We start from the raw sequence: 72,089 nt of genomic DNA, 5'->3' as shown, positions 1-72,089 counted from the left end.
AACATCACAGGCACCCCAGTCAGCGCCACCAGTCAGTAGTCATCAGTATCTGCCACCGCATCAACAGCATTATCCTCATTATCCACATTTTGCCTATCATCACAACGGTCCGGGCTATTATCAATATACACCTCCGCCCACACCCACCACTGCCAATGCCACGACATCAACAGCGGCGGCAGGTTTGTCGGTGAGCTCAGGACCCAATGGTGCCCACAGAAGTCTACATCGAAGCCTATCAGATACAGCCAGACGGTAGGTATTTTGAATTTGAAAAAAAAAAAAGAATTGAGTACTGAATTAAAATAATGATTACAAGGCCCTTGAAAATTGGGAATTAGAATTGGATTTTCTGTTTGAAATTTTCATTTGCACCAAGTTTTCATTCCGTTGTGCCAAATTTTCCAGACAATTGACACCATTTTATTAAGCCTATAGTTTAAGCAATCTCGATTTTCCCATAGTTTCCAAAGTCTCGGAACAAAGTCCATTGGCCTTCTTGTTGTACATTTCTTTAATAGTAAAATTTTCAATTCTCCCATGAAATTACAAACCAGACTTTTTATTACCACAAAATGGCCAGCCAATGCTGACAGCAGGCCAGCACGAACAACAATGGACCGCCATATGTGGATGACACACTCAGAGTCTGACTTATGGTTGTCCGTGTTGTCGTTATTCTATTCTTTCGTTTTTTTCGTTTCATTTGTCTATAATGCCAAGATAAGCCATTTTTAAGCCTGTCATATATTTCCCTGGCTCTTCCATTTCTTGTCAATCGTTTTTTTATTAAAGCTTGATTGGTGTATTGTTATGATTTCCATTTGCAAAATTAATCATTGCCGTTTATTTTTAATTAATTATTATTTTATTTTGTCTTTTATTTCTTCCTTCCACGCCACTGCCACAATTAAAGATCACGTTTGACCTCGACGGGTGAAGATGAACGTGAATATCAGAGTGAACATGAAACGAGTTGGGATGAGTTCGATGATCGTTATGACAACTTTACAGCCGGGCGAGAGCGCCTGCAGGAGTTCAATGGCAGAATACCGCCACGTAAGAAGAAAAGGATGTGCCAAAACCGAAACCGGAAAAGAAGGTAAGTCAAAGACGAAAATTTAAAGAGATTAAGAAAATAGGAATATCTGAGCCCAATAGTATGCCACAAAATGTTAGGCCTTAAAATTATATTTACTGAAATGAAGGCCTGAAGTACCTGAAAAAATACACCATTCTTTTAGAAAAAATAAATTCAGCCATAAAGTATGCACTAAAATTTTAGGCCCAAAATATGGCATTTTTTCAGTAACGAAGCAGTAGGAGTGGAAAATATGTCTTATGTCTAAAAGTATGCACTAAATCAATCCAACGTAGAGCTTAGAAATAAAGAAATTAAAAATATTACCCCAAAGGTATGCTATGAAATATCAAGCCTAACAGTATGCAACATTTCTCGAAAGGGCGAAGAAAAAATCCAAAATATGCAGGCTCCATCTAAAACACTGTTCATCAAATTCGAAAAAACATGGTTGGTCCTAAAACTATGCAACATTTTAGAACAACAATTATGGAGGGAATGTATAGTTTTGGCTGTTCCAAAGGTTTATGTCTCAATCTTGGTATCAAGCATTTTTCTTCCATCCCTCTTCACAATACATCTAATAATTCATTTAAAGAAATTCAAACTAATATGCAAGCCTCAACAAACCTCTTTTCTGCCCCCTATTTTTGTTGAGCAACTGATGGCCTCTCGGCAATTAAACTGTTTCATGGCTAGAACGTCTCTCAAACTAAAGAAAAAAAATCAAAACGAAACAAAATAAACCTAAAACCTATAAATAAAATGCAAATTTGCGATAAAAATTAATTGCGCAGTGTTGCACACACACACACCGAGTTGAGCAGAGTACAGCAGCTTGTCGCGTTTTTTGTATTGGTAGGATAATAAAATTAAAAATTGCCATACAACATTTATGCATTTAAAATATTCGTTGGCGAATGCTAGCTAGCTACTCCTTCATTTTTTTATAGTTATTGTCGTTCTAGTTGTTGTTGCTGTTGTTGTAATACACAAAAGATTTCACAGAAGACTAGCAGAGTAGAGATTGTGTTGTTGTCTTTCTGGCTAGATTCTGTTTAAAACCGCGCCCTGTCATGTACTTCAGCCATGCAACGCTTCGTTAAGTTTTCTGTTTTCTGTGTGTGGTACTAGTCCGTTCGTCTGTTTACATTTATTTCGGTTTCTATTTTTTTGTATTCACAGTGTTCCATTACAAGCATTTTTGCACTTTTTACAAACGCTGCACACATGTGTCACTGCAACTCAAAGCCATTAAAAAAACGAAAGAACCTAGGAATTTTGAAAATTCTTTCTTTTCGGTTTTCAGTTGGAATAGAACGAATGTTCGTTCATTTATTATTGTTGTTTTCCCATAGTTAAGCTTTGTATCTTTTTGTGTTTTTTTTTTTTTTTCATATGTATAACTCGTGCTGTGTTGGGCTGTACTTTAAGCTTGAGCTTTGCAGGCAAGGAAATCGAACAAAGGATTGACGATACATGTTAAAGAAGAGGTTCGTTGGAACGTAGTTTTTTTTTCTGAAATAAAATCATCGAAAGGTTGTTGTTTTAGAAAACGACAACCGTCGTTAACAATTATTTACAACGCAATTTAGCTGGAAAATGCAAAATTAAAATAGTGAACATGTCGCGTTTATATTAATTAACAGAGAACATCAAAAGGCAAGGGCATCGGAACAATAGTTTGTAATAAGAACACAACAGCCCTTGAGGAAACAAAGGTTTCGGGAAGACACAATCGTCTGTTTTAGATTGAAATTCTCATTAACTGTTATTTAGTATGGAGATAAACAGTTTTAAATCGGAATAGCATGTTATGTCTTAATTAGTAAAGGATATTAAAATTTTATTTATAGAATCGTTAAAGGCTAGTTAGCACATTATCTTAGAGTCTATATAAAGTGGCCTTTTAAACATTTATCTTTGGATTTTTATAGCATAGTTTTAGGCGCTCTCCACAATTTTTAAAAATATATTTTAGGATTTAGGGCACATTTTTGTGAATCAGGGCAGTGTTGTCTCACAAAAGAAAATCTAGAGGCACGGATAAAAATAATCTCTATCCAATGTCTTTATAAGTAGCCCCATTTGCATAAAGGGAAATCTTTAGAGCACAAATTTAGTATTAAAATATAGGTCTAAAAATATGCAACAATTTATTTTATATTTTAAATCGCTTAGAAAACATCTGACATCCAACATGTACTAACAAAAAATCGGAGCCAATTTTTAGAAGAAGAAAAAAAATGAATAAATGTCAGAAAATACGCTCTAATATTTGGAGCCTAAAATATACAAAGTTTTTCGATGGATGTTTAAAAAACCTCTTTGAATACCCTCCACCATTTGGAACGATTTTGGCAATTTTCAAAAAAAATAAAATCCGCTAAAATTATGTTAAAATCTTAAAAATACCGTACCTAACCGTTATATTAGGGTCTATACGTCGACGTAGACCTGCATAGACAACTTTTGTTATATGCCATTTCAATATTTAAATGCGAAACTTGAAAAAAAAAAAATCGGTGAATAACGTAGCTAAAATCATTAAAATACCGAATATCGGGAGATACTATTATTTGGGGACTACACCGAAAGGTGGACCTGCACAGATAATTTTCTGTCATAGGCTGTAGTATTCATTACGAACTTCAAACACCAAATTTGAAACAATTCCGGAGAATAATGTCGCTGAAATCATCAAAATACCGAATATCGGGAGGTGCCGTTGGATGGGGGCTATATGAAGAAGTGGACCTGCACAGATAATTTTCTGTCATAAGCTGTAGTACCCATTACAAACTTCAAACACCAAATGTCGCTAAAATAATCAAACTGCAGAATATCTACAGGTACCGTTATATGGGGTTATACGAAGTCGTGGACCTGTACAGACAATTTTCTGTCTTAGGCTATAGTGTCCATTACGAACTTCAAATATCAAATTTTAAACAATTCCGGTGAACAATGTCGCTAAAATCATCAATATACCGAATATCGGGAGGTTCCGCTATATGGGGGCAACACCAAAGTGGTCCATTTCAATACCAAAAGTCCTGCAGACATAATATACATTTGAGAAAATTTTATCAATCTACTCCATTTCGTTCAGAGTGATTTCCATAGACCGACAGACGGATAGTCGGACGGACATTGCTAAATCGACATAAAATTTTATGCTGGTATTCCCTGCCTTACCCCCTGGTAAACATTACCATCGTTCTCCACTAATAAACAAACGTTGTTTTTTATAAAAACAACAATAAAGGATAAAGTCTGACCATTTTGCAGCAACTGGTCAAGAATATATATTCTTTGTGGGGTCTAAAATGTATATTTCCTCCAAACTATGGGGGAAGATATAAAAATATTCATAAAATTAGTGATAACACTAAAGGCCTAAAGGTATGCAACACTCGAAAACGTTTAAAGTTAAGTTATTTTTTATAATAAGATGAAAATTAAAACAATATAAAGGAATCCTTAAGACTATAATGTATTATCCTAATGTCGAGAGAAGAATCTAAAATATGAAATATTCAAAAATCAGGATGGATTTTATTAACACGTTTTATTGCGCATTTTAGCGGGATCAATTTTGGTAAAAATAAACAAAAATATCATGGATTAATGTACAAAAGTACACAATAGTGTGTTGACCTAAAAGTATGCACCATTTTTTAAAAAACGTGTTAGAAACACGTCCAAAAAAATTCATATACTACGGAAAATCGGTATAGATCTTGGTAAGAAAAGAACCTTTAATCTAAAATTTCGGCTGATTGGTTGGCCTTCTTTCCCCAAAACCCTTAAAAATACGAAAAATCTGATTTTCAAAATTTCTCCCTACACTTTCCCAACTCCCCTCGCACCCCAGCACATTTCACTCGTAATACGTTTAATTTTATTTCTTGCAATGTGTGAACTGCAATTTGTCACTTGTGCGAAGCGTGTTATTGCTCTATGAGTTGACGGGCGCAATGATTTGTTTTCTTCCAATACGTTTTTCTGCCGTCGAATGGATTTTATTTCTCTGGTTGTTGCTGTTCTGCATCAGTGAACATTGCTGGCTGACTAGCTGTTTGTTTTGCCTGCCTGGCTGCCCGGTTGCTTGTTGTCTTCTCTGGCCAACAGTTCGCATTCACATTTTCGTTTGATTGTAAATGATTTGTTGCTGGCGTTCGTTGTCGTTGTCGTTGCCATTGCCGATGTTTTCATGTTGCAGCACGTGCAGCCGAGATAGATGTTTTGCAAACTGCACACCAAATAAACGACACTGCATTTTGCTGAACAGATGTAGAAAATTTCCTTGATTTTTATAGTTTTACACATGGAAAAAGACTCAATAAGTGAGTGAAATTAAAATAAAAAAATCGTAGAAAAACGCTTAAGAAATGTGTAACATTTGTTGGAATTTGGTTATTCCCTACTCCGCCGGGTGTTTTTATGGCCATTTATGAGTTATGACCTTTGGTGTTACGAAAAAATTACTGTAGCTTGATTTTTTTAAACTTTTGCCCTTTAATGCCCAAGTATTGAAGAATTTATGACTTTGGGGAAAAAAACCGAACGCAAATGATATGTAACGAAAGATTTGTGATATATTACGTTGAAAGGAACAAATAAGAAGTAGAATAGACTTTAAATTTTAATGGAAAATTATGAGGAATGAATTAACTATTTTTTGGGGGGAAATATTTATAATTAACGAATTTTTTGCGAAGAAGCCTATGTCACCACCTCGGGCAACAACACAAAAAAAATAATTATTTATTGGAGCTATAATTATGAAATTAGAGCTAAAAAAGAAAGACTTGTATCGGTGTTTTTGAAGTTTAGATCATAAATTAACCTACAGGGAGGAGGCAAGTTCCACCCTCTTCCACATTTTTGGAAATTTCGTATTAAGATTCCTCGGAGTCCGTGCATTTTCGGCGTATAGTGTCTTCGGCAATATTGTAGAGAAAAATAGAGGAATATTTTTGTTGACAATTTTAACCCTCAAGGTTGTCAACGAAGGGGTCTGTTTGGTCCTTTTTTTAAACAGGGCGAAAATCTCCCTTTAAAACGGCAACGTTGCAAGTCAAAAATCTTCTACAAAATTATTTCCCAGAATAGTCTTCTATAGGTCCTAGAAGGCGCCAAGAGCCTAAATTTTACATAGAAGCCAGGAATTTATTTATGTTAAAATACATATTAGGTTTAAGCCGTACTTATGCGAGTTTTTGCAAAATCTCCATGAAATCATCATTTTTGAAGGACGATGCCGAAGACAAAAATATTCTTCATCAAATTTTACTATAAGTCGCCAAAGAAAAGAAATCTAAATTTTCATTGGGTATGGAAAAAAATCTGCAATTACTTTCCCACGAAAGAACCGAAATATTCTGTAACTTTTTAAACAAATTTTTCTCGAGTTGAGCCCTGAAAGTAACATAACATTTCATTTTAGGCAGAAAGAGTTAAAACAAGAAATATTCTACACAAAATTTTACTATAAATCTCAGAATAAATCAAATATCTAGGTACAATAGTTTTTATGAAAATTAGGTTCGAAATGTATATAGTAAAAGTGAAAATAATGTGTTTGCTTTTTTTACTGTTAATTTAACACGTATCCAGTACGAGTCATATCTCTCTTTATACTTCATTTTTTGGGAAAGTGTCAAAGAAAGAATTATTCTAGATAAAATTTCATTGTGAGTCTCTGAACAATATAAATTTATATATTCAATACGAACCGTGGAAAATAGCATCAATTTTGTTAATAAAAAATCATTTTTTTCTGAAAAAAAATTAGCACTTTTTCTAATTGGCCTCAAATTTTCTAAAAGCCAGCTTGTAAAAAATTCCAAATGGACCTGAACACGAAGAATTTTGTAAATCTGTTATATTTTTCCAACTATTGTCCCCCTCTTCCAATATCTAATAAATATATTGCATTAATTTTCATCTTTTTCGTGTTCTAATCTCTATTATTTCCCAAAATAATCTCTGTATTGATAACAAACTACACCCTGGAGGATTATAAAGACGCTCACACTTCCTTGAATCTCAGGGCAGTATATCAAAATAATCTCCCCCTCTTCCCCCTTGAAACAATAACTAAAGTTAAAAGAAAAGCCATGTTACACAACACAAGGTGATGACCCAGTTTAGTTCATAATCTGCTATGCAATTAAAGGTCTCTTGAATGGAGTTTCACCTCCACCCCTCTGAAAGTCGAAAAAAAGAAATTCATGACAAAAACAATAACATTTGGTCAACATCCTTATGTTTATTAACCATGGCTGGACTATGGCCATCCAGCGAGTTCATAACAATGAGACCACAACATTGACCTCAACATCGAGAGGCTGCAGCAGGGGGTGTTTTTGTTTCTCTCTGGCTTTTTGTTGCGAAAATGTCATAAATTATTTTCATGACTTTGGCCAGGAATAGGGGCGCAAAAATGTTCATATTCTGCTAACATAATAATAATCACTTTACTTGTTGTAGTCGTTGCTGGCTATGTTTGTAACAATGCCCAAATAATTATATTTCATAAATGTTGTTACAGTTTTTCCGCTCATCTTCATTTTGAATCGGGGAGAAAACACTTGTGTCCTGGCCATTCTTTTCTCTGAGTAGGGGAGGGGATGGAGAGTGCGTAATGTTTAATGCTATTATTAAAATATATGTATATGTGTGTTGGTGTGCATTTGCTTGTAAATAATTTGTTCTATTTTTCCCTGGGTGACATTTATGATAATTTATGGGAATAGTTTTTTTTTCTCTCTCGATGCCAGGGATGTGAATAGAAAATAATAACAGATTTGTTAACGCTTCAATAGTTGCAATGACCATTCGAATTGGATTATGAAAATGCAGGGGCATTAAAAACAAGTGGGGAGCCATTTTGAAAATATTTAAGGGTCACTTTTGATAGCATTTCACATATTGTTATTAATTTTTTGTTATATTTTACTAATTTCTTGTTTAAATTTTTTCCTCTTCCAGGAACAAAGCTTTACATGGCCCGCTGTTGTAACTGTCTTTGTGTTTGCCATGGGTTGTGGTTTTCTTGTGGCCCGATGAGTTTTGGCTTATGAATAGAAAAAAGGCCAAGCTAAATAAAAGTGGGAACAATTCATTATACAAAAACACAACAACAACAACAAAACTGCACAGCAACAACAACAACGAATTTATTTTTCTTAGCAAAAAAATAAACAAAACAAAATACAAAAGTTAAAACAACTCGTCTAGTTCATTGTTTGTGAGTCAAAATACCATATGGTGAAGGAGAAGCAGGAGGAGAATGAAGAGGAGTAACATCCGTGGAAGCAGGCGGAAAACAGAAGCTGACGGTGGGTGCAACGAAGCACAAATGGAGGTAGTTTATAGTCCTCTGGAACTCAGAGGACACACTAAACCCACACATATATACAAACACACACAAACATAAACTCCCCCAAAGGGCAGGGAAAGGGGGTTTGTCCTTTTTTTGTCCCAAAACAGAAACAAGGCAAAACATTCTCAAAGAAAAGTCACATTAAACAACCATAAAAAAACAAAACAATTTAGACTGGCAGCAAACAAAACAAGACAATTTAAAAAATAACAACAAAACAAAAAAAATATTTTTATACAAATCAAAAATATACACAAATAGAACTGAGATTTTTGGAAAAAACTTTACAAAAATACAATATTTTAAGAGAATCGCATTTTTTTGAAGAATTTTTCTGCTAATATTATAACAAAAATAGAATATATTTTTGGCTACATATTTACAGACAAAAAATCAAGCTTCTATATAAAATTTAATTTGCTGTTACAAAGAAATCGTAAAAAAATACACAGAAAAATATTTGTCTAAGCCTATCTTAATACTTAAACTTTTTATACATAGATATATGCTTACCATACATACACATACATACTAAATACAATCTACTGCCTTTTTATCTACAGTATTTTTCTTATTTTAAAACAAATAATCCATTTCGATGTCTGCAAAAGTATTGAAAAACAACATTTCAAAGATTTAAAAAAAATTAAACAAATTTGAAAATATTTAACATTATTTTGAAAAATTCATGTGGGAAATTAAAAAAAAATTAATATAAAAAAAAATTAAAATCCAATGAAGATACCAAAAACCAAAAAAAAAAGAATAAATTTAACACAATTTTGGAATGACTCACAAATCTTGGAAAAAATACCAAACATTAAAATAAAAAATTTAAAAAGAAAAATACAAAACTAAGCATAATTTTTGTTTTTGAATATTTGAGATAATTGAAACATAATTTTGCAAAAACACATAATTTTCATTGAATTAATAAAATATGTTTATATTTAACTAAAAAAAAGCAACACAAAATTTATAAATGAAAAAAAAAAATGAAAAATGCAAAACTAAATTTTATTTTTTATTGATATTTTTTTCATTATTTAAAATTCTTAATAGACAATATTCCGTTTTGTTTCATAAAAAACAAATGCTTCAATGCTACAAAATCTTAAAAAATAAAACTTTGATCATTTTTTAACAAAAAGGGCATAGTCTCATGAAAAAAATATTTAAAGGAAAATAAAATAAGCTTAAATCTTCATTTTTTTATTTATTTATAAAATATTGTATATATAACAGAGAAAAAAGAATTTTCCTGCTAAACATTTTCGTTTTTTTTGCTAATCTTGTTTTATTTAACGTTTAAAGAAAAATATTTTTATCTACAAAAAAATTAATTAAAATATTTTTTTATAATTTGTTTCTACATTTGTGTGAAAAAATGTGTTTAATATTTTGAATTGTTTTTTTTTTTTCAAATATGTGCTTAGTTTTGTATATATTTTCAGGATTTTATAATGAAACAAATTTTCGTTAAAATTTTAAATCTAACTGATTAAATAAATATTTGTTTACATAAAAAAATATTTTTCTATAAAAAAATTATTTTTTTATAAAAAAGTTGTATATTTTTTAATAAACAAATGATTTTTTAATTAAAAAAAACGTATATTTTTATAAGAAATATATCCTTTTATTTAAAAAATATTTTGTTATAAAAAATATATGTTTAAAATATTTTTTTCATGCATATATTTTTTATATATACATATATATACATATTTTTTTAAAAAAAGTATACTGTTTTCATAAAAAAATATTTTTTTTGATCTACAGATATTTCAAAATTAAGAAATAATAAAATTAATAAAATTTTAAAATATATTTTAAAATTATAAAAAAAATAAAAAATATATATTTTCTAAAAAAATATATGTTTTAATATAAAAATATATTTTATAAAAAAGATAATAGTTATTAACAAAATTTTTTTTATTAAAACAATATTTTTATCAAAACAATATATTTTTTATTTAAAAATAGCATTTTTTATTATAAAAAATACGTTGTTTTCATATTTTTTTATTTTTAAATGTTCTTCCAAGAAAAAAAAACAATTATTTTTATGATTTTTTTTTTCAATACTTTTGTAGACCTTTTTTAAAAAAAATATATATAAATATCTATTATTCTTATTTCATATGTAATTGTTTCCATTCGGTTTAAGGTGCTTACAAATGTTCTTAGCTTATAAACAGAAACAAAAAAATACTTAAGTAAACATACATATACTTATCTACAAGAAACAACAAAAACATTAAAAAAACGATCCATGTCTTCTTTGGTAATTTAAATTACATTTTTCTTAATTTTAATATTTTTATTTGTATTTTATTAAAAACAAAATGAATATCTTAATGGATGTATATATAAAATTCCTTGTGATTTTTTATTTGTTTGATTTGTCAATTTTGCAGTTTTGTGTTAGTGAAATTGTATAGTTTTTTTTTTTTTTTGTTAAAATATAATATAATACATAGATTTAAGCTTAATGAAAAAACCTTTGAAATCAGTTAAAAAAATAAAACAAGTTTTCAAATTGGTCTCATATTTTGTATAATAATATTTTCTTTCCGAAAAGCCTTAAAAAATTTAAGCAAATGTTTTAAATTGTAAATATTTAAAAAGAGAGTTAAATTAAAAAAAAAAAATAAATAGCCAATAGTAATGATCTCAATGTTTAGCAGTCATTTGTTAAAGAAAAAATTAAATTTAAAATTAACACAATTCCAAAAAAACATAGTGAAATTATTAAAAAAAAATAAAACACAGAAAACGATCTCCTAAACCAAAGTATTTTTTTTTTCTTTTTTTACTTTCATTGCCAACACCAAGTTTGTTTTTGCCTGTTTTTTTTTTTATAGCCAATATCTTTTTGTTTTTTTTTTTAGTTTTCTTATTTAAGTTTCCTGTTTTACAAGCAAAAAGTTGTTGTGTTATATATTTTGTTGTTTACAAATGTAATGAAAACAAAACATGATTTCTGTTTAAAAATTTAAAACATTTGCTTGAATTAAACAAAAAAATACATCAATTAAAATAAAAAAATTTAAAAAAATATATATTTTATATTAAAAAAAAAAACAATTCCCAAATACAAAGTGATCTCATGTCATATAATTTTTTTTAAATAAATATTTAAGGAAAATATATTTTTGTTTTGCAAATTAAGAAAAAATACGCCAAGCGTTATTTTTAAAAACAAAAAAATATGAATATTCTTAAAAAATATTTGCACAATTTCTTGTCATTAGACAGTTTTGTTTAGTTGTAATTTTTCTTTGGTTATATTTTTGTAAATTTTATTTAGTTTTTAATTTTTAAAAAAAATTGAAAGTTTTTATTGTAAATAGTTCAATTTAAAAAAAAAAAAAAAACATTTTTCCAATATTCAATGCTTGGAAATGCTATTGGAACTTGTTTTAAAATTTATTACAAATATAAGTTTAATAATATTTTCAATAACTTGCTGAGATTTTTTTTTAAACCACCACCTCCACCTTTCCATTTCCATTCACACAAAATAGTACAATTTCTGTTTCTTTTACAAAACATTCATTCACACCATTCATTCATTTTTACATTTTTAATTCATTTAAACATTTCCATTAATTTTAAACATTAATTAAATACAACAACAACAAACAAAAAATTGTAAATTTCAAAAATAATGAACTAAAAACTAAAGTTGCCATTCAGAGCACAAATACAAAGTTCCTGAATTCGAATTAAATCAAGAAAAAAAAACAACAACAATACAAGAAATAAATAAATTGAAAAATAAGAAGAAAAGAAAAAAACTTGAAATTTAGTTCATTAGTTTTTGCTTGGTAGTTTTCACAATGATCTCGGATTTTGAAGTTTTGTAATGCTTAGATTTATTTTCAGGGGAAGAAAATCGCATTTCTTCTTTGCCAAGGGAAATAAATCCATAAGCGTTTAACAACAAAAATTGCAGTTACTAGAGTAATAATTTTTTTAAATAACCATTTAAAGTTAAACACATAATTTTGGGCCCCAAAATGTTTTCATTTTACATTAATTACATTTAAACACAAAAAAGTCATAGTTTGTCCAATGCAAATTTTCTTAATATTAAGTTGTAAATAAAAAAAGAAAAATAAGAAATCCATGCCACCCGCCATTTTCATGAATTTGTATTTTTTTTTTTTTTCAACTTTTGTAATTTGCTGCCAATTTAAATTTATTTTTTTAGCTTAATTTGCTTTGTATTTTTTTCTTAGTTGTAATTTCCAAAAAAAAATAAATATAAAATAGCAAATTTATGCTTAAATTAAATTTAAGTCTTTTACTTATTATATATAAAAACAAAAACAAAATATTTCACTCCATGTTACATATCTTCAATATTATTTGTATTATTCATAAATAAAAACATATTTTTTCTCTCTGTGTATATTTGTAATTTTCTTGTGTGTATGTTACGTTTTTTCGCTTATTTTAAATAAAAACATTCAATTTTGTAAATCAATATTTTTTGTATTTTTAATTATTAAATATTAGTTTTTTTTTATTGTCTCATATATGATGTATTTGCTATATATATATATATATAGAAAAATAAAAAAACATTTATGTGTATATACGTATTCTTTGTATGTATACATATTCATCATTTTTTATGATCTCATCAATGTTCATATGATTAAAATAAAATTAAATATTATTATACATTTATGAAATATAAAATAAAAAAACAGAAATGAAATTATAAATCAATAAACGTTTTTTATAAGCATTTTTTGTGAAAGAAAAAATAAAGTAAAATGTGTATTTTTATTTTGGAATGGGTCAGGGATTTTTCTTCTATTCCGGGAAGAAAAGTAGTCGAAGTAGGAATTCGGAGATATAAGTCCTTACCCATAAAGAAAAAAATACAGAAACTGTTGAAGTTAAGGTGACAGCCCCTGGCGGAAGCGTAATTTTGAGTAGATACGCTACATAAAACTGGCTACACAGTCGTGACCCTTAGGCTAGAGTAGCTCGCCGGGGTCCAAAGGTTCGTAGAGAAATTTATTTATTTTGAGTCAGAAAGAGAAAGACAGTTGTTTCCGTTTGATAATACGCTTTATTGTTGTGGTAATATGGACATGACTTCGTAATATATGCCAATTAAATGAGGTAGGATACTAACCTTCGGTCCGAAATTTAGCAATGGTTTTTCGACTTGAGGCCTGGATAAGTACTCAAGACACGGGGAGACAGGGAATCAGGAGGTTAGTCCTCAGGATTCGGGTTGGTTTATGCAAGACTAGCGGATTCTACGCGAGAGACCTTGATGAGTACTCAAGCATGTCCTATAAGGGAGTGTAAGGCTAATTCTTCAGGAGATCTTATCCGTTCTTCTTGATCTATAAGGATATTCAAGACTACGTCTGCGAGAGGCCTTAATAAGAGATCAAGCTTGATCTACAAGGATATGCGAAAATACGGCTGCAAGAGACCTTTATAAATACTGCAAGCCTTAATAAATACCTTAATAAGAACGCAAGCAGGATCTACAAGTATTTTACTGCGGGAATTCAAGGATTCAGGACAATAGATCTGTATAGTACTCTAACGAAGAATATCCAAGATTAAATTTGCTTTACTCGCTTACCGTCGAACGATGTTCACTGTTTGCCTAGATATGGAAGGCTACGTCTGCGAGAGGCCTTAATAAGTACTCAAGCTTGATCTACAAGAATATGCGAAAATACGACTGCAAGAAGCCATTAAAGGGTGCTCCAAAAATTGTATCAGAATATGCAAGGCTACGTGTGCGAGATACCTTAATAAGTACTCAACCAGGATCTACAAGGATTTTACTACGGGAATTCAAGGATTCAGGACTTAGAGACCTGGATAAGTACTTTAAGGAGGAATGTCCAAGATTATTTTAGCTGTATCACTTACCATCGATCGATGTTCACTCTTCGCCTAGATATGCTAGGATACGACTTCGAGAGAGATTAATTTAACTTTAGTCACTTAGTCGATCGATGTTCACTTTTCGCCTCGTATTTCACTGACTGTCCCGATTTTGCCATCGTCCATCCTTTTATGCTTGGCTGCACTACGTGCTCACGGTGAAGTAATAGAACTAATTTTCCAAAATTCGGTTGTCACAACGGTATCATTATATGTGCTCATCACCGCCACTGGCAATGATGAGTTGATGCTAGTTTCTTATGATCCGAGCAATAATCTTAATAAAGTAATTCGTGTAGGCAAAATGACTTGAAGGATTTTTGCCGCCACACCGGATGTTTAAGTAGAATTGGCAAAGCATCCAGAAAGCCTACGTTCGCTTAGGAAGATCGTAGAGAGAAAACCTACCTAGTCTGAAGTTTTTATTTTTGATAGCGATGATCCACGGGCAATATTTACACCAGTAGCATATTCTGGCTCCAATTTGTAGAAATCGCCAAATTCTTCGCGAGTGCTATGATCAGCAATGTTATTCCACAAGTATTATTTGTTTTTTACCAGTCCTCCACTTGCTCATGTATATATCTAATAATAAAAAATAAATGTATGTTTACTGATACAAAAACATAATTAATAAAGTTTTAATGAACTTCTCTCTCTGATTGCAATAATAGAATGGCAAATTAAGCAAGCTCTTCTACCAAATACTACTACTCAAATACTACTTTTTTTCTTGCACTTATGCTTTTTCTTATTACAATAATGATTTACACTCTCAATTTATATTTCTTTCAATGATCGCCACTCTCTTTCTTTCTCTCTCTATCTCCATTGTGGGATTGTTGCTATACTTGCTCTATTCATATTTATGCAAGTGACAACGGTATTGCTAACTAATACCGGCATAAAAAGAAAAAGAGAGTAACAAATGGCGAAGTATAACAAACAACAAAATGTTTCTGTGGGGTATGTTCAGTCAAATCTACAGTGATGCTGCTGTAGCGTTTCTACAATTTCTCTAAAGACGGTATCTGCAACAAAATTAACTTCTTTATAATCGAAATTTACAGTTACCATTGTATTTATTAGTATTGAAAACATATTTTATTTTAATAATTTAAAATTAACAAAAAAAAAAATAACTCTTCTTCCTTTTTTAAAGTTTATAACTTTCCTTTGTATTAAAAAAATAAATATTTTTTCAATACTCCAAATTAAGCAGATTTATAAAACACAATTGCCATTTAAAACGCCTCTCCTCGCATGCAGAATCAATAAAACAATGCAACATATTTGATAATTTTTAATCGGCTTAAAATATCAAAACTAATTATTTAGCGCAATGGCAACACTGTATAAGCTGTTGCAAATTAAAACATCAGCGTCATCTATGTGTGGTGGCGAGAAAGAGTTATTCTTTTGTTCGGCGTAATTACCTGAATTTATGGCGGCACAAAAAGCGATTATTTGCAACTGTCAACATTTTTACACTCAAAACTCACTCTCCCAAAAAGACATACAACGAAAAACTATGAAAATGTTTATTCAAATTATCATTAAAATAATTTATGGATTCAAGATTTAAAACCATGGCAACAAGGCAAATATTTTGTGGTTAAAACAATTTGCAAAACATAGAACCCTTTAAATTCTGCCATGAAGTATGCAGAGATTTTTACAGCCACTAAAAATCGGTCATAATTTATTTATATTTTTTTCTGTAGTCCATTTTCATATTCCTCGGAAAATATGGCTCCTTACACCTAAAAGTATGCTTTATTTTTCTCCTTTACATTTCCATTATTTGAACTTTTAAAATAATGCCATAAACCATGCTTTATTATCTCCTTCCTTATTATTCAAAACTATTCATGTTTGCTGCTGCGCTAGTTTATGATAATTACTTTTCTTCGCGGTTTTTTGGCTTGAGTTGCATACTTCTGGGGGAGGGCCGGGAATTTGAGGTGGGCCCACTTTTGGCGACAATGCCACAAATAGAGATGAGTTGTTAATTGCATTCGAAACCTCATTATGTTGCACAATATGTGACTGTGAAATTTATGATAATTATTTAATGTAAATTACATGGTTTGAGGTTAGTTGTAATTCCTAGATGTATATTCAAGAAGAGAAAGAGAGGGAGAGAGAAAAGGAGATAGAAAAAAAAACACATTTTAAGAGGATTACAGTTTTGGTGAATGTTACAAATTACAAAATTAAATTAAATTGCCTGAAATGCCAATAATTTAATAATACCTTAAACTTTTTTCGATGTGAGAGAAAATCACAGGTATTAGAGAGGTGAAAACTCCCAGCCATGTAATTGATTATTCTATTAATTGTGTTTATTTTTGGCGCCAATTTTCCAACACATATTGGTGTAAGCCATAATTATGTTGCAAATATTCCCACAGATTACTTTTGGCCCAACCCTTTTTGAGCTGGCAAATTATTACCTTTGGCCCAAAACATATGCAGCCCATTGTGGTATACCCAAAATCCAACCCTCTACCGGGGAGGAATTTTCATGAAATTTAAAACTTTAATTTAATTTTCATTTAAATATTTAGACGAAGAAAGACGAAAAAACTCAACACCCCCTACTGTTTTGACAGCTAAACTGCAATTTCAGTGACACATGTCTCGGCAGGAGAAAACTTGCATAGCTGCAAGGACAACACACGCACTCTCTCACACTCTCGCTAATAACACCCGCCACGATTTGACATACCATGCCAATGCATGTCAATTTTGTGTTATCTACTCGGCTGGCTGACTGGCTGGCATTGAGAAGCGTGTTAAAAGAAAACCTCACGGGCATTTTTAACGCCATTTACAAAGCAAAGAGAGTTGGGCGAAATGTGTGTGTGTGGCTGGCCACTTTTGCCCTAACGGTGTTCAAATTATCAACAACAAAAACCTCATCACAGGACAACGAAATCTCAACTGCTGTGACACTTATGTGAGTGTGTCTAAGAAGTCACGTGACTTCTTTTAAATACCGACCATGACTCTGTCATTCCGAATCAAAATCACAAAAAATTACATGTTATCATTTTGGAAAAATCATAATTGACAATTTAACTGACGCATGTTTGGTTTTTAGTTTTGAGAAAAAAAAAAACGAAAATGAAATCGAAAATCGAATCAAATAACTGTAATTAGATTCGAAAATGGGAACGGATGTTGTTGTGGGAATATGGAATAAAAAACAACTTCCGAGTTCGAGACATGGAATTATGTTATTTTCTAAAAAAAAATCTAGAAAAGTTATATCTTCAAAATACTTCAACGTTTGCTAATTACTTATTTATTATTCAAGATGAGTATAACCTCCATATTATGTATGCTACAGGGTATACAAAAAAGTAAGCAAAGGCTGGACATATATCCATTTATTTTACTCAAAGAGTGTCACACCATAAAACAGGACTTTTCCATATTCTTCTCCACATTGGGCCAAATTCTCGCGTCGAAAATCTTCTCTTAGGCTATAATTAACTTGGGAAGTGACAAATGTTCAGTTTCGATACCTCTAAGTATTTGTGCAATATTTGAATGCTTGAGCGATATTTTGAGAATTTAGCTCAAGTATGAAATTTACAGAGATATTGAATATATTCTGATAAGACAATTCTCCACTAATAAACAAACGTTGTTTTTATAAAAACAACAATAAAGGGATTAAGCCTGGCCAATTTGCAACAACATAGAAAGTTTTAGCTCAAAAATGATAAATTCTTGGTTGGGAAATTTTCAAAATGGTTTCATGCATTTAAGCCCTCAAAAATATGAGGGCTTTAGAATCAATTGAGCCCATTAGGCATTTAAACCCGTGTATTGCATTGTTTTAAAAACTAGCTTTAATATTTTTAAATCTTAAAAATTAAAATCTTTTCACTCCTACCTCGTTTAATTTGCATATCTCTTAAGAAACCCATCCGACTAGAATCGCTTACCGAGAAAAAAAACAAGAAAATTATTATATCCGAATTAATTAAAAGCTCTTTTAATAAACAAAACAAAACTACTTTATGATAGCTTTTAGCTTCCACACACACACACACACAATAACGCACATCGGCAGTCTTGGTCTTACAAACATTCCTACTTACAACTTGAGTGAGGAACTGCACCTCATACCGGGCTAAAACCGAGCTGCATAAACACATAAATTCATTTAACAGCAGATGTACAAAGATTCCAGTAAGAAAAAAATAAATAAATGAAGCACAGATAAATTTAATTAAATGTTACAGATACACAACGACACACTAATACTCACACTCGCGTACTCATCTATGTACTCGTAACACCCAAGCACTTGTTACTGGCATTCCCTTCTCAGCTACGGGGAGAAAGAGAGTGAGAATTTTACGAGTGATACAGTCAAAACAAAACTCCTACAGGTTTTTCGAAGAAAACAAATACTTGGCCTCAAGTGGAAAAAGTGTCATTTAGAAAAGGGTTTGAAATAAATGTCAGTCTTTTTTAGAGTAGGGATGGAAAACTTGGACGGCCTAAAGTGGGTAGCACATGACAAAAAGCAAATTTTCTTATAATAAATTTAAAAAAAAAAATAAAAAATATTAAATCAGGGAATATCTTCACATACAGGTTATATCAAAACCTGGATATATGTTATCTTTGTTCTTCAAACCTTATCAACAGTTCCTTCAGAGAAGTCCTATATATATATGTTTCAATTCCAAATTGGTCGTATATTCCAACTGGGTATGAAATGCATCTAACTAAAACAAGAGTACATTGCTAAAAGGTATACATCTTTTGCATAAATATTTAAATTACATGCATTCTCTCTCACACACACACACACTTACTCACCCATACATTTACAACATATTTACTACAAGAATCTCTTAATTTTGTTGTTGTCTTTTGTAATACTTTTTGGTGTAAAAACAAGTATATTTGTATGTTCCCTTGTAATGCAACATGTTTGTAAAATGTTATCTTAACTATGTGTACGTGTTTGTATGTCGGTATATTTGTTAAATTATAAAATCTTCTATTTCGGTTCATCGGCATGTTGACAAAAACGAAGCGAAGCAAAGTAATGTTTTATGTTACGGAATGCTTAAAGCAGAAAAATGCATTAAAAATTCATCAGACAAGGATGCAAGGATAAGAGAAAAGGAATGCAATGAAGTGAATTTGTTCTGTTCAAAGAAAAATGGAACGAGATTGACGCTATTTTACATAGAAAGCAAATAGGGGAAACAAGTTGATCTGAGACCTCTTGAAAGTCCTTCGTCTTTAAAAAAAAAACTTTAGATGATCTTGGTCCACATTAAGCCTCCGTCCGAACTTCTGTCTACAAATTATCTTTAAAAGGTATTCAACCTAAAAAAATGTTCTTGAAGTAAGTACATTTTATGCCCAGCAATTACCTACAAAAAACATCCAATCCAATCCAGTAAAAATTTCGTTATATTTTCAGAACACTAGGGGTGAGTTTGTTTTTAAACTCACTATACTTTATTTTTTCTTTTTTGTTTTCTTAGGAACCATTTTTTTGCTTACTGGTAATGCCTATAGTATGTAGTTGTCATTATTTTTGGGATGCTGTCATTGCAGAGGGTTGTTATTACCAGTAATGCTGCAAATCGTACATGCGCTTACGAACGTTTTGCTGGGTTTAACAGTTTTGGACCTATGGTCCAAAAGAGTGCATCTGGAAACTTCACCATCTGTAGGAAGTCGTTGCTGTATAGAAGCTCTTCAAAGGAGTCTGTACATGAATATCTCAAAAAAAAAATTACGAGGGCTTATGTCTGGAGAGATCCCTAGTTCTTAGTTCAATTCTTTTGTCCATATAAGTCCTCTGGGAGTTCCTCTCCGTTCATTAATGAGCCGTAGATGGAATTCTCCAATAACTATACCATAAAAAACTATACCATATACCACCATAGTATGGAGGGTATATTAAGTTTGTCATTCCGTTTGTAACACCTCGAAATATACATTTTAGACCCCACAAAGTATATATATTCTTGATCAGCATAAAATTCTATGTCGATTTATCAATGTCCGTCCGTCTATCCGTCTGTCCGTCTGTGGAGATCACTCTAGCTTCCGAACAAAATGAAGTAGGTTGATAAAATTTTACTCAAATGTGTATTATGTCTGCAGGACTTTTGGTATTGAAAATGGGCCATATAGGTCCACGTCTTCGGATAGCTCCCATATAAATGTACCTCCCGATATTCGGTATTTTTATGATTTTAGCTACATTATTTACCGGAATTGTTTCAAATTTGGTATTTAAAGTTTTTAATAGATACTACAGCATAAAACAGAAAATGGGCAATGTAGGTCCACGTCTTCGTATAGCCCCCATGTAACGGTACCCCCCGATATTCGGTATTTTTATCATTTTAGCCACATTATTTACCGAAATTGCTTCAATTTTGGTATTTGAAGTTCGTAATGGATACTACATCCTAAGACAGAAAATAAGCCATGTAGGTCTACGTCTTCGTATAGCCCCCATATAACGGTACCCCCCAATATTCAGTATTTTGATGATTTTAACGACATTATTTACCGGAACTATTTCAAATTTAGTATTTGAAGTTCGTAACGGATGCTACAGCCTATCACAGAAAATTGTCTGTGCAGGACCACGCCTTCGTATAGCCCCCATATAACGGTACCCCCGATCTTCGGTATTTTTATGATTTTAGCGAACCTATTTACCGGAATTGTTTCAAATTTCGCATTTGAAGTTCGTAAGGAATACTACAGCCTATGACAGAAAACTGTCTGTGCAGGTCCACGTCTTCGTATAGCCCCCATATAACGGTACACCCCGATATTCGGTATTTTGATGATTTTAGCGACATTATTTATCGGAATTGTTTAAAATTTCGCATTTGAAGTTCGTGAAGTTCGATATAACAGCCTATGACAAAAAATTTTTTGTGCAGATCCACGTTTTATAACCACCATGGTACCTCCCTATATTAGACGCTACATTATAAACAGATTTTTTTTAAGTTTCGCATTTGAATATTGTGATATAAGTTGCCTTGTGACAAAAGTTGCCTATGCAGGTCCACGTCGCCATATAGACTCTAATATACGGCTACATGATTTTAACAGAATTTTAAAATCCTTTCATTTTTTTGAAAATTGTTAAATTCGTACCAAATGGTGGAGGGTATTCAAAGTTCGGCCTGGCCGAACTTACAGCTTTTTTACTTGTTATAGAATACCTCCGGTTCTGTTGTCCTTAAGGAACGTCCATAAGATCCTCAGTCTATAGAAAACCTCCAGATGAAGTTCTGCTCATAGAAAGTCGTCAATCCATCAGAGACGAGAAGGAGGATTTGAGCCCATGGCAGTTCTTCCACGCAAGACCTTTGTGTTTAAAGAAAGTTCTTAGAAGGTCTAGGGAAGAAGAATAAATTCACTGCCCATGGAAGACCTCTAAAAGGTATTCTTTTATAGGTATTGTGTCAAGAGAAGAAAGTCGTCTATATATAATCGACTTTTAGAAGTATTTCTGTTCATGGAAGACATCCAGATGATTTGTTATTCATAAAAGATAACTTCTCTCCGTAGAGGACATCTTCTGTTTATAGGAGACCTCTTCGTTCAGTAAAGAATCGTAAATTGGGTTCCCCAAAAAAATATTTTTTCAAAAGGTTTCAGTGCTAAACCGCTGACTCAAAAATTCATTTTTCAAATGATTTCATAGCTACACTCGTGAATTGAAAAAAATTCTTTTTATCAAAAAAAGTGTATTTTATATAAATTCTCCATCAATAACCAAGTCGTTAGCATTATTTCCCCTCTCGCAAAAAGTTCTCACAGTCATGTGTCCTCTCTGTTACTGGTTGTCAAATAATCCTTTGCTTGTCAAACCGAATGGCATATCATTAAACAGATTATAGTATGGACGTCAAATATAAATATGATATTCTATGACAGAATTCAATCAAAAAGAAAAAGACCTCTCAATTTATTCCCATCAAAATGTGTCAACCATTTCCATGAAATTGGAAACTCACTCTCTTGAATTAAACGCTTATCCTGCAATTATGCGACGGCAAACACCCAGAACCAAAAAAAACAACAAATCTGGCACTCCCAGAAAATCTGCATAGTTCAACGGGAAATCGCTGTGATTCACAAACGATATTAAAATGCTCACTTTGAGTTGAGCGAAGAAAGTGAAACTCCCAAACATAAAAAAAAATGATTGACACTTTAACAACCACCCCACCCCAAAGCACCCTCGGGGGCATAGTGATATGCGAGCAGCAGAGATTAGTTAAGCTTGTGGTGTTAGGTCCTTGTTGAACACAATAGCCTGCTAACAAGGACAATACCTTTCACAAATAAGTGGAACAGTAAAAGATTGTTGTATTTAAAGTAATTATGGGTTATTAAATATGAAATCCTTTTTGGACATCGTCCTCGATATGATACGATTGTCGTTAGGCATGTCAGCCACAAATAATTGAACAACGCAAAATATCAGACACTTGGGTGGTTATCCTTGGTAACACCATTGTGGTTTTGTGTTAACGAGACGCGTGCAAGGACTAGAGTTTCAAAAAAACTACATTTCATATTCGACAATTTAATCACAAAATTCGTACGCACACCCACACCAACACTCCGACACACCGACACGAAACATCACCCACAATCAGAAACACCAAAAATTATTGGTTAACAATTTATTTAGAACTATGACCAACATAATGATAGTTAATAGGCCATTTTCCCACCCCTGGCATATTTATGGCCACAGCCGGTACTGGGTTAAGTATCCTATTACACTCACAGGACAACTGTGGAAGGGGTGACTTTTAATCCCAGAAGTTATAGTTTTCTTTACGTGTGCAAAATTATGTTTGCGTGTGTGTTCGACGGATTTAAATGCTTCCTCGTGTTCTTGTCCGTGGCAATCCCAAAGGTCTACTAGAGATTGTTGCTGTTTCCTTTCCGTTTGGAAAACACGATTTGTGCTGTTTGTTTGGCGGTGACAGGACAATCATAAATATGTAAGTGCTTTGCCCTGCCTTGGGTTTTGGGGTTAGCATGTTGAAAATTACATAATTGTTGATAAAAACCGCACAGGTTGAAACTAGGGAAAAATAATCGGCAACTCGATATTGCCGAGAACACCGGTATTGCTCCCCAAGGACCAAGGAAATCTGTTGTTCCACAATGAGAGGGTGTAGGTAAGTGAATAAATGCCTGTGTGAAAGTTAAAGATTTCGATGGGGAAATATGTTCCGTGTCCTTTAAGATAAGTCGTCAAGTACTGGTGGGGAATTGGAGGGAAATAGTGAATCAGGTAGGGGGCGAAAATAAAGTTTAATCTTGAATAAATACTGAATGAAATAATTTTTAATTTTTAGAAACTATTGCAAACATAGCCAAGACTTATGTGTCAAGAAATATGTTTTAAAGAACTTTCAAAAGAGGATTATTAGAGGCATAATCGTACATTTTGAGGGCAACTAGGGCTATAATTTTGATTTTTTGTCAAAGCACATTCGAAATATAGTTTTGATATGACTAGCAGCGCCAAGGTTTATTTAAAGAAAAAAATCTTAAAAGAGAACTATGACGGTCATAATTGTGGATATAAGAAATGTATTTTTACAGGACACCAGGTCCTTAAATGCAGAGTTTTAGAAAATTATGCTTTATTTTTAGAAAAAACATTTTCACTTTTAGAAAAAATAGTTTTGAAAGGACCTTAAAGACCATTTTAGGGGATTTTTAGAATAATATGTTTAAAGGACTATTAAAACCATTAAACCTGCAAAAATATATTTTTTATACCCCACACCAAACTGTGATATAGGTTATTATGTCTTTGTAAATTTGTTTGTTACAAGGAGAAGGAAGCTAGTTCCTTTTGATGATCTCCATAGAAATGATGATCTCCGAAAATCTCACTCATATTTTTACAAAGACTGAAACTCACTGGAAATCGAGCAGGAGCGCTCCTGGGAACTAAAAAAAAATCGAGTAAACTCATTTATCCGATGTCGCTCGAATGAGAGCGGTCATTTTTTCCTCCTTTTTGAGTGGGAGCAAATTTGGCCCAAAATCGAGCAGATTCTACTCTTGTTAAGCACTTTTTTAGTTCTTGTCATATTTTGTGGTATTTCTATGTATGTGTTTTGTTCTGTACACGATCACACCCCCTCTTCTCCTTCAATGCTATTGTATACACACTAATACATAAATCAGACACAAAATATCTATTCCACTCATTTACACTCTTCGAACAAACTCTTTCTTTATTTTGAGCGATTCCGCTCTCACTCTAACTTTTCAAACAGGAGTGCTCCCACACAAAACAAAAGAGTGAAGAGTAGACTCTGTAAAAAAAAGTCCACTCTTGGAGCAAGTTTCGCTTCCGAGTGAAAGTGAGCAAATATGTGCTCTAATTTTTGTAAACGAAGTATAAGTCTCATTTATTGTCCGATTGAGATGAATTTTTCCACAAATCATATGTTTGGCCCAAGGACAAAATCGGTAATCGCTCCAAATTTTGATAAAGCAGCCGAATACATCTTCATACGATTTTAATTCTATATATAATGTTCATCCAAAAAGGATAGATTTCGTCAAATTCAATTGAATTCAGCCTAGAAGAAAGTATTTCAAATGTGTCGAAAACCGGTTCACATTGTTGATGCCAGATATATCGTACAGCTATGAATTAGCTATGCCAAATTCTATCAAGATCGGTCCAATTTTATAAATAGCTCCCATATATATCTTCGTCCGATTTAAATTTTATTGTGCACCAAATGGTTCATATCAGCACAAATGAAGAGGATTTTTGCACATACAACCGAGTTCAGCCATAAAGTATTTCAAAATGGGTGAAAATCGGTTCAGATATAGCTATAGCTCCCATATATATGTTTCATCCGATTTGGTGTTTAGGTCCCTCACTTTCATAAAATGCTCTCCACAGCAACGATATTTGGTACCAGATATCAAAAACACTTCAGAAATATCTCTACCAAAAATTATCGAGAACGGTTCAGATTTGGATAGAGCTTTCCTATATCTTTATCCGATTCTAAGGTTTTGTGCACCAAATGATTGATATCTGCCCAAATGGAGTGGAGTGGATTTTTATACATATGACCGAATTCAGCCTAAAAGAAAGTACTTCAAAAATTTGTTAAAATCGGTTCAGATATACCTATAGTTCCCAGACATATGTTTTATCCGATTTCATGTTAAAGTCCCTTACATTCGTAATATGCACTTCACAGCAATGATATTTGGTACCAGATATCAGATACAGCTTAGAAATATCTCTGCAAAATTTTATCAAGATCGGTCCAAGTTTATATATAGCTTCCCTATATATCTTTATTCGATATTTTGCACCAAGTGTGTAGTATCATCTGAAATTAGATGGATTTTCACAAAATGAAACCCATTGTGAACTTTTGGTTCAGCTCTTTAGGGAAAGCATTCCAAAGCCCGACATCAGATACAGCTCAGAAATATCTCCATCAAATATTATAAAGGTCGGTTCAGATTTGGATATAACTCCTATATAAACAAGTGTGTAGTGTCCTCCCAAATTGGATGGATTTTTTATACATTTATCCGATTTTATCCTGGAAGAAGATACGATATTTAGTGAAACTCAATTCCCACATATTCATTGCCCCGATATATATCATCATCATACATATCATGTACTCTATATCAATGTTATTTGGTATCGGAGGTTCAAATGTCTCCACCATAATTTGAAGGAAATTGATTCAGATTGGGATATACCTCCCATATATTAATTCCCTCTGATTTCAATTTATAACTGATCTAAAGCCATAATCTGCATTCCAACTAATATGATATCGTGAATTCGGATGTTGGTACCTTGAGATAATAACCAGTTTTTCTTGCCTAGAATTAAAACAATGCAATTGCTTCATCAGTCACTTCACGGCCGTGATATTTCGCGTGTTGGAGACAAAAATTGGCCGCTTAAATCTGAAATCTAAAATTTAAAAATTATTGTCTAGTTGGGACACCCTTTAGTTGGCATAATGTACTTCACATAAATTCCGAATATTAACGTTAATTTTTTACGGTTAGCTCTACTAAATTTGCATATAGTCGTGTAGGGTTTCATATAGTTGACCCCCCCCCCCCCCTGACTATTGTCCTTTCTTTACTGGTTTTGTTCATTTCAAGAAAGATATTTTTCCAAAAACCCTGAAGACACTCAAAGGAAATTTAGTATCAAGACCTTTGATTTTAAGATATGGCAACATTGATTATCTATAGAATAGGTCAGTTGTAGATACATTTTGCGTTCAATATTTTTCTCCGAACAATTTCTGGAAATTCCTCTCAAATCACATTCTATGTCGTGAAATTCCTGTTATGAAATAATGCCTGGAACTTCCAACTCCACATTGTTGACATACTCCAAAACGAAAACCGGTAACACTACTACTCTTGATCATGGTCCCTTTACCTTCTCTATTGGCAATCTAATAAAAATTGTGTTGAGCTATTCCTTTCAATGTGGGAAAATGGATGAATGGTTGACATGGAACATCTCTCAAATAAATGAATGTCCTGTCAATCTGATGAATGCGGAGAGAATGTGGAGAACAACAAAACGATTTATTAAAATAATGATAACACACACACAGAGATATATGTACCTACATACATGTTGGCGTATCCTGCCTTTTGGTTTTTTTGTGTTTTTGTATTTTTTGTATGAGACATTTTGACGACAATATGAGTAATTTGTTTTCTGGCTTTTAATGGTCAACCGGAGCTTTTCTTTGCCATGCCTTGTCCATCTCTCAACCAAGCGTATAGAAAAAGGATAATGCCAAAACGTTGCTGAAAAAATAATAATGATAGTTTATATTTTTGGTTTCATTACAATCCACACTCCCACCCACACACCCACCCACACACATTGTCATCATTCCATGTTTAACAGCATTGTTGGTGTTGGTCCTTTGCATCCGGAAACCGGAAGTCAAAAAGCTTTTGTGAAAGAAGAGACGACATGAATGCGACCATAAAAATAACTCTGTACCAACAACCTAGACATAAATATGGCCATGGACAAATGCATCACCAGGCAACGTAACACAACAAACAAACAAACATACATCCAATCTAAAGGACTATCCAAAAGGACCTCATATGTTATCTTCATAAGTGGTTTGTTAATTCACATTCTATAGTCGCAAAAGCTGACAAATATAATTTATATTAGAAAACTACAACGTACTGGATGTCGTAGAGGGAGGGGGGCATAGAACCCTCACCTCCATGGGCCATAGATTATTTGTTTGGCTGTAACAAGGACATCATCATAATTCATTACTCTGGAGTTACGTGAGTCCATATATTGCGTACTATCCTCCATCATTTGTGTCTGGCAAAGATACTACAATTTTTATATCCTCCACACAGATGATGTCCTGCCAAAGGATATTAAATATGCCAGCAAGTTATGATACAAAAATTATGCTGAAGAGCATGTTCAACTGAATGGCCATAATGTATGAATGTCTGTGAATAGTTTTGACTTACTCCCTTACCAGGACGACGAAGGAATGGGCGGAGTGAAACAAGGTGCAATTTGTCATTACATTACATGCCAACAGGCTTTTAATAATAATTTTATGTTCTGTTGAACAAATATTAAAATATTAAATGCTACTTTACGTGCATATTTGAGTGCATGAAAAGGATACGGGCAGGATAAATATTAAAAAGCAGGAATCTTTTAATATGCAAAAAATAAACAAAAAAAATGAGATCCATTGCGACCTTCAGGGAATGGCAATTCAATCTAAAAAGATATATATTTTAACAGGACTATCAAACAGAGAAAAGAGAAGGGCTCCCCTTTCCCCACCCCCTCATAGTTTTACTCATAAAACCTAAATGTTGTTCATCATTGCCCAATTTCCAACACCAACCAAACCAGTCATCAGTACAAAATTCCCACTTCATCCCATCTCATGCGATTTCATCACAATATGGCAATGATTCATAAATTTTGAGTATTTCAATACCTATTAACATATAAATATTACAACACCGATTCCCCTTTTTTATGTTGCCAACAAATCAAACATCTTTTTTTTTTTTGCCAAAAACTGCTATTTATACCACCACCAGATCCGCAACAAACCACACCATTGTCAAAACCAAATAAGAAATAAATGATGCTGTTGCCAAAAACGAGCAGTCAATGACATACATTTTGCTCACTCTTTTTTTTTTTTTGGGCTATCAACCGGACCAGCAGTAAACTTGAACCCATCCAAACTAACCCAAATCCATAAGCGTTGATAAATGGCTTTCAATAAATTAACATAATTCCATTTAGGCGAATTTGGCACTTTGGTGTCAACATGGGGAATTTTACTTTCATTGACCGTTAAAAAAAAAACTGTCAAATTGAAACGGTAAATAATTTCTTTGTTTATAAAAAAAAAATAAATAAATGTCAAGTCGGGTATTTTTAGGCCACCAAGAAGGCACTTAAAAAGGAAAGGACTATTGGAACATCTTTAATATGATTTAATATGATGTGAAGGGCTTCAAATAGAGACATTCAGAATTAAAATCATAATTTAATATATTTTTTTAGTATTTTTTTCGGATAATATTTGAAGATATTGGGATATGTTTATCAAAAAAAAGAAACTTTTTTTCAGGACAATCAGATCCGTAGTAATGGTTTCTTAGAAAACGTCTCGTAGGCAAGAAGTTTAACGACTCGAGAACAATAGGGAACTATGATGTTGTCATGTCAGGTTGTTGACAATTGCTACTCGGGTGGTTGGTGTGAATTTTGATTAGCCGACGATTCGAAGATGATCGTGGGTACTCGTAGGTGGTAGTCGGATGTTGATAGGTGAGAAAGATCAGTAATTACAATGTTTTAGTTCGATGTGACGCTGGTGTTGGGAATGATGACGATTTATAGGTAATCGGGAACTTGTGGATGAGCGCCTGATGTTGATTACCGCGGAAGATAGGGAATTTCGATGCCTGTGATCGAAGTAACGACTGCGCACGGGATGTTGACGATTTGAAGGTAATCAGGAACAGAACAGTGTTGGCTTGTTTGTTCGAGATACCATAGTATTTTGTTGTTGCAAAATGGTCCATTTTTTCGTTCATGTGCCATTGTCCTCCATTAATAAACAAACATTGTTTTTATAAAAACAACAATAAAGGGATTAAGCCTGACCATTTTGCAACAACAACAAAAGGTAATCAGGAACTTTTGTTTTTTGGTCGATGCTTGTCGAGGGGTGGTAGATAATCAGGGTTTACGATGTAGGTGGTGGGGATGTTCTTTGTCGTGTCTTCTGATACAAATTGGGGATCCGTGGTAAAACTGTCGGGGACGGCAGTTTACTCGAAAGTAGATATAAAGATCGATTTAGGTTGTTCGGGCTCGGTATCTCACTGTGTGTATGTTTGGGAGCAGCTCACTGTGAGCACGTCAAGGCTTTCGCAGGTGGATCGAAAGTCATTTGGGTTCAGCAGCTCACTGAAAGTATGTTCGGCGGGCTATGTCTAGGCCTTCGCAGATGGATCGCTACTCGTTCAAGCTAGGATCGAAACTCGTTCGGCCTAAGAAAATGGCTAGGAAATTACTTTTACGGAGGTAGCTCACTCGACAGAAGATATCGAAGTCGTCTTAAGTTGTTCGGATTCAGTAGCATACGAAGTTATGTTTGTGAGAAGCTCACTGTGGTTATTTTCGTTAGTCGATGTTTAGGCCTTCGCAGATTGATCGGGACTCATTCAGGTTCGGCAACTTACTCAAGATTTGTTCTGCAGCCGATATCTAGACCTTCGCAGATGGATCGCAACAGGTTCGGGTTCGATAACTCTTTTGGCAAGTTCGGGTTTAACTGTTTGGGTCGTCTACAATGGCTATTTTAATTACAAAAGTTTGAGCTACGGTACAACAAGTCGGAGCTCCTGCGGAACAGCGAATCCACTATCCAAAGACTTCTGTTGAACAACGAGCTGAAGCTTCTACGGAGCAACGAACGTAAGCTGCCCCGCAACAGCGAGGCAAAATCCTGAGGAATAATGAGCCGAAGCGCCTGAATTACAAGCCACTCAACTTAATGGGAACCACTTCAAAAAGCATTCAGAAAATCCGTAACTACCCTGCAGTACCAAATCTGTCCCATCGTATCCCAAACCGAACACTATATGTGCATGGTATTACCAAGTGAATGAGAATTATTTGGCATATGCGATATATTGTCAAAAGCAGATTTTTTTATTGCCAATAGATACTTGGGTGGTTGGTTGATGCTGTCCTCTTTGCTATTGAGGTAGGATCTCGTTGTTTTTGCTATTTTTGGGGTAATGGGTGCGATTGTTTATGTTTGGACTAATCGCACATTTTTAAGTTTAAAATTTATTGGAGGCGCCTAAAAGAATGCTTTAAAATACCAAAGATCAATTTAGAAAAATTAACTTTACATGCGACTGTAACATAACATGTAATCTGGCCTTTAGAAAGATAATGTCTGAGAACTATCAGAGGCATGATCGTAGGATTCTGAAAAAATAACTTTGATTATAAGAAACATACTTGCGGATTTTATTTATTTATTTATTTTTTTTAAATATTTTTTTTTTTGCTATATTCTCGTCAAGTTTTGTGAAAAATTATTTTTTTTTTTTTTGGAAAACTAATGTTTGTGAACTTTCAAATTCATGTTCGTAGGATTTTGTAAGGTAGGTCTTTTTAATGGAATTAATAAATCAGTTGGTTTGAGGATCCAGTGGTATTTAGAATGTTGCGTATTGGAAATATGTATCTATACATACAATTTTGCCAAGAAGTATGATTCTTATGTTATCGTTTTCAAACAACTATATATTATTTCAATACCAATAAATGGCCCTTGTAAACAAATTATTAATCACTTTTTGCACGTTTTGTAATTGTATGTCTATTTTGGTAAAATAAATTTTAAATCCCGCCGATTCTTGTTAAAAAATCACTGGTGTAGTGCGCTCTTTAAGTAATACCCATCCACCAAATCTATAATAAACTTAGATCAACAAACATTTAGCCTTCGAAAAATTGTCCCCCTTCTCCCTCCCAACTCTAGTACGCTTGTCACTTATTTTCAATTGCATTTCCGTAAAAAATTGCTGTTAATACCTTCATTAACTAATCATTGTTAATCAAATTACAATTCCAACTTTAAACGGTTACCTCAGAAAAGATCATTGCCATATCATTGGCCGTTGGCCCCCCTTCCACCACGCTGCCTGTATTTGGCCATGAAATGTTGTAAACAAAACATCTTCTTTTACTCTCGAATCCAGTTTGGATGAAAAGCAAAAACGCCACAACTTCCAACATGTGTGAGTTGTCAATGTGCCATGGCTAGGGGGGATGGTGTTGGTATTACTTAATATTTATCGCAAGCCCGTCAGCCAAGCAGCCAGCCAGCAAGCAAACAAGCTAGCACAACAAAATAAATAAACAAACAACAGCAACAAATACTGCTGGTGGTGGTAATAACAGCAAATGACTTGTACTCTTTCCTATAGCCATTTTACGTCAACAACATTTATTTGTTGGAATAAAAACAAAATGCCTAGCAATTGTTGCTGCTGCTGCTGCCTCCGCTGAGAGACAATGACGACGTCATAGTTGGACGCGTTGTAATTTTGCAATGTTTTGGTTTTTTGCGCCGTGTCAACTGGTTTTGGTGGTGTGCGGAGCGGTGTTCGTTGGCGTTGTAACTTTCTCTGAGCCGGAATTTTACGGTTCATGGCTTATTTTTGAGTCATCACCATCATCGTCATCGCCACCATCATCATCACCAAACACGAAGTAGGCAACGGCCTTCCAGTTATCAATGAGACCACCACCAGCCAGCAGCGGGTTTAAAAATATTACCTGGTGTGTGTTTTGGTTTTGTAAGCTCAGCTCGGCTCTACCGGTCTGATGTTTTGATATATGGATCAAAGTGCAGTATTCCCTGCCTGGGTGTCTTTTTTTTGGCACTTTTGTTTTTGGGGGTTATCAAAAGCTTTGCTTGTATTGTTGTACAAAGTTGTTAACGAATTATGTTAATATACAACACACACATACATAGTTGAAGTTCCATAAAATTTGAATATATATCAAAATGACAACAACATTTTTTATATTTTTTGATGTTGTAATACTTATTGTTGGCCGGGCTAAATAAAATAAAAGTAAAAACACACAATGCTGGCGATTTATGAAAGCCGTAGTGTGGTCGGATATGAATGAAATGAGTGGGGATTTTTGAGCAAAATATTGGGAGAATGGTAAATGGTGATGGGAAAATAACTCAAAACTATGAAATTGGTTGGTGGGAAGAAAAAGATATAGGTTTTGTCATTAAATTATCAAGACTGTTAGGTCTTTACTAGATTAGTATAAGACCTCTAGTTTTTTTCCAGATCTGTATAAGATTTGTTAGGTTATCTCAATATCAGCAGAAAACTGATCTCCAGATCAGTAGAGGACCTCTCAAGTCAGAGGAAGGTCCACGAGGACATCTTCAAATCAGTAAAAAAAACTCTGCGGTCTTCTTTAGGTCAGTAGAGGACCTATGAGGTAATCAGTAATAGAGTCTTGGATCTATGGAAAGAAATGGAAAAATTTAAAATGGTGATAGGAATATAAGTCCAAAAATATGTGAAATTGGTGATGAGCTTTGAGTGGATATAGCTTCTGCAATGAAATTCTCAAGACCTCTAGGTTTTTACCAGATTAGTAGAAGACTTCTACCAGATCAGTAGAAGGCATCTTAGCTTATCCCTAGATCAGTTGATAATTTTTGAGTTTATCTCCAGGTCAGTAGGGGACCTCTCAAGTCAGAGGAAGGCCCACGAGGACATCTCCTGATCAGTAGAAAAACTCTGCGGTCATCTTCAGGTCAGTAGAAGTCCTATGAGTGAATCTCCAGATCAGTAACTCAAAAAATATGTGAAATTGAGCTCTGAGAAGATATAGGATAGGAAGATAAAGGTCAAGACCTCTGGGACTCCTGTCTAGATCAACATAAGACATCTGAGGTTATCTCCATATAAGTAGAACATTTTTGAGTTTATCTCCAGGTCAGTAGAGGACCTCTCATGTCAGAGAAAGTTCAATGAGTAATCCCCCAGATTAGTGGAAAAATACTTCAGTCTTCTTCAGGTCACTAGAAGATCTATAGATTCGTAGAAGACCTATGGGTCATTAGAAGACCTATGAGTTCACCTCCAGGTCAGTGGAAGATCTCTGGATTGGAAGAAGACCTGTGTGGTCATCTCTAGGTCAGTGAAACACCTCTGAGGTCTTCTCCAAGTCAATTGAGCTCTGGATCGATAAAAGAAAATGAGAGGATGAGAGACGCTGATGGGAAGACACTCAAAAATATGTGAAATTGGTGATGTGCAGATTCAGATATAGCTTTTGCCATGAGATTCTCAATCCGAAATTTGATAGGAATTATGAGAGAAATTGCTCGATATTTTGGATAAAAAATGTTTTGATGGATTAAAATTCGGGAAAAAATTGAATTTCTTTAATAATGTCGGGGAAAATCTTGCAGATTATGACAGTAGAGCCAAAAAAGAACACACTTGTTTAGGGGGTTTGGATAGTTTACATAGCAAAGTAACCTAACTTGTGGGAGCAAGTTCCTTTCTCTTCCACATTTTTTGGAATATGATTCCTCGGAATCTGTGTATTTGAGGTAAATAGTGTTTTCGGGAATATTGCAGATAAAAATATTAGAAATAATTTTGTCATTGACGTTATCCTTCTAAAATGATGCGTTTTGGTAGATTTTCACATAAACTCAAATTAATTGCGAATCTAACCCTAAAACCTGTTTTAAAAATTAACAATTTCCAGGCGTTATGTTTAGGTTAGTAAAATTTTATGACAAATAATTTTGTAGAATATGTTGACTTGCCGCTATCCCTTTGAAAGGGAATTTTTGGCCATATTTTCAAAAAGGGGCCAAAAAGACCCCTTTGTTGACTTGATTGAGGGTAAATGTTTGCAACCAAAATATTTCTTGTATTTTATCTGCAATATTGCCGAAGACACTATATACCTAAAATGCACAGATTCCGAGCAACCCCTTATCCGAAAATTTCCAAAAGTTTTGCGATGTAAATTTTCAAAACGCCAATATACGTGTCTTCTTTTTTAGCTATACTTTTATAATCTGATGGATTTTCTTCAAATTATTTTTTGTTATTAGAGGATTATCGATGAGGGTCTATCAGAGCCGAGAAACCTATTAAAGAGGTAGGATGAATTTTTTTTATTTTATTTATTTATTATTATTATTATTATTATTATTATTATTATTATTTATTTTTACTTATTTTTTTTTTTTTTTTTTTTTTTGATTTAACGTTCTCCGTCTGTCTCTTAACATTTTATCGAGGGAGAGATAAATATAAAACATCCAAAAGCAATATTTTTTTAAGCTTTTTTTTTGTGAGAAATTAGAAAATCAATATTTTTTCTGGGAAATTTCCTTCTAAAGAAACACTTGACAAATTTCCATCAATCATACGCCCACCCTATGCAGTTCGCCTACAAAACCCCCAAACCTTTCAGTTTTGCTCAAGTTTTGAGTAGATTTTTAAAACAACATATCTCTTTTGCTCAAAGCGCATAAAACAATAATAGATACAAACAACATTTAAAGAAATTTACATTTCACTCATAGCGCCACAAAAGCGGCAATCGACATCATCATCAACATTAAAGTCGAAGCACAACGACCGGAACTGCCATCCAACCAACCAGCCAGTCGACAATGTCTCTACCAGTTGTCTAAACCATCGGCCGGGCAAACGTGCATTAAACTTGAAAGCAAACGGCCACAGCTACGCGCATGCGCGTTTACGTCTTACATTATTATTTAACAGCGAGCGGGTAAACCCACATTTCTTTGTGGGCTACGACGACAACAAAAATTAACAACTTAAAATAAAAGCAAAAGTGAAACAGACGGGAAAACAAAAGTGTAAGTGATCACGATAAAGTTGTGTTTAAAAATTAAAAAAGAAAAAAACAAATATTGAGGGAAATTAAAAATAAAATATTGAATTCAATGAAACAAACTAAAAAAGATTCAGACGAAATGAAAGTAACTAAATTTACACAAAAATAAAAATTGAACAAATAATTTTAGTGAAACACAATTAAAAAGTAACATATGAAAAACAGCCACACAAAGTAATAATAAAAGATTGATATTAACAAGCAAACAAACAAAAACTGTGAACAATAACAGACCACCATTTCGAGGGTAATGCGGTCAGTCACACAAACACACATACTTATACAAAAAAAAAAACACCAAAAAGGCTAAAAGAAAGTTTGTGAAGACAAATCAACAACACAAATGACAAACATAAAATGCAAAAAAAATATATATTTTTTGTGAAAAAAATAAATGCAATTTTTAATAAAAAAATATAACATTTAAAAATATGTTCAACATAAAATTTAATTAAAAAATTCGTTTTAATATTGCATAAAGTTTTTAATAATAAAATAAATTAAGACAAAAAATGAAAAAAACAAAACAACCATTTGGTCATGACAAATTTTTTAATCAACATTTTGTGGTTTAATGCTCTTCAAGTCTCTGAACAAGGGTCACGTTTTGGATTTTTTCTTCATCTTCATGCGGACTAAAGTGAGGTGCATTCCTAGAGTTTTTTTCGGGTTTTCGAAATCTAAAAGTGTGGAAATTATCAAACTCTGTGTCATTGCCTGGACTCTATGAGAAAGGATTTCTACTAAGATATCCTTAAAAAGGAGCAAGAGGTTTACCCAAAAAAAAGTAACGAAAAACACCAGGAAAATCTACCCGAAAAACGTTTTTCCGAAATGCAAAACACGTACATTTTTATTATGTTGACATTTTCCAGTAAGCATGTTATGACATGCACAAATGACATTTCCGTTTCCTCTTTATGATGACCCCCTTGCCATATACAGTCTTCAAAATATTTCTAAAAGAGGAAAATAAGGATACCCATAGGGGAAGGATTGAATGGTAAAATTTTAAAGGAGATATTCTGACCAATCTCATTACTACCAGGGATAGAAGAAAGAAATCACCACAATTTTGTAAAAAAAACATTTTTCAAGTTCGAAAAAGACTTGTATGTTCCTTTCAGATCATTAGAAGACCTTTGAGGTTATCTCTAGATCAGTAGAAGGCTTCTGAATTCATCTCCAGGTCAGTGGGGGATCCCTTAGGACAGAGGAAGGGGACTTCTCCAGATCAGTGGAACATCTTTGTGGTCCTCTTCAGTTTGTCAAGTTAATTGAAAAACTTTGAGATCATATTCAGTTTCGTAAAGGACCTTTGAAGTTATCTCCTGATTTCCGAGGTCATTTTCAAGTTCGTAGAGGACCACTGACATCATCATCAGGTCGGTAAAAGACCTCTGAAACATCTCTCTGGGTGAGTAGAAGACTTCTGACGTAATCTCGAGGCCAGTAGATGACCCCTGAGATAATATTCAGGTCGTTAGAGAATTGCTGAAGTCATCTCCAAGACACTGGAACACTTTTAAGGTCTTAATCAAGTCATTGGATGACCTCAGAGGTTGTATTCTGATTCATAGAGGACCTCTGAGGGGATCACGGAGCGTTGAAAAACTCTGAGGTGATCTCGTTTTCCGAGGTATACCTCTGAGATGATTTCATGGTCCGTAAAATACCTCTGAAATTATCTCCATGTCGGTAGAAAACCTCTGAGGTCATCCTGAGGTTACTACAAGGTCATCCCGAGGTTACTACAAGGTCATCCCGAGGTTTTTTTTCAGTAAAAGCCTTTGAGGTCATCGCCAGGTCAGTACAGGATCTTTGAGTTCATGTCCTGGTTGATAAAATACCTTCAAGATCATCTCACCTCCAGATCTTCTTCGTCATCTCAGATTTTTTTCTACATAAGAATGACTCCTCCGGGTCAGTATAATACCTCTGTGGTCCTCTCCAGGTCAGTGGAAATACACTCGAGTTCAGTAGAAACCCCTGAAATTATCGCCAAGACCTATGAGGTCGTTTCCAGGCTAGTTGAAGTATTCTGATGTTTTCTCCAGACTAGTAGAAGACCTCTCGTATCTTCTTTACATTTTCTCCAGGTCAGTAGTAGAACATTGGGTTTTTTCAGGTCAATGGATGTCTTCACAAAGTCAGGAAGCTATTTTCGGCTACTGCCAAATCGGTGGAAAACCTTTGCAAAACCTCTTTGTTTTCAGAAATGCATTCTATTTTGCAGCCTTCAACAAATATTCCAGATATATGGCCTATGCTTCACTTATAAAATTTTTCTCAGTAGAGTCTTATTACATACTTTTGGGCTTTAAAAGAAGCGAAAGGCACATCGGCGGCGAGCTTGCGTATACTTGATATAAGTCCTATGACCAAACCAGTTCAATATTTGGATCCACAATATCCATAGTCATATAGTAACTTTCTTTAAATAAAATCATTACTTTTTTTAATTTGCCTTGGGATTCCTTCCCCTGCAAACAGCAGGCAACAATTTCCAACAAAACATCTCGTTAGATATCTTAGCAAAAATACACCATCCAAACTAAAAGAATAAACATGTAAAAAAATACCACACCACCGAGAAATAAAGACACAACTCCCCATGGCAAAATGTTAAGCAAGAACCAACAAAACGTTGCCCAAGGATATGCGGAGCTACAAGTGATGTCAAAAGGTTTTCCAAAGAAAGCACAAAAAAGAGGATATTACACACAAACACGTAGCAGCATAACTAAAATTTTGTGACTCTGACACCTGCTGCTGTAGATACTCCCCGTCACACCTCCCCTCTTCCGCTGATGTAGTTGGAATACTTTCCTCCTCCTTTCAAATTTTGGGGGAGCAAGCAATTGTAGGAAATGCATTTGAATTTTATGCTCGAAAAATATTTGAAGTTGCAACATTATTAGCCAAAGCAATGTTAGTTGGAAATGGCGAGAAAAGCCAAAGCTTGTTCCTGAACTAACTCCGATATTTATATTATGGAGGAAAACTAACTGCAACTGGTAAAATGGCAGGAAAAAAACTCTTTTAATTTGGGTAATTCCAGTTTTGGCAAAACGTGTAAGTTTTAATTAAAGGAATAACCCAAAGATATTTACCAGCCATCGGAGCGCAACAGAATTGGAAATTTCCTTAAATCCGCATAATAAAGAGTTGAAAGTTTTGCCAGGGAATAATGCGTTGGCTTATTAAAGCAATTCACCTTAATTCACCAGTTTTGTGCAAATGAAAGGATACATATGCCTGATGCACAGGGAGAGAGAGAGAGAGCACTTGAATGGGTTTGTTCATTACTCTCCCCTTGCTTTCTTGTCGAAGTGTTGAGAATGACAATTTGCTGTTCTTTGTTTCATTTTTTTCTGGTTTTGCTATGATTCCTTTGCTAAGATGGTAATTTATATGAATTTTTCCGAATGTGACTTTGCATAATCATTTGTTATTATAAATTTTCCCTAACACCATGGGAAATGCAAGAGCTCCTGTATTTGATTGTGGTAAGGTGGTTTGGAGAAAATATTCTTATTTATGAGTGTGTGAGTGCAAAAATATACAGCCAAGTTAAAATGCATGCCATAAAAAATTGCCATATCCCCCATTGGATTGCTGGCAATTGTTAAGAAGCAATTGTGAAAATCATGCAATTTATGGGCACCAGGGATAAGGCTACAAGGATTTTGGTGGGCATAATCACCATATTAAAGGGTTTGTAACAGAAAAAAACATTGTCGACATTACACCATAAAGGATAGCCCCTGTTCCATCTTCCTTTATCTACGGCAGTGAAAAAAAATAATATGGACTTCCCATAAAAAATTCCTAATTTTATTTTTGGACCACTGACTCCAAATTAAAACCGATTTTATACCATTTCTTTATTTTGTACCATACTAGCGGGACTAGTACACTAGCAGAGCAAGACCGCCATCTAGATGCCAAATTTCACATGAGAAAAATACTTCTTGTTAACACTGTTCGACTTTTGGCGAAATTATGTTAAGACCTCACACAAAGAAGATCTGTTTACATGAAATAGGAAGAGCACATTGTCTTAAATAGCGAGAAAAGTTAAAGTCATGATAAACAGATCATAGATGGCGCTGATGAATAACGAATAAATATTTTGTAAATTTTCCACATTTTTGTGATTTTGAAAATATCAGTACACGGATACTCACGAAGTAATTAATCACATAAATATTTATATACTAGGTGTTAAATCTCTCATTGTATCTGTTTTAAATACATGTACGTGTGCTTTTGAAAAAATTATTTACGCTTTAAAGCCTTCCCAAAAGTCATCCTTAATTTTGTAGTTGACCACTGACTCCGAGATCGAAACAATTTACCTTCCATTTTCGGATTTTATGAAACATTTCGGATGATGGGTACACTAGCAGAACGAGGCCGCCATCAAGATGTCAAATTTCAAATGAGATACATACTTCTTGGTAAAATTGTTCGACTTTTGGCGAATTGATGTCAAGAACTCTCAGAAAAATGATCTGTTTTCCTGAAATTGGAAGAGCATATTATCGTAAATAGTGAGAAAAGCTATTGTCATGACAAACAGATTATAGATGACGCTGGCGAAACAGGAATAAATATTTTGCAAATTTTCCCATAATTTTTTGTATCTGCTTTAAATACATGTATGAGAGCTTTTAAAAAATTATCAAGGCCTCAAAACCTTCTTAAAAGTCATACTTAATTTTGTTGTTGACCACTGACACCGAGATCGAAACAATTTACTTCAATTTCCTGGATTTTATGCAACATTTTTGAAAATTGGTAAACTTGCAGAACAAGACCGCCATCTAGATGTAAAATTTCAGTTTAGCAATAAAATTCTGTGTAAGACTGTTGCACTTTTGCACTTTTGCACTTTGATGCTCGAATATCTTACAAAGAAGATCGTTAGGAATATAATATATATATAAAGAGAGAGCAAACTTATAGTCCTGACAAATGATTATTTTCAAGTACATATGGGGTTGGTAGGATATAAAATACAAAATATTTTTTTTTTAAGTTTTAACAGAGTAATTTTTTCAGTTGAAAATTATCCTTCCCCTACATAATATATTTAAAATATGTTGTGTTGAACATTCATGATTCTTTTCTAACATAAATGTTTGAAACATATGTCGAACCTTCCACCGTGCCTTTTTAATCAGTATGTCTTTTATCACGATCGACCTTTATATATTGCCAGGATATTTTAGTTTTGGTGATTCTTGTTATCTTTATGTCTTTGTTAGGACATACTGGACCTGCATCGTTTAGAAATCAAAAATGTTGCTTCATACTTCCTTTTTGTATCTAGCGCCATCTTTTTTCCAATTTCAATATATTTTTACTAACACTACAGCTATTACACGAGATTCGTACATTCTACGAATATGGAATTTCAAAAGTGAAATATTCACAATTTTCACCATTTACAGGGGAGGTAGCAGGAGGAGTGGGTCGATATCGCACATAAATCTGACCTAAGTCAAAAAAAAAGATATTGCGAGGATCGAAACATTCCAGCTTTGACGAGGCTTGAAGTTAAAATGTCCCATACTTTATCAAGAATGCTCAAAAGCATAGTTTTCTTCTAAATATTGTTTCCATTTAGCGGCATCTATTCTTCATTTTCAATATATATTTTTTGATGCTTAATTCATTATGAAAATCGCTAACATTATTAGGTTTATTTCTCAAACAATTAGCATACTGATATTGTTAATTCACTCAATGAATGATAATTTAAATGTCATGTATTGCTAAAATAATTATTAACGTGAGCACTGAAGTAAAGATGGCGCTAGATGCAAAAATTAGCAAAAACTGGCTTCTTCAATATATATACGTGAAGAACTAATTACGATGTGAACTTTTCGTTTTCCTTTCATGCTACAGTGGAGCATTATCTTTACGAATATATATAAAAATGTTAATTTGTACTGCTATTATATAGCGCCATCTAGTGATTAGTTTCATCAATCATCAATAGACCCTGCAGCTAATAAACTATTAAATTTTATAAAGTTTGGAATCTATTATCTGAAATAAGATAATTTTAATTAATATTGGTGCCGTTACTTGTCTTGCGCTCTGGAATTGAAGTATAGATGGCGCTGGATAAAGCGATTTTAATAACAATCATACAAACTTCATTTCGAAATTACAACATTAAAGCCACAAGAAGGGAAAAAGTTGAGCCCAAGATGGCACTGTTCGTAAAACCCTTTCATTCATTTTTTCTTCTGTCCTTAAGATATCCGGCAGGAGAAATAGTTTCCTATGATTTTTAAAACTTTTTTTTGTGGTTGGTAGTGTATCATAAGTTCGCCTACGTCAACCATATCCTCGTTTAACTTGTTTATATGCCAAGGCTGTTGCTGTTTTATGGAAATGTTTAACGTGATCCTTGGTACTGTGAAAATAACTGCACTTCCTCCCTCCTCCTCCCCAAAGCAGCAAGAAACACAGCTAGGAACTGTGACTATTTCAACTACTTAAGGATAATAACCAAATTATGTGCTGCAGTAGCTCACACTTATGAATTGTTGTGTGCTGATGCTTGTCAGCAAATACTGATTGTCCTGAGGAGGAAAAGCCAGAAGAAGAAAAAAAGACAGCAGCATGAAAATGAAGAAAACTTGCAACTTATTAAACGTGTGACATTTTGTGAAATGATTACCGTTGTGCCCGACAAACGGAAAAAAACTGGATACTCGAAACGTGTTGAAGCATGAGGAACAGGATAATTCTTTGAACTTGGAAGTTGAATGAAAGCTGGGTAGCTAGAGTATGGGATGGAGGTCACTGGAGTTGGAGTTGAAGGCATGCAGCATTGATATTATTCCTAGCCACTTTAATGCAATTTTTTGCCTTCCTCGAACCTGTGACATTTGATTGTCAGTCTGTGTGATATTTTTGTGTTCTTGATTTAGATTTTTAATATAATTTTCCATTGTTTTTCATTTCCTTCTTTTTTGTCTTGCAGCAAGTAGCTTGTTTTCCATCTCAATTGGCTTTTGTTGACTCCAGTATAACAGAATAATCATCACTGGATAGTGTAGCAGTAGAAGCAGACGTCACCGTCATCATCGTCATCATCAACGTGTCTCATTGTTGTCATCAGACAAATGTCAAAATGTTTCGTTTGTTGTTACCAACAACAGCCGGCAAGCAACAACAAATTGCCATACTAATTATATCATTTTTTCTCTACGTTGATGGCATACGTAATGAGGGTAGCAATATGTTGCCGCTCCAGCAGCAGCAGCAGCAGCCAATTGAAAATTCCAATTATCAAAGGTAAGTATACATATATTCAACAAAAACAACAACGACGACAACACAAAAAACCAACTGAACTGTTATGGCTAGGAAAAACTTATGGAAAAGCACAAACACTCAGACACTCGGGAGAAAAACACATTCATTCAAAATCAAAGTGGAAGGAAAATTAAAGCATCAAAAAGCAGCAACAACAAAGAAGAAATGCGTATGGTTTAGAACTCAAGTAGTAGTTGAGAGTTAGGCTAAAAAATGCAATGATTTGTGGGTCGGAATCAGCGAAAATTGTTCACCCTACTGGAGGAAAAAATGAAAATAACAAAAATCGGACTGTTCTGGTATTTTGGGTCTAGATTGACGACCTATGTTATGGGATGTACTGTTCATTGAGGCTATGTTGACCATGGATTCCTCCTGGCAAAAAAATACCTCTATCTAAAACTTGTTAAAAAATATTGCCTTTTACTACAAAATGCCTTACGTTGGGCGCCATCTTGAATCCGAAATCCAAAAAGAGAAATCCAAAAAGAGAATGAGCTCAATTTTTAGTTTGAGGATAAGGTATAAGCGTCAGTAATCAAAACTGCCCAAATGTTTCGATGGGCATGTTTTCAACTCAATAGGGTACTTTATTCACTTTCTATGAACTATTTATGTATCCGCGAGTTATTACATAAAACAGAAAGGCGGACGGGAGAACATCGCAATATCGACACAAATGTCCTAAAATGGATTTTGTCCAATAATACAAATAACGACGAGCCTTATTTTGGCAGTGTTAAATGATGTATACCCTGTGAAATATTTTAGATTGGGCGCCACTTTGGAATTCAGCATGGAATCTGAATTGGTGAACTATGTTGGAGAAGGTATTGGTGGATAAGAAGATTTATTTCATGGGTTTCCCTTGAGAAACATAAAACTGTTAGATATTTTTAGCTTATAAAGCGAAATCACTTACGTTGGGCGCCATCTTGTATTCGAACTCAAACAAAACATGTCAAACAAGGAATCCTTTCCATTTTTGAAAACAATTCTAACCACCGCCACCACCATTGTTGACAATATTTCAGGTTGGGCGCCGTCTTTGACCCGAAATCATACAAAACACTTTAAACATAGAATCAACCAGATTTTCTTGAGGTATAATTGTTAAAATGTTGTCCCTTTGTTTGTTAGGTACCAGGATGATTACCCGATATTGTCTACCACTTAACCTATGTGCAGAAGTTACTAAAAGGATGGACATCATCATCTTCGATCTTATACCAAGTTTGTGAAAATAATGCGACATGCAATGGTTGCAGCACATCAAATACTAACTTTGAGAGTTATCGTGTGCACAATCTGATGCTTCAGATTGGGCGCCACATTGCTTCTCAAACTCAAAAAAAAAAAAAATTAGCGTTTTTTTGGCCTGGAAAGCCGCTGAGGGTATAATTACGATTCAGATTGGGCGTCACCTTGATATCCAAACTGGTTTATAATAATGCTAAATGCTTCAGATTGGGCACCACCTTGGTATTCGAACTTTACAAAATTAAGTTCTTTTGTTTTGGCCAGGAATAGCGACTGAGGAAATAACTAGTTATTTTAACTTCGACATGATATAGACTGGGCGCCACTATGGTATCAGAACTCTATATAATGAAAATGCCGAGTTTTTAGTCAGAAATAGCTTCAGATTGCACACCTCTCTAGTAACCAAACTTAAATAAATGAAGGTCTTTGGTTCTTGGCAAGGAATAGGGACGGATTGTATAACTAGTAATTTATACTGGTTCAGATTGGCCACCAGTTTGGCATTCGAACTAAATTTCGTTGGGCGCCACCTTGATATTCGCACTCAACAATATGAAGATCTTGTGCTTTTGGTCTGGAATAGAGACTGATGGTAGTTTATACTGCACATGATTTATATTGGTTATAGGTTATGGAAATCCCATAAAATCCCCAATTAGAATTTGAACCCCTGTAAAATTTCTCCAAAATGTTTCCAACGGTATGACAAACAAAGTATGTTTCCCATCCAACGACGGTAGCATCAAAGAACAAGTAAAAAAACATTAAGTTCGGCCGGGCCAAACTTTTAATACCCTCCACCTTAGGGTAAAAGAAGCATTAGAAGAAATGTGGCAAAAACCATTAAAATGCCGATTATGGGGAGGTACCGTTATATGGGGGCTATACCAAAACGTGTACCTATAATTACAATGTTTCGCCACCGGAGCTGGAACCCATTATGACCCACAAATACCAATTTTTAGACAAATCAGTGAAAAAATGTGGCAAAAACCATAAAAAAACCGAATATCGGGAGGTACCGTTATATGGGGGCTATATCAAATCATGGACCCATGCATGCAATGTTTCGCCACCGAAGTTGGAACCAATTATGACCAACAAATACCAATTTTCGAACAAATCCCTGAAAAAATGTGGCAAAAATCATCAAATTACCGAATATCGGGAGGTACCGTTATATGGGGGCTATACCAAAACGTGGACCTATATTTACAATGTTTCGCCACCGGAGCTGGAACCCATTATGACCAACAAATACCGATTTTCAGACAAATCCGTGAAAAAATGTGGTAAAAAACTAAAATACTAAATATCGGGAGGTACCTTTATATGGGGGCTATACCACAACGTGGACCTATACATGCAATGTTTTGCCACACGCTCAGGGACCCGCTATGACCTACAAATACCAATTTTAAGACAAATCCGTGAAAAAATGTGGCATAAATCATCAAAATACCGAATATCGGGAGGTACCGTTATATGGGGACTATACCAAATTATGGACCCATACATGCAATGTTCCGCCACCGGAGCTGGAAACCATTATGACCCACAAATACCAATTTTTAGACAAATCGGTGAAAAAATGTGGTAAAAAAAAACTAAAATGCTAAATATCGGGAGGTACCTTTATATGGGGGCTATACCACAACGTGGACCTATACATGCAATGTTTTGCCACACGCTCAGGGAGCCGCTATGACCTACAAATACCAATTTTAAGACAAATCCGTGAAAAAATGTGGCATAAATCATCAAAATACCGAATATCGGGAGGTACCGTTATATGGGGACTATACCAGAACGTGGACCGATATATCTCATTTTCAATACCAACCATCCTAGACACAATGCAAATAGCTCTGCTAAATTTTGGAGCTCTACGTCAAATAATGTGGGCTGTATCGTGATTTCAACAGACAGACAGACGGACAGACAGACAGACAGACGGACAGACAGACAGACAGACGGACATCGTTAAATCGACTTAGAATTTTATGCTGATTATGAATATATATACTTTATGGGGTCTAAAACGAATATTTAGGGATGTTACAAACGGAATGACAAAGTTAATATACCCTCCTTTCCAAGGTGGAGGGTATAAAAATATAAACGGCTGTCTAACTCACGGCACGATGAAAGTAACACTGCTGGTTAGGTAGTTTGTAAAATGTTATTAAGTCATCAAACAGACTGTGAAAAATTCACGGTAACATAAGTGCAGGCAAATTAGTAGCACACTTATACACACATACACTCACATGAATACCTTTTTCGAAAACATTTAACAATAATTTGTCTCAAATTTCCTCTCTTTCTATAATTTCAGTTCCTCGCCATCCAAAACGGCCTTTAAAGCTTCACCTTTAATAGAATTTACACTGGACGATGTTACCATACCCCACATGACACATGAGGAGGGTGGTAGACCATCATTTGAAGATGCCAAATATCCCAACAACAATTTACCATCAACACCCACTGCCACCAATGAGGGGCCCAACGATAACGGAAATGATAATCGCCGCATTTCCACATCGTACACAAATGGCGAAAAGCAATTCTCATTTTCTAATGAGCAGCAGCAGCAACGGCCAACTCAATATCAACAACAACAGCAACACCAGTTCGCCCAACATCTGACCGAAACGCCAATTTATATTTACAAGGATCCATATACAAATGAAAATTATCATTATACACCAACTGAGCCCAGCTACAATAGGGATGTGGTGTTGGCGTCCTCGCCAGCAACATATAATCAGCAAGCGGACAATTATAACATTCAGAATTACAACTCGGCTCCCTCTGGCCCCCAAGATAATCAAGAATATTTGGTGCATTCAAGCATGATAGTTGGCACGCAACAGCAACAACAATCGGGCCCCTTTTCCCTACCCCCTGCCAACAAGGATGTATACCTTAAACGTCCTGGACAAGTGTACGATGAAAGCTACATTCCACATCCCAATGCCGTCATAGAAAAGAAATCCGAGGTTGCCGCAACGAAGAAAGCAAATAAAATATCTTACGATTCGCATGATTATCCGCCGCCAAGTTATCACCAGCTACAGACATCGAATTTCTTGCCCACACCCAATCCGGAAGGACCAGCCAGGGCTACACCACCACCGCCAGTTATTAGAGCCACACCACCTCCACCTTTGAGGGCCACACCACCTCCACCTCCCGCATCATACTCCCCCTCACCTAACTATTTTGCTCGACCAACTTCAGCACCACCAGCCTATGTTACACCCCGTCCATCCTACAGCGATGAATATAGGCCTAAACCTCCCAGCTCGCCATTTGGCCAACAATATTTGCAATCATCGCAGAATGTCTTACCTAATTATGTAAACAATTTGGATAATTATTTATCGAACCAACAGCAAACACAGTATTACCGGCCCGAGCAGGCAGCTGGTCCCCCACCACCCTCATCGCAGTATCTCCAGTATGAAGAAACCATACCACCTCCATACAGACAACCACCTCAACAGCAGCAACAACAACAATATCAACCATCCTCTTACCCACCTTTTGAACAGCAACATCAACAACGTCCACAATATCCCTCTTATCAACCATCCCAGTATCCCAGTAATGGCCCTCCCTCCCACCAATCCCAACCTCCATTCTCATCAAGACCTTCGTACAATAATTATTATGACTATCAGATTGGTGAAGTACCACCCCAGACACAAGGAGCTTTTAATTACCCCTATCCAAGACCGCCACCACCACCACAATCGAATGGTCCCTATAGACCTCCATATGTGCCACCGTCCACCACCCAACAACCAAGTGGTTTGGCCACTCTCGTCCAGTATGCACCGCAGTTCACTTCCTTACTTTTGGGCGGCGGAGGAGGTTCTTCCTCGAACACTAATAGTCCATTAGGTAGCTTGTTAGGTGTACTAACGGGTGCCGGCAACAATCCGCAATCGTCTTCTTCTTCTTCACCATCATCGTCGTCGTCATCGCTGCTAAATCGTAGACCCATCAACTCCCAGCTCATTAAGGCATTGGAGAACATTGCACGCAATGACGATTTGCAATGTGTGCCAAAGGTTTTGTGCCAAATGATTGCTTCGCAAACACAGCGTGGCCAGCTGCCCAGTTTTATAACCTCACCGGCCATAACCAAGTGAGTAGTTGCTCGGGAGGCATACATTTCTAAGATATTTAAGTGTTAATGGCAAGCCAAGGGGGGAGTGTGGTTTTGCAAATGTGTGGGAAATTTAAAATTTGGGTCAATGTGTGGAATAGTGACAATGTCCCCGACCCTGTCGGGAAAAATTAATAAATTCGATACCAATTTTAAAAATTTATCTTCCACCATGGAATTTTTATCCACCAGCGAGCATAATTATCCAGGTTGGATAAATCCGTGGATAACACTGTGCGACCAATTTCCATTTTTTTTTTCAATAATAACAGGCAAAATCCCGCAGATTACGAACGTAGAGCTAATAAAGAAAACACGTGTATTGGCGTTTTGAAAGTTTGCATCGCAAAGGGGGCAAGTCCCCCCACCTCAACTCTTGTGGAAAATTTCGGACTAAGATTCCTCAAAGTCCGTACATTTTAGGTATATTGTGTCTTCGGCAATATTATAGATAAAAATAAGAGGAATATTTTGGGCAGATATTTTAACCCTCGAGCGAGTCGGCAAAGTGGTCTTTTTGGTCCTTTTTCAGACGGGATCGCAGCAAGTCAAAATATTCCACAAAATTATTTTTCATGAAATTCTACTATAGGTTCTAGAAGACGCCAAGGCTCTAAATCTCATCTAAATGACAGGAATTCATATTTCTTAAAAACGCACATTTTAGGGTTAAAGTCATACTTTGTGTGAGTTTGTGCAAAAATCTCCAACAAAGCATCATTTTAGAGGGATGACGTCAGAGACAAAAATATTCTTCATCATATTTTACTATAAGTCTCCAAAGAAAAGAAATCTCCATCTTCATTGTATGTCAAAATATTTTTGCATCAATGTTGCGAAAAAGAACTCGAAAATATTCCCCAATTTTTTTGATAAATTTTCCCCCCACTTTTTTCGATTTGACGACTGAAAGTTACATAAAATTTCATTTTAGGTGGAAGGTGTCAAAAGAGGAAATATTCTACACAAAATTTTACCATAAATCTCAGAATAAACCATATACCTAGATATAATAGTATTTACAAAAAATACATTCCAAATTTATGTACTAAAAGTGAAAATTATGTCTTTGCTTTTTTGTACTGTTAATTTAACACGCATCCAATTCGAGTTAAAACCTTCATTTATACTTCATTTTTTGGGAAAAGTCTCAAAGTAAGAATTATTCCAGATCAAATTTCATTGTGAGTCTCTGAGCAACAGAAATTTGTATACTTTATATGTACCTTGAAAAAATCGCTTCAATTTTTGTTAATAAAAAGCCGTGTTTATTTTTGAAAAATTTTCAACTTTTTTCAAATTTGCTGGAAAATTTCTTTGAGCACCGAAGACACTGTTTACCTACAATACATGGATTTCGAGGAATCTTAACCCGAAAATTCTCAAAACTGTGGAAGAGGGGGGACTTGCCCCCTCTATTTACGTTACTTTGTGATGAAAACTTTCAAAACGTCGATACAGGTTTTCTGTCTACTTTTTTCAACTCTATGTACTTCGATAATCTCTTCGATTTTCCCAGTAATTATTTTTTGTGTTGCACAATGTTATTTATTGAAATTGGACAAATTATTAACCAACGTGGATAACTTCTTAGTCAATGTAAAAAAATTATGCAACATGAATAATTTATGCGTTTTCTCTCTCTTTCTCTATCTCTCCTAAATTTTAGCTTTTTGGCTGCATTCCCTGCCTCATCTCCTGCCTTGATTTACGGACGTGCAGCCCTGCTAGGTATTAGTGGCGGGGACAGGAGTTGTCATCAAACCTATGTAAAATGCCCGAAAAATGAGGTGAACTCAGACTTGTTCTACCAGCCAATAAATAGATTTTTTAAACCCCATTTTACCTTTCTTCTCCTCCATTGCAGATCGAAATCATTAATTATTTGAATAATTATCGTGGTGGTTTCTTTAAATTCTTTAGCGAACCGGATGACCAAACGCTTAATCAACAAAACGGAAATCATGATTCATTCCAGTCTGGCGGAGCCACATCTTTGTTTAGCATTTTGTCGGCACTGACAGGAACTCCCGCACAGCCACAGGTTACAACACCACGGCCAAGACCCAAGCCCCAGCCAACGGCAGCATCTTCTGATATAACCGAGACCATAGGTAATTTCTTTACCAATCTATTGTCAGATTACATGGGTGGTGGGGCTGTTGTGGAGTATCAAAGAAGGAGTGCGCGAAGGAAACGAAATGTGGCCGAGAAGCGGGTGCGTTTCGAGGAAGACGATGATGATGAAAAGTTCAACTTCGATGAAGACTACAATGATGAGGAGGACACCGATGATACAGAGAAAAATGTTGAATTCCAATATGAACCGGAGGAAGAGAATGGTGAGAAAAGTGGTTCCGAGTCGAGAGTGATACATCGTTTAACTTTGCCAAAAGAAAAACGCTTGAAATTTTTCCCCGACAGCGACAGTGGTGGTGATGAGGAGGAACACCTGAGGAAAGTAATTGAAAAATTTAATGAATTTAATAAGGGACGAAAGCTAAAGTTTCCGGCTGATACTTCGGAACGGGAATATATTGATGTGGCGGCGGAGTATTTGAGAGGTGGCAAACAGTTGGATTATAATTCAAAGGGACAAGAAGAAGAACAACAAGTAAAATATGGCCATCAATATAACAACTATGAGCAAGAAAGTTATGTCAAGGATGAGGATTCAAAGAAAATTAAGTTCTATGATGATCCTGAGGAGAAAATGTCCATAAGCGACCATAGCAAAGAGTTGAGGGATTTACGGGTGGCTGAAAGCCATCACACTGGTAAGAAAATAAGATTTCCAGAACGAGAACCAAAAATTTTAAATAGGCCTAATTATGCGGCCTCATTTTCCTATCAGCAGCAGCAGCAGCCCACACCCCCGGAGTATGAAGAAACTGAAGATCATCAAAAACCCAATTACTACAAAGAACTAGAGGATGAGCAACAAGCAAATTTGTATAATAACCAAGCTGATTATGGCGAATCCTCCAACCCCTATGACTATAATCAATATCAGGCCCCATCGAGACCTCAAAACTATTATGGCTACCATCAGGGTCTTCCACCCAGCAGTGTTGGCATCTACAATACCCACTTGACTTCCTTGAATTCGGTCAGCAATTATGTTAGCAATACGGCCACAAATCTCAACTATTTTGTAACCACCCAGTCGCCATCGAATGCAGGTGGCAGTGCCAATTACTTTTTGCCCACACCTGCTCCAGACACTGCCGATGTGGATAATAATTATGATAATAATTTGTATAACAATGACAATAATTTGGCAACAAATCAAAAGGACTACAACTCAAATTATGACAGCAACCACAACAATTATTATTACAACAAATATCAAAAATATACCAACAGCAGTAGCCACAAATATAACAGATATCAAAGCTATACCACTACTAATTCAAATAATTTGAATTCTCAAACTTACAACAGCAACAGATATAGGCCAGCCTACAACAGGCCACAGAGCGATGTTTCCAATACCAACAACAACAGCAATAATGTTTACAATCGTTATCATTCCTCCTTGTACCAGAGGCGTACGACAACAACAACGACGACCACCACCCCCCGACCGAATGACAATAATATCTATGTCACCAATGCAAGAGGTGAAACCGAATACTATATCCGACCAGATGGCCGTAAAGTTTATTTATAAAATTTAATTAACTCCTCATTTTATGTAAATTGGTGCGGTTTATTGTGTATTTATTTAAACAAAGTAGTCTTAAATGCATTTATGTAAATAATATTCGATATAGTTTAATAATAAATTATTTATATATAAATTTGTAACGATATTAAAAAATGTGTTATTATTGTTTAAGTGAGTGCAGTTGGCCAACTGACATCCTGAAAGTATGCTTTGAATTTCTAAGAGTTATGTGTGACAAACCAAGGTGCAGCTAAAGTATGGTCGCATGCAGTGTGGCAGATGACAATATAAACACTACGGTTTACAGGGAAGTATGAAAAGTAGAAATCAAGCATTAAAATAATATAATATATTCTCAAATATAAAAAACATAAATATTTAATCATTGGAGGTCTTGGCCTTTTTACTAAAAAGTATTACACGAACAAAAAAGAGCATTTACTTTATAAATATCTAAGCTTTACTAAACTAAGAATTGAGACTAAAAAAAATAATGCCCCTACACAGCCAAAAACTTAGATTGAGCTCGGATGTGGGCAATACCGATCGCCTCCTTCTGTTACGTCCCCAACAAAATGTCGAAATTTTCTAGAAAATAATTTGCCTCATAGAACGAGAAAGATTCATCCAATTTTCTGCAAACTATACAATTCGTAATATTTTCATCACAAGGAGTTACAATTTTGAATAATTACAACTCTCTGAAAATGTGAAATAAGCATCCGATTCTCCTCAAGTTTCATACAGCCCAATATTTTTATTAACACAAAATCTGGTGTGAAGATTGGAAATAATGGCCTACTCCAGCTGCTACCTCCCCCACAAAGGTGTCAAAGAGATCATAAAATGCAAAATAAGCAGCAGATTCTCTTCAAATTTTAGACATCCAAATATTTCTATCAACGCAAGATCAGTTTTGAAGGTGGAATATATCGGACCAATCCTACTGGTACCTCCCCCACAAAGGGTCAAAGTTGTGAATAATTATAAGTCTCCAAAAATATCTACATCTCACAACTTGCGAAATAAGTCAGCGATTCCTTTCAAACTTGGTATATATAATTTTTTTTTTTCAACCAGAGATCTATTGTGAGTTTGGAATTTATTGGCTCACTACTTCGTCCTCCCCCTATAAAGGTTACAATTTTGATTAACAATTATTCTCATAATACTCCAAATAAATGTCCGATTTTTCAAAATGTTTCACATCTTAATATTTTTATTAGTGAAATACTCCGGTCCCGGTACCCCACGTGCATTTCAACATTTTTCAAAAATCATCATCATATAAATTAATGAAATAGTCGATATAGACAGGTCAGACCCAGATCAGGTACGAAATGGAAAATATTGGAAGACTCCTCCGGTACCTTAAGCTTTTTACCAAAAAGTCTTCAAAATCTTTCGTTTTGAAGTGTGCCGACGAGGAAATTAGGAAAAACGTTGCACAGTGAAACCATATCCAATTTTTCTGTTCAAAACTATTTAAACGTCTCCATATGTAGATTCTAGAGACCACCAGTGACCTCGATACTAAATTTTCAGCTCTATCCCTTCACCCACTGCCAAATTTAGTAACATTTGTACGCATATCCAAAACAATCAAAATCTCTCCATCCTAGACACCAACAGTGATCCAAAATTAGCACCATTTAGTACTTTTCGTACAACTACAGTACACATTTCCAAACAAACCTCCACATCTCAATTCCAGAAACCAACAATGACGTCAATATCAAATTTGAGGATTCCAACCCTTCACCCAATACCAAATTTATTTCACTTTAGTACGTTTCGAAAAACTATGATACGCATTTGCAAACACACCTCCACATCTTAACTTATGATATCGACCGTTATTTAAATATTAAATTTCAGAATTTTATCTCCAGCCAGAATTTTATCTATAGCACACATTTCCAAACTCACCTCCAAATCCCAACTTCAAATACCAAAAGTTATTTTAATATCTAATTTCAGGATTTTATCTTTATACCTTTAACAAAGACAAAATTTAGTACCATTTAGTACTTTCCGGTAGCGTAAAAGTAGTGCTCCTATCAAAAAATGCTATATATTTTATAATTGACCTCTAATTTCTTAATTACAGCCTGAAATTGGCTGAGAGTTAATATCTCGTCAAAACCCACTGATACATTGAACTTGTTTTATAATTTTTTGTCATTTGTTTTTCTGAGCTTCTAAAATACACTTTATATTAGTGGAATAATATATGGTATACCTAAAGTCAGTCGAAAGAAGGCTTTGAGTTTAGAGAAACCCTCGAATTCGAGTGACAGCCTTTCTTCCTTTCATTTTCGATGGCCTAAGATAAACTAGATATATAAGATTTAGACCAGCAGAATATAATTTCGTCGACAGCCTAGTTTTCACATATGCCAGCGTTTTCTAGCAATTGAAAATCACCACACATTTCGTATTGTAGGATTTAAGCCATTTAGGGACCGCTTTACCTAGAACAAACAAACGCAAGAGCTATAAGTCCATAGTGCCATTTTTGAAACCCTCGAATATGAATAATTCTTTTTTTAATGATTTCATGAAAAAAAAATTAAATTACTCAAAATTCTCACAATGGTAATATTTAAGTCATTTGAAAATACTGTGCTAATCCATTAGTTCATATTTCGCCTTAAAGTATGCTTTAATTTTCAATTTGCTGAGTATTACTCACCACAGCAACCTTTGCTATAAAAACGATATTTTTTTTTTGAAATTTATAGAATTTTTCTTTATTTTCATTCTTTATTTTTACATTATCATTTAAGCAATAATACAACATACTTACTTACAAACTAAATAAAAAAAAACAAATATTAACAAAATAAATAATTGTTACAAAAAAAGTCATTAATATGGCTAAAAATAAAATTTGTGATGTTTCGTTTTTTTTAGTTTAAAGATTTTAAGAGATGAATATTTTTGTTGGTTGCTGTGTGGGAAACATTGCTAGAGAGGGGGAAATGGAGGTAAAGGGCAATGAATTGCTGTAATCTATCTGTCTATATGAACATCAGGATAGGGGTTTTTTGGTGTAGAATAGGTAAATAAATGCGGAATCCTTTGCAACGAGCAGCATTTAAACCGAAAATCAACAAGTTAAGCTGTGTGCATATATGTGTGTGGGAGCGTGCGGGTGGAATTTGTATATGCTTGCCTGCCATTGTGTTGTTGCAGTGAAAATTGCACCAGACCAAAAAGAAAAAAAACGACGAAGAAACAAAAAAATATAGGAAACAGGCAACAACTAAATCCCCTGATAAAAGTGCAAAATTAAATTGTGTTGGAAGCTGCTGTTGTATGGAGAGGGTTTTTTGTGTGTGTGTTTGGGACAGAGGCGTGGCCAGGTAAGGTTTTGGGTGTATCCTTGAATTTACTGTGATAGAGGCTACGCCATTGATGCCAAGGATATGTTCCCTGCAATATCACACTGCGAGTGAGTGTTGTGTTGTAAATGATGTCCCTGGCAAATGGACATATCGGGACCCATGAAGAGTCGACAGTTCTACGCAGCAAAAATGTTCTGCAGCTTCTGCGGAATTGTTGTGACAGTAATGTGCCAATACTTCCAATGTGAGAAGTTCTTATTTTGTTTTAACAATTTACAGGGATCACTTTTTCTGGATGTTCGGAAGTTCTGCCGTGAGTTGTATATGTTGCTTGCAACATACACTGCATATTGTCAACAATTTGTTGAAATTTACAACCAAAGACTGCTGCAATTGCATTTTTTGCCAAGCTTTTCATTTGCACTTGGCGATTTTTTCAATTTAATGAAAAACCTTTGGGTCCAATCGTTTTGGGTTTTGTTTTTTTTTTTTTTTTCTGGCATGGCTCTTTGTCCGGACCTGATGATTGCTGACAAAATGAAATCGTTTGTAACTGTATTAAGGCAGCTGAAACAAAACAAGAAACCCAGAATAAAAAAAAAACATAGTCAGGGAACAATGAAAAACTGGTGGTCATTCATTGTTGAATGGCGTAAAAAACAACTCAAGCGAAAGGAGAAACGAATGAACGAAGGAAAAAAAAAAGAAAAATACAATTTAATGATGTCTCAGTGGAGTGGAGTTAACAAATTTTAAATAGTAACAATTAAACTTGTAATAAAAAAAGGAAATGCACTTTTGTTGTTTTGTTTTAGTATCTGGAAAATAATCGTCTCTGGCAGAGAAAGGGATTTCTCATTCTCCCCTATCTCTGCCTTCCCTCTTGACAAACAAATAAAGTAAAGTAATTTACTGAAAATTTAATATGACGTGTAGTTGTGGTGTCTCTTGGCCACATGTCAATAACATTTGTTTAATTTATGCAACATAATTATTTACATTCCACTTTAAATTACTGGCCATGCAACAGCCTTCCGCGTCGAGGGCCATCAAAGACCGCAATAACATGAACAAATGTAGCCAAGTCCCCCACTCCCCCCAATAACGTCCAGAAAATGTAACAACACTTGCGGTTATACTCAGCTCCACACTTTCCCCAACGCACACCCACACACACTTACATTTCAGCTCCCCCAACTTTGGGTCTTGATATCCTTCCTTTCTCTGCAAAAGATAAAAAGTCTTTAAATTTCATGCCACTCATTGAGGCAGGAGTTCCATGTCATATTTGTAAGATTGTTTTTTTTTTTCTGTTTTCATTTGCCAATCCATTGCCTCCTTTTAGCCAATGTCCTTCAGCAGCCAAGAAGAGAAATCAGAGAGAGAGAACAAAACAGGATAATGGTAAAAAAGCAAATAAAAGCGTAAGATAGCCATTAAATATAAATAAAAAAGGGTAAGTTTTTTTCCAGCTCCTTCTTTCCATATTTACACAGGATGCAAGTAAGTAAAGGGATGTAGAATCAGCAGCAACAGCAGCAGAAGACGAAATAAGAAAATACTTTACTAAGAGGTAGTCCTGGGCAATCTACCTTCTCTACACTTCAGTGGCATTTCAGTCAGTTAAGTTCTACACTCCCCGCCTTAACGTGGCTGTGGTGGCGGCAGGGGACCAACGCCTGGACATGGCATCCTCTTGGCCAACAAACGACAGAGGGGCACATCACGCACAGCATCGCCAATGAACAACGACAACAAATACCATTGTTTCATGCCGGTTGATTGCACTTTGTAGTTACTGCCAAAGAAAGAGAGGAAGAAACAAAAAATAAAAACAAATGAAAATCGTATAAATGTTGTTGCTGCAGCTGAGTTTTTGCCACCGAGGAGCTTTTGTGTTGTATCCGATATCCAAATGATGCCACATTAACTGCAACCGTATTAAAATAAAGCCAATGTTTTAATGCATCCACTAAAACAGAAAAAGTGTTGCATTCATCTGGAGTTCGTTGGAAATCATAATCATAGATTACAGTGGAGGCTTGATATAAGTGATGGGAGATTATTTGGAACTTTCATATTGTTTTGAAACAGATTTTGTATTTTGAAAAAAATATTATTTTGTATACAAAATATAAATAAATAGTTTTCAAAAAATTATTTTAAAAGCCCTTAAAAAATTCCTTCTAAGTTCGAGATTGAAAATCCAAAAAACAACAACAACAATAAGTTAAAAATGATCAATCGGCTTTGGCGACAGATGTATACCCTTGCTTATTCAAGATATATTGACTTGAGTTATAATTATTTAGGCTGTTGACCCTCCATGGGGGAGGTATCAAAAAGAGTGGGCAAATTTTGACAATTCCGATTTTGACATAAGTCCGTTATAAATAAATAATAATAATATTACAAGGTGCCAGATATATGGACTATAAATCTGGCACATTGTAATATTAATATCGGACTTATGTCAGAATCGAAATGGTCCAAATTTGCCCACTCCTTCTGGTGCCACCCTACTTCCATTACGTTATATGAGGTATATTTGGAAAACCTTGAATTATTGTGAGGTACGAAATCTAGAGGACCGAAGTATTCCACTCCATCTAATACTTTGAGGAGAGGTACCAGAAAGAGTGAACCGATAAATTTCACATTCACATAAGATATCTGGCTGAGAGAAATACTTAGAAGTTTGAAAATATCGCTAACTTATCAAACTTATATTTAGCTCGAAATATAGGCTCGGCAATATAGGCTCAATCCTTTTGCTACCTGACCCACAAAACTTCATCAATTTCATAGAAAATAATTTACCTTAAAGAACAAGAAAGCATCATCCGATTTTGTACAAATTTTTCAAATTCTTATATTTGTGTTAGTGCTTGGTCTGGAGCGAAAATGGACGATAACGCTCCACTCCACCAAGTACCTCTCCTACATGGGGTCAAAATTGTGAAATTTAGTATTGAAAAATGGCAACATTTGTGAGGGAGGAACCAGATGGACATGTCATCTTCACGCAAGATATTGTGTTAGTAGAAATATTGCAATGTGTGAAGTTTAGAGTAGATCGGTCACTTATTTCAAATTTTATAAACATTTCGGTTATTCAAAATTGTATCCCTTTGTGAAGGAGGTACCAGAAGGAATGGACCGATATCTACCTTCTCCAAAACAGATCTTGCATCAGTAGAAATATTATAATTTGAGAAACTTGAAGAGAATTGGAAACTTATTTCAAATTGTATGAGCGTCTTGGTTATTCACAATGTTAAACCCTTTGTGAGGGAAATTCCTGAATTAGTGGTCCGATATATTCCATATTCACACCAAATCGTGTGTTAATAAAAATATTGGAATGGGTGAAATTCGAAGTGACTCGGAGGCTTATTTTACATATTAGAAGAGCTACAATTATTAAAAATTTTTGAACCGTTGTGGGGAGGTGCCAGAAGGAGTGGGCCGATATATTCCATCCTCACACCAGATCTTGTTTTTGTAGAAATATTAGAATGTGTGAAATTTGAGGTGATTCGGAGGCTTATTTCACATAATAGAAGAGCTAAAATTATTAAAAAATATTGACCCGTTATGGGGGAGGTGGCGGAAAGAGTGGTCTGATATGTCCCATCTTTGCATTACATCATGTGTTGACAGAAATATTGGGATGTGCCGAGTTTGAAAAGAATCAGATGCTAATTTCGCATTTGTGGGAGAGGTACCGGAAGGAGTGGTCCGTTTTATCCATTCTTCAGAAAAAAATCATGTGTTATCATTAATATTGGGATAAGCTAAATTTAAAGATAATCGGACTCATATTTCACATATTTTAAGAGTTATGATTATTCAACATGTTGGCCCTTCGTGGGTGAGGTATTTGATGGAGTTGACCGATATTGTCCAATTTTGCTCCTGGTCAAGAAAAGGCGAAATTATTAGGATTTGCAAAATTAGGACAAAATAGGATGGTGTTTTCCTGTTGTATAAATTAAATTATTTTCTGTGAAAGTTTGATGTTTAGTGGGGAGAGCTACCAGAAGGAGTGGACCGATATTACCAATCTCCGAAATCGTTCTAAATTTGATAATAATATTACGATGTATCAAGTTTGGAGCAAGTCGGATACTCCCTTTGATGGTTACCGTGCATAATAGCCAGCCAGAGAGAGAGGAGGACGGACACCCCTAGATCGACTCCAAATGTCCTGAAACGGATTTAGTCAAAAGAGACCCAGGTTCTAAAACCATTATTCTATACGGCACGTTTTGGGCGTATGAAATGATATATACCCTCTATCGCCATATGACATAGCGTATAAAAATACGATACATAAAAAAATTGAAATTCTTTACATTTTCTCAAAATACTTATTACTTCCTCATAGAGTATCCTTTTTTATTTATTTTATTCAGGCCCCCCTGTTGATACATCTCCGACAGTAATATAAAATTGTAACAAAATGATGCATTGTATTAAAAAAAAACAGCAACAAAAACGACAGCAACAGGAGGTGATAGTTACAGAAAACAAAACGAAAAAACTGCGAGAGAGGGGTAACAGAGGATGAAACAAGCGTAAAGTAAATATAAAAGCGGATTAAAAACAATAATATCTCATAAGTAGTAAAAAGTAGAGTGAAATACTTTTGCAGGGAAACAATAAAATAAATGTTGAGGACCCACAACAACTACAACAAAAAAGAGACTTGTTGGAATCCCGGTATACAGAGAGGAACCAATCCCCACCCCCATGGGCCTGATTGAAGAAGAAATGCACCCCACTCACTACATTTGAAGGCACAAGGACCGTAACTATAATAACAGGAACAACAACAACCATACCAATAATAAGAAGAACAACAAACATAAATACAATCGTGATATTGTTTTTAATAAATCAAGTGCAAATGAAAGTTGAAAAATTATCAAGAAATATTATGGAAAAAGGAGAGGAAAAAGGAGAAGAAAAAAAAACAGAAAATGCTGGGGACATTAACAAGAAAACAAACAAACTAAAGGCTGAAGTAGGATTGGAGGTATGGGTGAATATTGTAAATAGTGGATGCTTTCTCGTAAAAAGGGGGGTTCTTGGTATCTGTAGTAGTCTATTGTCTGTGGCATAACAAAGGAGTTAACTCTGCCAACTTGGGGTAGAGTAGGATATTTTAATAGGTTATTACGTCTTAATAAAGGCTTAATTTTTAATTCTAAAAATTATGTTTTAATTCTGAAAGGGGGCCGTGAATGTCATGGAGGTTAGGTTAGGTTGGGGTTTGAAAACAAAACATTGTTGAATTTTATTTGCTTTAAACTAGAAAAAGCCTTTTTATGTTTTTTAACTGAGTCATAGAATCTTTTTATTAAATCAAGAGTAACATTTCTTGGGCCACTCCAACTGTCCTGTAGAGCAGTTTATGACATCTCACCTATGAGAATTTAAAGTTTCAAAATTATTATACCTTCAGCCATATGGCTGAAGATACGTCCAAAACGTGCCTCATCTAAAAAACGATTTTAGACCTTAGGTCTCTCTCTACCAAATCCGTTTCAGGACATTTGAAGCCGATCCAGGACGGGCGTTCGTCCGTCTATCTGGCTGGTGCGATCGATAACTCTCTAAGGGAGTGTCCAAATGGGTCCAAATTTGGTGCATCGTAATATTATTATCAAACTTACATGGATTTTGGAGTTGGGCAATATCGGTTCACTTCTTCTGCTTCGTGCACCACAAAAATTTAACATTTTCGTAGAAAATAACTTACCTTATAGAACAAGAAAGGATCATCAAATTTTGTCCTAATTTTGCAAATCCTAATATTTTTTTCTGTTCTTGGCTAGAAGCGAAAATGGAAAATATCGGCCCATCCCCTACGAAGGGCCAACTTTTGGAATAATCATAACTTTTAGAAAATGAGAAATAAATATCCGATTGTCTTCAAATTTAGTATATCCCAATATTTTTGATAACACATGATTTTTTATGAAGAAGGGACAAAACGGACCACTCCTTCTGGTACCTCCTTAACAGAAGGTCAACGCTTTCACAGAAAATAATTAGCCTCATAGGACAAGAATTGATCATAAAATTATGTGCATACATCCTAATCCTAGCATTTTTATCACTGCGGGGTGAGGTGTGAAAATGAACAATATCGGCCAACTACATGAAATATTTTTCCCACAACGGTCACAATTTTGATAGTTATAACTCTCATAAACTGTGGAACAAATGTTCTTCAAATTTAGCACATGTTAACATTTCTAACAACTCTAGATCTAGCATAAAGGTGGGATAGATCAGACCACTCCTTCTGGTACTTTCCTTAAAAAACCAAACGAGTATCCGATTCCTTTCAAACTCGGCATATCGTAATACTTCTATCAACGCAAGATCTGGTGTAAAGATGGAATATATCGACTACTCCTTCTGGTACCTTCCCCACACCGAGTCAAATTTTTGAATAATGATAGAATTCAAAAAATGCAATACAAATATTCAATTCTCTTTAAATTGCTTATGTCCTAATATTTTTATTAACACAATTCTGGTGTGAAGAAGGGATATATTGACCTAAGCTTTCTGGTACCTCCCCCACGAAGGAGTCAAAAAGAGTATCAGATTTCTTTAAAACGCGGGAAATTTCAATATTTGCATCAACACAATATCTGATTTGAAGATGGAATATATCGGCCCACTCCTTCTGGTACCTCCCACATAAAGGGGTCAAAATTTTAAACAATTATACCTCTCAAAAATGCGAAATACGCATCCGATCCTCTTCAAATTTCATCTATCTCAATATTTTTATTGACACAAGAACAGGCGTGAAGATGGGGTATATCGGCCCACTTCTTCAGAACCATAAAGGGGTCAAAATTTTGAATAATTATACCTCTAAGAAAATGCGAAATAAGTTCCGCAGGGCAAACAAGCTTTCAAATTCTTAATGGATTTTTAATTTCAGTATTTTTCCAAATTTTGATATAGGACCCATGGAGGCCATCCATTTATTTCATGATAGGGGGCATAATAAGTTCCATCTTACGTTTAAGAGAAAACAATACTATTTTATGAAAACCCGGTTCCCTGTAAACCGATCTGGTTTATGGAAACCGAAGAAAACTTGAATTGTTTATTGTTTCAAATTTTTTAAATAAACAAAAAATATTTCCTTTACACACCTGCATCGGTTTGAATATCTGGCTGTGTGTGAGAAAGATGTCTTCGAAGTGTAAAAAATTACATTATCAACACATTGTTAAAATAAGCTCTCCTAATGAATAGCAAAACAAATAAGTAAACAACAACAGCAACAATAACAACACCACTCGAACAAAAGTTTCTAATAATGTGAACATAACGACGACTGTCACAAAATTCATAACAAAAATTAAACGAAGAAAGAGAATTGGGAGGGTCTACAGGGAGGCAGAGGAGAGAGTTTATTAAAGCACTGACGAAGGTGATGCTGATGCTGACGACATTTGCATACATCTAGTTATTTTTACCTTTACTATGAAATGCTATTTCATACGCCCTCCTCTTGCCCCCCTGATTCAGGGTCTCAACTTTGGCTCGAATTGTTTGGGCAAAACTTTTGCCTTCTCTCCATTCATTCATTCATTTGCTCATTCACTTATGACAATGGAGTTCACCAAAGTTTACATATGTCAAGTGCAGCACACACACATAACCTAGACTATTTTGCATAGGAAAATATTTAAAATTGTGGAATTTTATCAGGGGAGAGAAGGGGTTTTCAATGTATAATAATAATTCCAAAAATAAAACAAAAAATTGAAACATACAAAAAAAGTAATTCCACAAAAGGGTCACTTGGTTGGTTCATTTCGTCTTTTGTAATGACAAATGTCCAGAAAATATGAAACTTGTGGTCGTGTCGGTCAGCAGCAACAATAAAGTAATTATTTTTGTATTTCATTAAGGACATGGGAAAATTTACGAAAATTTAATCATAAACAAATATTATTAAAAAATCACAATAAGAAGAAAGGAGTGAAAGAATTATTCAATAAAACTTTTTAATAGAATTCATTGTAAAGTACAAGGGTATTGTAATGGAATTGGGGACTTTGTTGGAAAATAGTTACAAATTTATATGCTAATATTTTATAAAGGTGACAATATTTAATTTATAGTTAAATTCATATGGCGTCCAAAAATATGAAAAATTGGCTATGGTTTTCCGAATTGTTTCAAAAAAAAAGATATTCTTGGAATGCAACTATAAACCTATATTACCTCTCAAATATCCCGATTATTTTAAAAGATTCAGTTTCGAGAAATCTATCGATTTTAGGAGCAATATTATTTTAATAAAATTTTTTTCCCATTATATTCCAATAATTGGTTTGAAAAAGTGTCCTTCACACATACATTCGAACCCTAATATTGATAAAAAAATGTTTATTCAAATTGCTTGTTATTAATAAAAACAAGTTAAAAAGTATCAGTCGGTTTTGCCGCCAGATGTATATCCTCAGCCAATGTTCGATTGGTGTGATTTCTGTTATGGTTTTTGAAATTGTTGACCCTCTATGTAGTAGGTTCCGAAGGAATGGGCCAATATTATCCATGTTGTATAGGTCCTAAATAAACATGATATAAATATTACGAAGCGCCAGGTTTGGACTATGTTGGTTACTTCCTACACTTTATATGAAATATGTGAACGTTTTGCCTTTTAAAATCTCCAACCCTTTATAGGGAGAGGTAGCAGAATAAATTTATTTATAACATTTCTTGTGATCATAGAAATATTGAAATGTACCAAGTCTGAAGGAAGTCGGATATTAATTTCCCTTTCAAAATGTTGACCCTTTGTGGTGAAGGAGTGAGCTGATATATCCCATCTTCACACCAGATCTTGGGTTAAGGAAAATATTGTGATGTGTGAAATTTGAAGTCAATCGGACTCTTATATCACATGTTAGAAGATATAGAATTATTGAAAATTTTGACCCTTTATGGGGGAGGTACTTGATGGAGTGGATCGATATTGTCCACTACAGAGTAAGCACTGATGGAAATATTAGGATTTGCAAAGTTGGAGCAAAATCGGAGCATTTTTTTTTTTTTTTTTTTTTGGAAATTTTGACATTTTTTGTGAAAGAAGGAGTGAACCGATATTGCCCATCTCCGAACTTGGTAATAATATTACGATATACGAAGTTTGGATCAAATAGGATAGTCTCTTCGAGAGTTATCATGCGCACCTGCCAGCCAACCAGACGGACGAACGGACATCACTAGATCGACTCTAAATGTCCTGAAACGGATTTGGTCCAAAGAGACCTGAGGGCTAAAACTCTTATTTCGATGAGACACGTTTTGGCCGTATCAAATGTTATATACCCTCTCTAGCCATATGGCCGAGGGTATAAACAGAACTTAAAATTTAGACCATTTTAAACAACAAATAGGATACACAAGGTATCAGCAAAATACCTATAAGTGTTGCCATGTTTGCAAATTATTTCTCCTCGTTTATTAATGATTAAACATATAATCTTTTGAGAAAAATGCTTCCATGGGAATAGAAATCCGCGCGGATATTCCTGATTAATAATAAGTACCTTCCTGAGATAATAAGTACCTTTCTTTTGAAACTCGTTGAAAAAATCTCTCAACTTCTTTGAAATTTCTTGGAAAATATTATTGAGCAGCTCCTTAAAAGTTATTCCTTAGCAGTTTCTCAAACAGCCCTCTTACTGTTGTAGTTTCTTCGCCTTCTGTAAACAATCTCAGCTCCTAAAATTCCATTACAATTCCTTTGTTTTCCTTTCAATAGCACAGATCTATCCCAACAAGTATTAGCTTGAGTAAGGTCAGTGCCATGGCATAAACATTACACAAGAATTTATAGCTGCTTCTCTTCTCTTCTCTTTTTTTTTTTTTTTTTTTGTAAAAACTTAGCAGCAGCAACAATAACTTTTTTATTGATTTCCAACGCTTTAATTTATGTATATTGTCATTTGGCGAATATAAAATTATGAAATATAAAAATAACGGTCTTTTGTTGTTGCTGTTTTTTTTCGATAAAATTAAATGTTCTCTGACAAAGTGGGGGAGAAAAAAAGAAAAGAAAAAGTTTACTTTGTTTTGCTGCGTAAATTAACAATAAACGTTAATCATGAACAAGGAAAAGTCTCATTGATATAGGGGTTCAGTTTTCTTGCTAAAGAGAATTTTGGAAAAGTTGTGAGGGAAAATTGGCGAAGAAGGGATTGCAACATTCAAGCAAAAAAATCGAGTAAAAAAGTTGTAGGTTCGGCCGGGCCGAATTTTGAATTCCCTCCACCATTTGGCACGAATTTGGCAATTCTCAGAAGCAATAAAATCCGTTAAAAATTCTGTTAAAATCTTAAAAATACCGAATGTAGCTTTTATATTAGGGTCTATACTTGGACCTGGATAGGTAACTTCTGTCATAAGCCATTACAATACTCAAATGCGAAATTTAAAAAAAAATCAGTGAATAATGTAGCTAAAATCATCAAAATACCGAATATCAGGAGGTACCGTTACATGGGGGCTATACGAAGACGTGGACCTGCATAGCTCATTTTCTGTCTTAGGATGTAGCATCCATTACGAACTTCAAATACCAAAATTGAAACAATTCCGGTAAATAAGGTCGCAAAAATCATTAAAATACCGAATATCGAGAGGTACCGCTATATAGGGCTATACAAAAGCGTGGATCTATACATACAATATTTCGCCAACGGAGCTAGAACTCATTATGACCAACAAATTCCAATTTTAGACAAATCCGTGATAAAATGTGACAAAAACCATCAAAATACGGAATATCGGAAGATACCGTTATATGGAGGCTATACCAAAGCGTGGACATATACATACAATGTTTCGCCGCACGAATTAGGACCCATTATTACCTTCAAATATCAATTTTCAGACAAATCCGTGAAAATTGTGGTAAAAATCATCAAAATACCGAATATCGGCAGGTACCGTTGTATGGGGGCTATACCAAAAAGTGGACCTATATGGCCTATTTTCAATATCAAAAGTCTTGCAGACATAATATACATTTGAGTACAATTTTATCAATATACGTCATTTCGTTCGGAAGTTAGAGTGATTGCCACAGAAGGACACACGGACGGACATCTCTAAATCGATATAGAATTTTATGCTGATCAAGAATATATATACTTTGTGGGGTCTAAAATGTATATTTCGAGGTATTACAAACGGAGTGACAAACTTAATATACCCTCCGTACTATGGTGGAGGGTATAAAAAATCTAAGAGGAAAGCTGTTTTATAATCAACCAGAAATTGTCTTTTTTCTAAATTTTAAAATCGCAATCTGGCAACTTTTTACCTCTCAAATACTTCTCCTGTTTACATTAATTTTATTTTGTAAAAAGAAATGGTAATCGTGCTTCAAATCCTCTTCACAAAACCATACTTTCTGTTGACAACTCATTTTGAAGAAGACAAGATTTTTCCTGTTAGCCAACTTCAATGATAAAGTTTTCCTCCAATGATTTTTTTCTTCTACAACAACAAGAAGAACAACAACAGCAATCGTTTACTTAACTTCAAGACAAGTGAAAAACAGACATTAAATTATGCACAAATGAGTTGGCATTTTTCAAATAAAAATTGATTGGAAAACATTTCGACGATGTAACTGCAGCTACATCGTGTGCTGACTACGGTGGAGTCATTTAGCCAACAGCAAAGCAATTGCAATGACAATTCAGAAGCAGCAACAACAACATCCTAGGAATCCAATAACAAATGAATGCATTTGACAATGACATCTTTAGCTACAATAAATTCACAAAAACTCCAAGTAATCAATGCTAAGATGACGTTGCTCCGCAAGGCAACGTCAATACCCCAGAAACCAAAGTACACCATAAAATCGACTCATTACACATGTAAACGCTGTCTCATCATTAGGTTGCAGCAGATCAGCCAAACCACCCGTAACAACATTTGCTGTTTTGCTCATTGACATTTCGGATACCACTTCAAACATCAGTGGACCAGAAACTCAGTCATGCAATTTGGGTGGGAGAGAAAAAGAAAGAGAGGGAGAGAGGGATAGAGACATACCTGAAGACTTCCGACCAGTTGGGATGTGTTTGGCTGGCACGTCCTGGACGTGAGGCATGCAGACGACAGGGTTCTTCTAAAATGCAGGCACGTTGACCAAACTCCCTTTGGATTTCCTTTTGGGCATATTCTGCATCGTAAGCCAAATGGGCAGTGTCACGTTTGCTGCGGGCCCGGTAAGTATCTGGAAAGATAAATAAATAAAAAATTAACAATTTGTGATAAGCATTATTAGTTATATCAAGTCCGGCTTGAAATTTGTTTGGTATTACAAAAATATCTCACGCTTTGTTGTGTCATCTGACGTATCATACCCTAAAATATGCTTCAAGCCATAGCCCATAGCTTTTTTTTATTTTTTGTTTATTTTCTTCATATCGCCTCTTTTTGGTATTTCCCCAATACCATCTCTTGTTGGATTTGTATTTCATATGGCCTTGACCCATTTTCTTTATATCTTTGGACAGGTTTCTTTAGCAAGCCCCCGAATGGTTGGTATATTGGTTCGATAACACATACACACATACGTGCTGTTGTTAACATGGATGGTCGCATGGATGGCTAAATGAATGAATGATAGCTTCAAATCAAACACAAACCACGTTTTTTCTTCTTCGTACACCAACAATGGGGAGCTACTGGATTCCAGTACTTATATGCATATGAGCCACATGTCATGTACGTGCCTTGACTCAAGTTTAAGAAAGACCTTTTGTCATCCGCGCCACCACAACCACTAACAGCCATATGGCCAAGAGAGCGAAAAACAGAAGCGATCACAACGGCAGTTAACCCAGTCAGCCAATTCACCTGTCAGTTGCTGAACTAAATTCATGGTAAATTCAATGAAAAAGGGCTTTTAATTTGATTTACAAGCGGTTTTTTTTTAGGTTTTGCTGAGGGCATATCGAAGTACTGTTTAATTGGGTTAGCGTTACAAATGTCAAGTACTGGGGAATTCCCAATATGGAAGGGTTAAGTTTTCCTTTTTTGGATGAATAAAATATGTGTTTTGAGGGCAATTGTAAATATGGTGGGAAAGGTTGTAATTTAATAAAATAAAGTTTTTTTTCGCAGTGTTTGGGAACTCATGAGCGAGGGGAGTGTTTAGGGACTATTTAGCTTTATTTTTTGAATGTGTGATAAAAAAGTGATATTATGAAATTATATATTTGAAAAATAGTCATACGGGCAGAGAGAAAGTTCATTGAACTCAAACGAGTTTAATAAAATGTTACAGAAAAATAATTTATCCCCTGTGAAAGTATTAGACCGTAATGAGCCAAATAATCTATCAAAGGCAGACCAATTTGGTTAGTATAAGATGGTTTTGATGAAACGCCATCTAGTTGTGGAATTTTACTAACCTGTTTACCATTTCCAAAGGATCTAATTTTGCTGTTCCGCAATTTAAAATCAAGGGAGCAATGCTATATTTTTTTAAAATTTGAGTCTGAATTTATTACTACTGCCAACACATAGGACACCATCCTTGATTGATCTCAATCCAGTCACATTGGACATTTCGAAAATGAAGTTATGACCCACAAAGATTTGGGACACACTTGCGTTTAATAGCCCGAGGTAATATAAACCAGCTACATCACTGTTTATCATTGCGCACGCACGACTTTTTGAATACTTTGTACCAAAGTTTCCATTGAATTTAGTGACATTTGATGGGACTCGTACTCAACACATTTTAATAATATGCTGATTTTTGAGTAACGCCATCTAGTTTTGAGATCTTTATTGCTTGTTTTTGATCCGGGACAAGAGAATTTTAAACTAGTCTGTTATACCATTTAACAGATTGATGTTGTCTAGACAAATAATGACATAGACTAAAAAAATAAAAATCTTTTCAATAGATGTCGTTCTTGCTGCTGGAGAGCTCAGGACAATTCACCCAATTCCCTGTACACACAAAATAACAATTATTCTGATGATCTATAAATATTAAACCATTAAAAACAATGCAACGATATGTTGTACGTTTACATCATCCAGCTAAGTCGTGAAATATAAAAATATGCAACCCAAATAGTATTACAATTAATAAAATTATTCTGCCCTCCCGGCCGATTTAACCATGGTGACATCTGCCCATGGTGACATCTGCCAATAGATGAGATTTCAGATCATCGGTATGAATGAAAAAAATTATCAGGGGGTTCTTAAGGTAGGAGAGAATTTGTTTCCCTTCTTAAACCCTATATGTTTACTGATTTGGTTTAAGTCTTTACTAATTTAGCAAATTATTCTCTGATATGTCGATTTAATAGAAGCGGCATCTAGTTTTCAGATTTATATAGTTACCGAATTTTCGTACATACCGGATTTCTCTTTAGCTCGATTCAGTAACTCGTTTTGATAGTAAAACTATTGATAGTGAAATATGTGAAATTCGCCCCGAGGGAAATTCTTTGCCCAGGATGAAAGTATAAATATGAAAACTAGATGGCAGCTCTTCAGTATCGAGATATCAATCAGCCGGAAATCATGTTGCTATTTGATTCTAGACAATATGATGTCTAGAGTTATATTATCATTGGTTTGTGTCTAAACTAATTGAAAATCTCATTGTTTAATAGATGGCGCTATTGATAATCAGATTGATGATTTTCATAGCTGATTTTAAGATGATTTAAAAATTCATTACGCTATTTAATTCATCGCGATAAAATTGTGTACAAAACGACTCTTTTACATTTTTACTTAGCATTGTTAGAGCATGCTTTTAGGCGTTTCATAGTAGCACAAAATCAGTATAGTACAGTTTAGTGTTTAATCGTAATTTAAAACTTGGTGAGAGCACTCGAATGTATGATAATAATAAATGTAAATGTGGAAAGTGTTAACTAGGTTCTACAATTTATATACATTGGTTTAATTCTCAACTAATTAAATATTTTCTAGTAAATGGATGAAAAGGAATGCCATCTAGTTTTGAAGTTTGTATAAACTATTTTTTGTTTCCTGGACCTTCGAGGGAAAATGCTTTACAGAAGGAAATTCACACTTTAATATTTTTGAACTGTTGCTTTTTAATTGGCAATAAACCAACCGACCAATATTATTAATATTTTTTTTTAATTTTTTTTCAGTATGTTATTGTCATCATCCAATAGCTAGTATGGAAATGATGTTATTTTTTACAGTTGAATTAAAGATGATCTGAATAAATAAAAAAAAAGTTGTTCTTCCTTCCCCTTGGATGATATATAATATTTCCGAATTGGTTTGAACCGTAGCTAATTTAGAGTATCCTCATAGGCTGATATATTCATTTTGGAGTGCCATCTTATTTTGAGATTATTACTGAATCGTAATCGAGCTTTAGAGGCAAAATACTTCTATGGATAGTTTCTTTTTTAAATTTAAATGGTTTAAGAATGTGATAAATTAGATTATCATCCAGTAGATGGCACTGCTGAATATCCAAATGATATTCTTATTTACAGTTCAATTGAGGATGATCTCAGTAAATATTCTTGTAAACCTTTAGGAAGAAAATTTGTTTTTTCTTCTCCTTAGGTGATATATAATTTTCCCGAATCGTCTTGAGTTAATTATCTCCTGCATCTAATTGGGTAATAAATATTAAGAGATATATCTGGGAATGCCATCTATTTTTGAAATTATTAGTTATATCTAGTTATATAGTTCTCTTAGTGTTTTTGTTTCTAATTTTAAATATTTTTCCTATTAAGAGAAAGTTAACTGACTAAAAATTAATGATTTAAGATTGTGATAAACTAGAGTATCATCTCTAGGTCATATATAATTTTTCCGAAACGGTTTGAGTGAATTATCTTCAGAATTGGGTGATATATTATGGTATATTTTTGGGAATGGAATCGAATTTAAGGGATTCTCTTAGGTATTTTTTTTTTAATTTAAATAGTTTTCCTATAAAAAAGCAGCCAACTGACTAAAAATTAGTGATTTGAGAATGTGATAAATAAGATTATCAACATCCAGTAGATGGCACTGTTGAACACCCAATTGGCGTCCTTCTTTATAGTTGATTTGAGGATGGTCTAAATATACTTGATAGCGAATCTTATGTACGAAATTAAGTTTTTCTTCTCCTTAAGTTTCATATGTTAATGTGTATTAGTTTTAGAAGTTTGAGAAGTTACTTATTTATAATTGATATCTTTAGTATCTGATTTGCTGATACATTGATTTGGGAGAGCCATCTAGTTTTCAGATTATTGCTAAAATGTAATCGAATTTTAAGGCAAAGTAGTATCTATGGATAACATTACTTACTTTTAATAGTTTTGCTATTGGGAATAAACCAACTCACTAATACGCAATTCGACAATGTAATAATGTAAATTGTCATTAGTTGGCGCTCATCCTACAGTTGATTTGAAGATGATCCAAATAAAAATGCTAGAAAATCTTAAGGAAGTAACGATGCCCTTTATTTTTCTTGAGTACTATAAACATATCCAAGTTGGTTTCAGCCATAACTAATTCAGAGTTGGTTATCTCTAATATCGTTGGATGATATATTTATGTTGGAGTGCCATCTACTTTTGAGATTGTTTCTAAATCGTAATCTAGTTTTAGGCGCAAAAATTATCCTCTAAGTTAAAACAGTTTTGCTGTGAATAATAACTCA

The 72,089-nt window shown here is 34.4% G+C and overlaps 3 protein-coding genes across 3 annotated transcripts in view; 2 read left to right on the top strand and 1 right to left on the bottom strand.

Moving 5' to 3' along the window:
• LOC131801506 (cell death protein hid-like) overlaps window positions 1–8,706 on the top strand; it is a gene marked incomplete at its 5' end in the record, with an annotated part of 8,902 nt that extends 196 nt beyond the window's left edge. The window contains 4 exon segments of the mRNA XM_059120267.1: window positions 1–255; window positions 917–1,065; window positions 1,068–1,102; window positions 8,081–8,706. The exon segment at window positions 1–255 is cut by the window's left edge and continues 196 nt beyond it. Coding sequence (XP_058976250.1) covers window positions 1–255; window positions 917–1,065; window positions 1,068–1,102; window positions 8,081–8,158 — 517 coding nt within the window.
• Window positions 8,707–35,289: 26,583 nt separating this feature from the next.
• LOC131801503 (uncharacterized) lies at window positions 35,290–52,102 on the top strand. The gene is made up of 5 exons (XM_059120265.1): window positions 35,290–35,485; window positions 42,533–42,846; window positions 46,469–48,289; window positions 49,980–50,100; window positions 50,178–52,102. Exons 2-5 carry the CDS (start codon window positions 42,683–42,685, stop codon window positions 51,981–51,983), a joined length of 3,912 nt encoding a protein of 1,303 aa, XP_058976248.1. The 5' UTR covers window positions 35,290–35,485; window positions 42,533–42,682; the 3' UTR covers window positions 51,984–52,102.
• Window positions 52,103–55,672: 3,570 nt separating this feature from the next.
• LOC131801507 (uncharacterized) overlaps window positions 55,673–72,089 on the bottom strand; it is a 17,971-nt gene continuing 1,554 nt past the window's right edge. Inside the window, exons 2-3 of the mRNA XM_059120268.1 lie at window positions 67,454–67,637; window positions 55,673–57,128 (exon numbers count right to left, since the gene is read on the bottom strand). Of these exons, the coding sequence (XP_058976251.1) occupies window positions 56,975–57,128; window positions 67,454–67,637 (338 nt within the window). The 3' untranslated portion in view covers window positions 55,673–56,974. The remainder of the gene's footprint in view (window positions 57,129–67,453; window positions 67,638–72,089) is intronic.

Source organism: Musca domestica, unplaced genomic scaffold (genome assembly GCF_030504385.1).
Source record: "Musca domestica strain aabys unplaced genomic scaffold, Musca_domestica.polishedcontigs.V.1.1 162, whole genome shotgun sequence".
Lineage (NCBI taxonomy): Eukaryota > Metazoa > Arthropoda > Insecta > Diptera > Muscidae > Musca > Musca domestica.
This window is presented reverse-complemented; position numbering and strand designations above follow the sequence as displayed.

Excerpts from the sequence above, each read along its gene's own strand:
- LOC131801503 (XM_059120265.1), top strand. The coding sequence starts at position 42,683 with ATGTTTCGTTTGTTGTTACCAACAACAGCCGGCAAGCAACAACAAATT. Across the intron at positions 42,847-46,468 it reads GAAAATTCCAATTATCAAAG|TTCCTCGCCATCCAAAACGG; the intron begins GTAAGTATACAT and ends CTATAATTTCAG. Across the intron at positions 50,101-50,177 it reads TAAAATGCCCGAAAAATGAG|ATCGAAATCATTAATTATTT; the intron begins GTGAACTCAGAC and ends CCTCCATTGCAG.